We start from the raw sequence: 61,338 nt of genomic DNA on the forward strand, positions 1-61,338 counted from the left end.
GGGGATTCACTGTGCTCCCCAGGTCTGCTTTGGCTCGCCCGGCCTTCCATGTCCAGAGGTGTCCCCCGAGGATCACTGGCAGTACCTGAGTATTCTCTCACTGTTCCTGGCAGAAATGTATGTGAGGGAAGGACATCCTATCCGGGATCACTTCTGTCCAGCACCCCAAGTTGCCTGGTTAGTTTCAGCCCCCTGCATCCTGGACTAGAGTAAGCAGGTTGGAAATGAGGGAACAAATGACAGTGAACTAAATCCTCAAAGTATTCAGGGGGGTTGAGGGAGGTCTTAAAACCTAGTGGTATTCTGTGACCATAACCAGAATTTGGATTTAGGAATGGGCACCCTTGTTTCTGTGAGTCTATTCTTTTGGGGGAGGTTGGGAAGTACTAGGGGATGTTAGCCCATACCTGACTATGCTCAGGAATCACTCCTGGCAGTGCTCAGGGGATCATATGGGGGGACAGGGATCAAACCTGAGCTTAGCAGTGCGCTAAGCTAGTGCCCTACCCATGCACTGTCTCTGGCCATCTGCAGTTCTTATTGTTCTCATGTCTTTCTTGCATTGAGAAGATGAACTGACATCTCTTGGCTCCCCAACTTTCTTGTCTGTGCTTTTGTCTTGTGTTTTATCTGCCTGTTGTTTTCCTGTTTCTCTCTTTCCTGGGAGATTTCCTATCTATCCCCACCCAAAGAAGCTGATCATGACAGACTGCAGACATTGAAAGCAGGGACACGGTGAAACATCTCACCTCCAGATACAAGAACTCCAATAAAATGGGTTCTTTTCTTTCTTTCTCTTTTCTTCTTTCTTTCTTTTTTTTTTTTTTTTTTTTTTTGGTTTTGGGGCCATACCTGGTGACTCTTAGGGGTTACTCCTGACTATGTGCTCATAAATTGCTCCTGACTTAGGGAACCATATGGGACGCTGGAGGATCGAACTGCGGTCCATCCTAGGACAGCCGCATGCAAGGTAAACGCCCAACCGCTGTGCCACCACTCTGGCCCCCTTCTTTTCATTTGTTAAATTAAATCACCATGAGATAGTTAAAAAGTTGTTGATAGGAACCAGAGTGATAGCACAGCAGGTAGGGCATTTGCCTACTAGGTTTGATCCCTGGCATCCCATATGCCCCCTGAGCCTGCCAGGAGTAACCCCTGAGGACCTTTGGGTGTGAGCCCCTCAAAAAAAAAAAAGGTTTTGATGGTTGAGTTTTGGTCATACAATATTCCCTCAACCATCCCTTCACTAGTATTCATTTCCCACTACCAGTGTCCCCAGTTTCCCTCCCATCCCACCCACAGCCTGCCCTTTTGACAAATGCTTCTCTCTCTCTCTCTCTCTCTCTCTCTCTCTCTCTCTCTCTCTCTCTCTCTCTCTCTCTCTCTCTCTCTCTCTCTCTCTCTCTCAGCTCCATAGTTGCTGTACTATTCCTTCCTTTCAGTCCCTAAATCTTGTTCAGAGTGATAATTCCCAACTATGATTGTCATGGTGGTAAAATGTCATCTTTGCGCAGGAGCCATGCTAATCTTCTCTATATCGTTCCAATTTTAGTATATGTGCTGCCGAAGTGAGCACATGGTGATAAAATGGACCCATCTCTGAGAGGCAAAATTGACTGAATCTGACAAAAGACAAAGTACCCATATCCCCTGACGGTTTTCATCTGTCTTCAGAAATCTGAAGATCCAGCAGACGTTCCGGCCTTCAGGCCAGCTCTCTCCACATCCTGTCAGGAAGCGCAGGAGACACCCACTCCCACTGCAGTGCCAAACTGTGTCACTCGGACACTGCTCTCAGGGGTTTGACCAAAAGCCTCAAGTATCAGGACAGGATCAAGTGAGGACTTGGGAGCTGATGTCCTGAACAAGGTTCTTTCAGCAAATAGACCAGGAAAGTCATGCAGCCCCTTGACACTGCAGCAAATTACCTAAAAGGGCCTTTGACAGCCTTGGTTGGAATTGGGAGTTCTTTAGTGTAGCCAAAGCAGGCCAGGATGGGGCCAAGGGGGGATGTGGTAGGCCCAAGACAGAGATGGGCAGGGCTGACAGAACCTTCACCTCAGTCTCCTGGGTGATTATGTGCGTGAGGGCAGACACAGCCTCAGGGTGTCTGTGTCCCTGTGGGTACTTTCAGTGGGGCGCAATGGGGTGGCCAGTGGGTGACCAGGACAGAAACAGGAACTTGAGGTCCCTGTGAGAAGCTGGTAGTGAGATGCAACCATATGAGGCCTCTAACTTGGGCTCTGAGTCCTGTGTCAGATAATCAGTGTTGGGGTGTCGGCACCCCACAGGTGAAGGGATAGGGCTGTGTGAGTGGGTTAGACATTCTGGTCCCCATTATGTGAAGTGGAGGCTCAGCTGGGAGTGGGGGCCACAGAAGGGACTTGAGAGGCACCTTGGGAAGGTTCTGAGCTCATTGGTGGCCCCTAAGAGAGTGGCAGTCTGGGGGGGGCAGGAATGAGGGGCTGCAGCCCCCCAGAACCGGCACACTGGGGCTTTTCTCTTGCCATCTGGGCCCTACAGTGCCCTCTGGCTACAGTACCATAGCCACTGGTGTCCCCAAATCTCAGGCTCATCCCTGGTAGTGACTGTGTGAGGCCCACCAGGAAGGCCACAGAGAAGCGGGATCTTGTGCTGAGAGGATGGCGTTCCCCCCAGGAATGTGCTGAGAGGATGGGGTTCCCCCTCAGGCACAATTTACCCCATCTGGGAGGTCTGGTGAGAGAAGTCATGGGTGGACCATGAGGTGATGTTCCTATCACCTCACAGGCGAGGTGAGCAGGTGTCTGCATTAGAGGGTCCTTCTGGGTGTCCCGTTGGGCAGAACCTGTGCCCCAGGGAGCTGTAAGAAACCTGGATATGCTGGAATGAGGAGCCTAAGGAGAGCTTGGAACCTTGTCTAGTCCCAGAGAATCTGGCCTCAACACAGGCCAGCCCAGGCCCCCCAAAGCTTTTGGGGTGGTCATATCCTTCCCTGGGCTGGCCCAGCTGCCCATCAGGCTATGAGGGACACGTGGCATTCTCATGAGGCCATAGCACCCAGAGTCAAGGATAATGCCTGTCACTTGAGGTGAGGGGCTGAGGAAAAAAAGGAATATGCAGGGCCCTGGGTGTCAGAGGTGTTAGGATGACATGGCAGCCTTTCCCCACCTCACATTTGTCCCTGAAGTAGCACCCAGGAAGTTTCCAATCTCCTGACTACTTGGTTTAGGAAATAGCTTCAGGCATTTCTAGGGTCTCCAAAGGTAGGTCCCCAGGATGAGAACAGAAAAGAGGCCTCTGGTGTCTGTCTCCCATGCTGGGAGCCCAGGATTCTGGCACTGTCTCTAAGCCCCAACATCAGGAGGCAGCACCATAAAACCAGAAGCTTCACCAGAGCTTCATGTGGGGCCCAACTTTCGTTTTGGTGGAATTTTCTAGAAAGAATCCTGAGCCCTGTCTTGGTCAAAGGTCATGGCGATGTTTGGAGCAAGAGCTGGAAATTGCGTGGTCTGAGTGGTGGTGTTTGTCCTTCCCGTCTCTGGCTCCGGTGTTTGTTTGCATGTTGGTTTCTTTATCTTTTACCTTCCTCCCACTCTTCCCGCCCTCATCCCTCGCTTCCTGTGTGTTTTTCCAGGGTGAGTGACTTTCTGTTTATCTCACCATAAGTCTTACATGCCCAGGTGATCATGTAGGTGTGCATGTGCTTATAATTCTCCCTCTTGTGTTTATAAAATTATCAGTATACCGCTTCCTTGCTTTTCTTCACCACACCTAGGAATAATAGCTCTTAGAAACCATCCTTAACACATACAGAGCTCTCCAAGGCCCACTCACTTGGCCAATTTCCCATCTGGCCACCTTGGTTCAGCTTTTTGCTATTTCCAAGGCCACAGTGAACTTCCTGTCCCACATCTGGGGGTTCTACCTGGAGTTGAAGTCTTAGAAGAGGAACGGCCGAACCTTCTGTGTGTTTCTGCTTCAATAATATTGTCCTGTTGCCTTTAGCAGAATTGGAAACTGGGTTCTATCCCCGATACTCCACATGGTCCCCGAGCACTTCTAGGAGTAAGCTTAGAGTAAGCTCCGAGCAGCATTGGGTGTGTCCCACAGAAAAGCAACAACAACAGCAACAACAACAAAATCAAAGTGAAGAAGGTTGGAAAGGGGCCCACCCTTGAGCAAGACAGGCTTGGACGGGTTAAGGACCCTGAAAGTCTAGCTGTGGAACAGGATGAGGACTGGACCCTTGGGATCTAGCTGTAGAACAGATCCAGAACCCGATTCAGATACATTCCTTTGGAAAAGATGGAACTGAAACCCATGGGATGGAGTGATAACACAGTGGGTTTAATAAGAAAGAGAGAAGGAAGGATGGAAGGGAGGAAGGAAGGAAGGGAAAGGGCGGAAGAAAGGGAAAGGAAGGAAGGAGAAGGGAGGGGGGAGGGAGGGAGGAAGGAAGAAAGAAGGAAGGAAGGAAGGAAGGAAGGAAGGAAGGAAGGAAGGAAGGAAGGAAGGAAGGAAGGAAGGAAGGAAGGAAGGAAGGAAGGAAGGAAGGAAGGAAAAACTAATGAAAACAAAGTCATTTTGGAAGCAGCAGTGGGTCCCAGCCACTAGCAATGTGGCAGAATCGGTGAATTCACATTATTTGGAGAGAACCTTTGTGTCCAGCGGTGTTGGAAAGACAGACATGGGCCTGGGCCATCCACATGGCACTGTCACAGCAACTCAGCACCTGAAAACCATAGATGTCTCCCTGGCCTCTGTTTTGGCATCTCTTATGGTCCCCAACAGTCCATCTTTTATCTAGATCCATCTCTGACCTCAATGGCAGGAAAGGAAGGTCCTTTCTCAGTTGGTTCACCCTCAGGTCCTGCAAATGGCAATGGAGACCACGATGGCCTTGTTTCCCTGTGGACCATTCGTGCTGACAAACCCTCCTGTCATGCTTCATCATCCCTGTCCATGCACTTGAACTTCTGGGAGAGAATCAGTTTAAGGTGCTCAACCTTGTAGCTGGTGGATACCGCAGGCTCAGCCATGAGACAGAATCACCTCTCTCATTGCCACCCACAGACTGAGGTGCTGCTCTCCCCTCCACGGCCCCCTTGTAGCACCCCTCCAACTTCAGGGGAGTCATTAGAGTCTGTGTGGAGATTTCAGATCACAGCCTGGAGGTGGGGGTTTTCAAGTCTGTGACAGCATCCTGCCCGCTCCATATTTGGCCAGAGCAAAGACTGCAACCCCCTTATTCCTAAAGTGCCTTTAGGAATGGGGCCGGGAAGGTGGTGCTAGAGGTAAGGTGTATGCCTTGCCAGCGCTAGCCTAGGATAGACCGCGGTTCGATCCCATAGCGAGGAGTAACCCCTGAGCGTCCAATGGGTGTGCCCCCCCCCAAAAAAAAGGAATGGATTTGGGGCTCTCTTGGATCTGCCTCCATCTTTATTGAGAGATACTTACTGTTTATTTTGTCCTCAAGTCCCTTGTTGTGCTCATACACACACACACACACACACACACACACACACACACACACACACACATTTTCCATGACATCCCATTGCTCTGTTCAGCAGCCATCAGCTTAAGGCTGGAAAGAGCCTGACCTGGTTTGGTTTTAGACTCACATTCATTTAATCTCTGCCCACCTGGGAAGTTCAGGAGGGTCTTCAACCCTGTTACCTTCTGCGGCTGGTGTGGTTTCAGCTCCAGTGTGAGAAGGTGAGGCAGGGGTCTCAAACTCGCAGCCCGAGGGCCACAAACGGCCCTCCATACAATATTTTGTGGCCCTGCCCTAGAGGAATCCTTTTTTGTTTTGTTTTGTTTTGTTTTAGTTGTTTGGGTCACACCCCCCAATGTTCAAGGCTTACTACTGACTTTGCACTCAAGGATCACCCCGACTTTGCCTCCTGCGGCCCCCAGGTAAATTGAGTTTGAGACCCCTGGCTGGAAATCACCTGACTGCCCGCTCTTCGAGTTTGCAGTGGTGGAATGTGGAGGAAGGCTACATAAAGACGCCTGCAAACACACAAGAGCTCTCTGGATAATTTGGTTGGTTGGTTGGTTGGTTTGGGGGCCATATCTGGTGGTGTTCAGGGCTTACTCCTGGCTCTGTGCTCAGGGGTCATTGTTTGAGGTTTAGGAGTGTTATTTTAATATATTGAGACTGTTCACTTGTGTGTTGGGAAGGCGAGGGTGAGGCCTCTCTCGGCTAGGCCCAGCTTCTGCAGACCCTATGGCCTGGCAGGTCTGAAGGTTTGCAGGATGATGGCGGAGACATTCCCAAAGAAGTCAGATGAAGTTCCAGGAGTCAGCCGGCTTTATTTCACGGTCCTAATTGCCATGTTCATTTTCTCACACATGACTTCTATGCTAAGCCTTTACCTAGTAGCCACATCTCTGTTCCTTCTCTAGCTCTCTTGACCTCTGTCTTCCGTTCAGCTGCTCTTCAGACTTCGTTGCTGACTGAAAACTCCCCTTTGCTGATTCTCCTTGTTGATTCTCTCTGCTGATTTTTCCTTCTCTCTCTACTTCTTTTTTTTTTTTTTTTTGGTTTTTGGTTTTGGGGTCACAGTCAGCATCGCTCAGGGGTTACTCCTGGCTCCACGCTCAGAAACTGCTCCTGGCAGGCTCGGGGGACCATGTGGGATGCTGGGATTCGAACCACCATCCTTCAGCATGCAAGGCAAACGCCCCACCTCCATGCCATCTCTCTGGCCCCTCCCTTCTCTCTCTAACTCTCCTTATCCTCTCTCTCTCCCCAAGCAGACTCTTCTTCCTGCCCATTTCAGGTGTGGGTTGTTCTAATCATTCAAGTGGGATAAATAAGAATAATATCTGACTGCCTTGTGAATTTCTCCGCTGTCACCCTACAACCTTCAGACCCGCCAGGCCATAGGGGCCACAGGAGCTGGGCCTAGCCGAGAAAGGCCTCACCATCGCCCTCCCAACACATTTGTGAACAGTCTCAATATATTAAAACAACATAGGAGACTATATGGGATGTCAGGGATCAAACCTGGGCCAGCTGCATGCAAGGCACGACCCATCTGCTGTCCTGTCGCTCTAGCCCTAGGAGAATTGTTTTCTTCTCCTGAAGTTGCTTTTGTGTTCCCTGGGTGCCAGCTCAGATGGCCAGAAGTGGCTTCAGGTGGACTCTTAGTGGTCCTCAGGCTTCCCTCTCCCCACCTCTCCCTACACTAATGGGAATGCGCTCTGGGAGAAGGGCGGGCCGTTTTAGTACTGGTTTATGTTGGGACCAGTCACTGAAATTTTTTTCTCCTTGTTTTCCTATTGATAGTATTGTATGGATATATTTATATATATATATATATATATATAGTATATATCCATAACATCCATCTTGTATTGTGACCTTGATACTGCCCTACAAATCTCATTTCTAATATTTTACTGCCTCAGTCCCAACCCTTATTTCCCCCCATCTTCCCATGTAGGTGCAGCTCATGACATGAAGCTCACCACATAGAGTGATAAGTGCAGTTAGAGAAATAACTACACTGAAAATTATCACAACAATGTGAATGAATGAGGGAAAAAGAAAGCCTGTCTCGAGTACAGGTGAGGGTGGGGTGGGGAGTAGATAGATCTGGGAAGTTGGTGGTGGGAATCCTGCACTGGTGAAGGGGGGTGTTCTTTACATGACTGTAATCATACAACTACAATTATATTTGTAATCACGGTGTTTAAATAAAGATCATTTGTAAAAAAAAAAAAGGCAATGGAAAATGTTCTAAATCATTTGGGTCTGGTTTGGTATCTGACAACTCTGGAATAAAGAGAAATGCAATGCAGTAGACACTTTGGTCTGAGGCTGCTGCTTCTCATGTCCTCATTGGGGAATCGGAAAGCATTGGGTGAGCCCAGCAGATTCTCCCCAGATTGGCCAGCTTAACTACCTGGCAAATTGCTGCACTTTTTTACCTTTATAGTTAGGATTACTAAATGTGGGTGTAGAGTTAAATAAAAGTTTTCACTTTCCCTTCTCAGAATGTGCTGAGATTTGTGAATCTGTGCATTGGTATTTGTCCTTTACTGAGGAAAATATTAAGCCTTTCTTCAAATATTTTCTGTCCTGATGGTGTTTCGAATCCTGGCATTCCATATGGTCCCCCGAGCCTGCCAAGAGCGATTTCTGAATGCAGAGCCAGGAGTAACCCCTGAATGCCTCCAAGTGTAACCCAAAAACCAAGAAGAAAAAAAAAGCACAAATATTTTCTGTCCTATTTATGCTCTTCTTTATTTCATTCCAGAAACCTCCAGTACAAGAACATGCCTCACAGTTCTTAAATGTTCTGTTTTCCCAACTTCTTCATTGTTCCTTGTTCTCTGAGTACTTGTTTGAATGGATGCAGTGGACCTGTCTTGGTGTTCATAGGCTGCTCTCATTGGATTCCAATCTACTAGTAAATCTTTTCAGAGGTGCCTTCCTTTCAGAATGGAAATTTTTGTTTGTTTTTGGAACATACCCATCGATGCTCAGGGGCTACTCCTGGTTCTGCACTCAGGAATCACTCCTGCTGGGCTTGTGGGGACTATATGGGCTATTGGGGATTGAATCGGGATGACCATATGCAAGGAAAATGCTCTACCCACTGTACTATCTGGCTTAGTTCATGAATTTCCATTGAAAACATTTCATTTCTAACCAAGGAAGGGAAAAAACCATTTTATTACTATGTGAAACTTTTATATTTGTGCAAATGTTGCTCTTAAGGTGCTCCTAAGTAAGTGGTGGGCCTGAAGCCAGCAGTGCTATATCCTAGTAATGTCTGAATCCCATATGGGATACTGGGATTCGAACCACCGTCCATCCTGGATTGGCTGCTTGCAAGGCAAACGCCCAAGCACCGTGCTGTCTCTTCGGCCCCTGGGCCAACAATTTTGGAGTAATTCTTGAAACTTTGCTTTTACTCAAACCCCTCAGAACAATTTTGTTGACTCAGTCTGAGCTGACCCCCAGAAGGCCTCCGGGGTGACTGCCAGGGTTCCTTCATCTCTGGCCCCAAGGAACAGTGGGCAGAGCATGAGCACTGGCCACTCTGGGATGAGCAGCCAAGATATGACCAAAGGCACTGAGCCTGGGTTTCTTGTATTAGCAAAGGTACCAGCCTCATTACCAAAGAGACCGTATGTGATCACCCCAAGGACAGGGGGGAGTGAGAGCTGCTGTTAACCACAGCCCCCCTGAGAGAGGGCCCAGAGTCTCTGCTGTCCGCCCTGTTAGCCAAAGTATCCATTTCTTGCCTAACACCTACCCTTTCACCCACAATGGTCCACCCTTCCGAACTTCATACCCACCACCAATGTCCAACCCACTCAAACCACTTCCTCCCTCCCCTCTCACCCACACTGTCCACCGTCTCCATGGTCATGTCTGATTTGTAGCCTGTGCCCAGCCCAGAAGCAAGGAGCTCACATGAGGACCGAGACCAGGGTCTTGGACATACTAGCCTGAGCTTGTCTTGAATGAGTGACTGAACAGACTCTTCAGTCAGGTTTGAGCTCATGGATGTTGTAGTCTGTTACTGTTTAGGCCACGCAACTTAGGTTCTATAAAACAAAGATCAATTGGGAGGATTAGGATATTAATTAAGGGCTGAAGAGTTCAAGGGTTAAAGTGCTCGCCTTACATGTGGCTGACCCAGGTTTGATCTCTGGCACTGCCTGTGATCCCCCAAGCATGCCTGGGAGTGATCCCTGAGCATGGCCGGGTGTGGCCCAAAACAAACAAAAACAAAATGGATAGAAATCAAGATGCAATGACTCAACCAAGGAAGAGCAGGAGAGTGCAGGGGCTGCCTGCCACGTGCATGACCACAAGTTCATGCCCCCAGTGCCCACAGAGATGCTGGTGGCCTTCCCCAGCACCACAGGAAAGGCACCGCCCTGCCCCAACAAGCACCATAGTGATAAAGAGCTTTGAGCACACAGTCATGAGGTATTCCTGACCATTCCCTGCTCTAGGAAGGAGCAGAAGTGTGTGTGCAGGCCTTGAAGCTACAGGAGCTCCAAGACCATGGTTAAAATAGACAGCACCCCTGCTGACACTGTGACCACCTCAGGGCACCTCTTCGGCGCACTAATCTGGGTCACCACTGTTGGTAGAGGCCTTTGGATTGGTCCTCATATTGCCTTCTAGTTAGATATTTCTTGATTGGTTCTTTTGGTTTTCTTGATAAAAAGATGTTTCCTCATTGCTTCCTCCTCTGACTTTTTCCCTTCCCTTTTGGGGTGGGCTCTGTTTATCAAATAAAGGCTACTCAAAGGCCTGGAGGGGGAGCTGCCATCTTGGCTCGTGGTTCCACATGGTGGAGAGACTGGTGTGAGTCTCTGGCCTGCTATTCCTTCCCAACCGTGTGTGGATTATTTCCTGTGACGGAAAGGCTGCTTGTTCTACTTGGATTTGGGGCATGGGAAAACCCCCTCTCCCACTCTAGAGATTGTGGAATACACAACCCACCATTTCACACACCACAGTACCAGCATCCCCCTGAAGGGAAGGGGAGGTGGGGAATAAACTTCTGATGCCCACTTGCCATGTCTGGGCATGTGGTAAGTTCCCTCCCAAATGGGAACATTTATATTATATTTGAAATATAGCCATGCCAATGGTTCTCTTTTCTTGTTTGTTTATTTGTTTGTGTTGTTTGATTTTAGGTCACCCCCAGTGGTGCTCAAGAGTTACTTACTCCCCTACACTGTGCTTAGAAATAGTTTCTGGGGAGAGATAGCATGGAGGTAAGTCGTTTGCCTTGCTTACAGAAGGTCGGTGGTTTGAATCCCAGCATCCCATATGGTCCCCTGAGCCTGCCAGAAGCGATTTCTGAGCATAGAGCCAGGAGTAACCCCTGAGCACTGCTGGGTATGACCCTAAACAAACAAACAAACAAAAAAAAAGAAATAGTTTCTGGGGGCCAGAGAGATAACATGGAGGTAGTGCATTTACCTTGCATGCAGAAGGACAGTGGTTCGAATCCCGGCATCCCATATGGTCTCCTGAGTCTGCCAGGAGTGATTTCTAAGTGTAGAGCCAGGAGGAACCCCTGAGCGCTGCCGGGTATGACTCAAAATCCAAAATAAATAAATTAAATAGTTTCTGGGATTACTCTGGGGACCCTATGGGATGTTGGGGATCAACCATGGGTTGGCCTGTGTAAGGCAAATAAATACCCTCCCTGCTGTGCTATGGCTCCAGCCCTAGTGATGCTCTTCTCAAATGCCTTGGTACATGCTCTGGGCACATGGCAAGGGGGCATTTGAGCTCCCCATCCTCTCACTTGTCCAGACAGTGAGAAAGAGCCATTTCTCATCTTCTTCCTGGAAAGCCCCACCCCACCCCACACACGAAAGATTTGGCCTCCAGAGATGTCCCAAGGAACCCTAAAACCCTTCCTGTGGGGTGCCCCATGCCTACATCCTCCATGGGCCCTCCTGTGGGATAGAAGGGAATACCCCAAGATACCCCAGAGACAGAGAGGGAGGTCCAGGACCCTCCAAACTTTGAGGGTGACCTCCCAGGACCAAAATGGAGCTTGGAGCAAGCCCAGCTGTTTGGGAGTGCGGACTCACTAGGGCCGACTCCTTCCAACATTGAGTCCAAGAGGTCACCCCAAGGTACTGTTTATAGTGTGCATGTCGGGGGTGGTTGGTTCCAGGGCAAAGAGGGAACAAACAGAGCCAGGCAGCCCATGTGAGGAGCACGTGTGCCCCGAGTTCCAGCCCCAGCAGGGCGATGGATGGTGCAAGCCCAGGAGAGGTGGGGAGGCAGGCGGAGCCCACTGGCTGGGCCCCATTCCTCTTCTTGATTGGCACTTTAATGAGGGCAGAAGGGGCTGACCCCTGCCAGGGGGCCGGTTCATGCCCGTTTATCTCCCAGCTCCAGGCAGCCGGGAACCGTGGCAGGCAAGCAGCGGGGCGGCCGGGGGCCCCACCCGTGATGGATGGGGTGACCGAGGCGCGTTGGCAGCTGAAGTGTGTGGTGGCGGGACCGGCCTGTCAGAGGCAACAAAGAGCCCGGCCAGGATGACAGCGCAGCTCCCGCGGAGCCCGGCCCTCCCCAACGCCAACGCCAAGTTTCCAAAGACACGCCTGGAGGTGGGGCCGGGCCCTCCAGCTCCCTGCGGGGTCCCTGGCAAACACCCTGCAGACTGGGCCCGGGTCAGGCCTGGGGCCAGCGCCAGCCCTGCCGAGCCAGCCTGGAGGCCAGGGTGAGGGGCTCTTGCCAGGACCTGTGAGGCCTCAGTTTACCCTGTTTTCTAAGATAGCCCCAGCTGGGTGACACCTCACCTCTCACACCTCTGTTAGGAACCATCACCAGACGGGTGGGAGGGACGGCAGCCCTGCAGTTCCTAGTGAATCTACTGGTGGGGAAACTGAGGCAGACGAGGTGGGCAGGACTACAGATCAGCAACATCTATGTAGGCGATTTCCCAAAGTGCCAAGTAACGGCCAGGGGACCGATTGGGAGAGATGGCACAGATGGCCTTGGCTCAGTTCTGTCCCCAGGACCCATCTAGACCCCCAATTTCTGCCTGGAGTGATCTCTGAGCAGCAGAGAGCCAAAAGCAAGCCCTGAGCACTGCTGGGCATGGCCCCCACTAAAAATAATGACTGGGGGAGCCTGAGACCCATTGCCCTGTGCCCCCACCCCCCCCCCCCAGTCCTGTCAAGAAGCTCACTCAGCAAATCCTGAAGTGATCTGGTCTGCTCCCCTTGGTGAAGGGAAATGTAGCCACTCCTGCTGAGGGAGGGGTGTGTGTGTGTGTGTGTGTGTGTGTGTGTGTGTGTGTGTGTGTGTGTGTACGTGTTTGCACATGCCCCCCACTAGTCCCAAGGCTGGGTCCTCCCTCCAGGGCGGTTGGAGCGAGCACTGAAAGCTGGACTGAGTCTCTGCAGATGCAGTGAGGCAGGAAGGCCAGGAAAGGCCTCCAGGGCCCCCGGAGGGGACGGAACTGGCCTTGCAGGGAGGCGTCACCTCCCTGTGAACTCTGGGAGGCGAGAGGCCAAGTGGCCGAGGTCAGAGAAAGTAGCAGGGTGCATGGCCTGGGGCCCACCAGGCAGAAGGGAGGCGCCCAGAAGATGAGGCCCTGCACAGGAGAGGGCATCCCCCAAAGACTGGCCCAGCCCAGTAGGGGGTCACAGCTACCCCTTGGGTCCTGCTGTGCAGCTCCTTTCCCTAGTGAGTCCTGGCTGCCTTCAGCTCCCTCAGGGACACCCCTTCCCCCCATGTCTGAAAGGCTGGGGCTATGGGGCTCATTCAACTTCATTGGCATCTTCTCTGGGTGATCAGTGAGGTGCCCTAGTGTCTCCCCATAAACTGAGTGGTACGACCCCCCTCGGGCCGCTCTTCAATCTTGCACTCATAGGGGTCTTATAGGGGAATCCATAAGTGAAAGAATTTGCAGCAAAGGCAAAATTAAAGCAGGGCTGGAGCAATAGCACAGCGGGTAGGGCATGTGTCTTCCACGCGGCCAACCCAGGTTCGATCCCCAGCAACCCATGAACACGGTCAGGAGTGATCCCTGAGCACAGAGCCAGGAGTAATCCCTAAGCACCACCAGGTGTGGCCCCAAACCCCCAAAAAAGAAAAACTGAAGAAAAAAGCAAAAACAATCAACTCTGTAAAAATCAAGAAGAGACCAGTTTGGAGCCAGTTTCTCTCCTTACCTCACCCCTGTCTGTCTGTCTGTCTGTCTGTCTGTCTGTCCCCTGTAAGAAGATTCTGAGTCTTTCCTGGATAAAAGGCAGCACTTAATCTGGTGAGTGGTGCCAAGACCAGACCAACGGGCGCCTGCACCCTGCCCGGCCCTTGCTCTGAGACAGCTGAGCTGGGTGGTGACACAGAAACGACCCAGAACAGCCCTGGGGAGGGACAGACATTTCCACAAACTCCCCAACACTCTCAGTTTCAGGAAATGAAGCAGATCATGGGCTAGAGCATGTGTGGCCAGCCTGGGCTCAATCTTTGGTATCCTATAGGGTCCTCCAGCACCGCCAGGAGTGACTTCTGAGCACACAGACAGGAGTAACCCCTAAGCATGGCTGAGTGTGCCCACCTACCCCCCAAAAAAAGGAAAAGAAGAAAAAAAAGAAGGAAAGAATCAGCTCCAGGCTGTAAATTAAAACAAGAAAAAATATCGTAAGTCCATTGGACGTAGACAAGGACAGTGTAAGCAGCCACAGCAGTGGCTGTGCATATGTGTTGGGGGATCTTTTACAGGGGTACTGAAAAGTCCACCCAGGACCAACATCGTCCAGGGCCCCCACTTGCCTAGCATATGCCCTACCATGTTGCTGCACCATGGCCCCTTCCATCTCGCTTCATGATCACTAAGATATTAAGATCCATTTGTTTGATTTTTTTGTTTGTTTGTTTTTTTGTTTGGTTTGTTTTGTTTTGTTTTTGGGCCACACCAGGCAGTGCTCAGGGGTTACTCCTGGCTGTCTGCTCAGAAATAGCTCCTGGCAGGCACGGGGGACCATATGGGACACCGGGATTCGAACCAACCACCTTTGGTCCTGGATCGGCTGCTTGCAAGGCAAACGCTGCTGTGCTATCTCTCCGGGCCCCCTATTTGTTTAATTTTTGGTTTTTGGGCTACACCTGACAGCATTCAGAGTTACTCCTGGCTCTGCATTCAGAAATCATTCCTGTCAGGCTCGGGGGACCATATGGGATGCCAGGGACCGAACCCACCCCTATCTCATGTCGGGTGCATGCTATCGCTCTGGATCCAGTAAGATCTAATCTATAAATGTGTAATTTGGTGACAGCAACATATAGCTCTTTTGGGGGCGCTAAGGGAAAATCATTGGGTCACACCCAGCAGTGCTCAGGGATCATTCCTGAGCAGGGTTTGAGGAATCATATGGGGTGCCAGGGATCCAACCGGAGTCAGTGATGTGCCAGGCAAGTGCCTTAACCCCAGTCCTATTATTTTGTTATCTGAAATGTCATCCGAGAAGGCGCTCAGCCAGGAACCCACAGATTCCCGTTTCCCCAAGACCAGGTGCAAGAGGTAAACATGCAGTCACCCTGACCTGGAATTGGATCTGGGTGAGGCTTTCAGCCCAGTGTCCCAGTTCTGCACATCATGAGGTTGCGAAGATCCCTTCCCACTCCTCCTTGCAGACTCCGAGCATCTTGAGAAATCTCAGACCTGGAAAATCAGCAGCTTTGGTGCTGAGGCATCGCTCAGGTTCCAGCCCTGCATGTTGCCTGATGCCTGCACAGAGGCAGCAGAGGAACCTTCAGATTTGACAGCCAGGACTCACCTGCTCTGTCTACTCTCTGGAAATTGCTCATACACAGAGACAATTCCATCAATGTGGAACACTCAGATTTACTACCCTCGCAAAACAGAAGGCATTTTAAAGCACAACCCCTCCACCCCATTAATAAGTACAGAGAAGGGGCTGGAGCAATGGCACAGTGGTAGGGCATTTGCCTTGCATGCGGCTGACCTAGGACAGACCTAGGACGAACCCTCAGTGTCCCATATGGTCCCCCAAGCTGGGAGCGATTTCTGAGCGCATAGCCAGGAGTAACCCCTGAGCGTCACCGTGTGTGCCGCCCCCCCACCAAAAAAAAGTACAGAGAATCCCTGTCTCTTTACTCCATGCTGGGGCATTGCTAAAGGGTCAATGAGATGGTCCCCAGGAAAAAAAAGTCATAAAACAATTTGTCTTCTTGGTCCCTGTCACCCTTGGTTATAATTCATCGTCAGCAAAAGGCTTCAGAGATGCCAAAAGTCACAGCTGCTAAGACTCGAGTAATGGCCTGGGGACAAAGAGCCGAAACTGGACATGATCTACACCCCCACGAGGGAAAAAGTTCCCAAAATATTTGGAAAGCCATGTGAAATACTGGGATAAAGCCACTAAAACCATCTCTTTTTTGTTTGTTTTTGTTTTGGGGCCTGGCTCTGCACTCAGAAGTTACTCCTGGCAGGCTCAGGGGACCATATAGGATACCAGAGATCAAACTTGGGTTGGCTGTAGGCAAGGTAAATGCTCTACCCACTGTGCTCTTGCCTGCCTTTTTATCTTTTGTTTGCTAAGAAAATTTTTGTTTTATTTGAGGGCGTATCCAGTGGTGTTTAGGGAATACTCAGAGATCAGGGGTAGTGATTCATTGGTGCCTGAGACTCGATCACGATCCTCTATCTTACAATGCTTGTAGTGCAGTGCATGGTGTCTCCTCTTTGTCTCTCTGTCTCTGTCTCTCTCTGTCTCTTTTCTTTTTGGGCCACACCCAGTAATGCTCAGGGGTTACTCCTGGCTATGTGCTCAGAAATCGCTCCTGGCTTGAAGGACCATATGGCACATGGGGGAATCGAACCATGGTCCATCCTAGGTTAGCCTCGGGCAAGGCCTTACCCCTTGCGCCACCGCTCTGGCCCTCCCTCTGATCTCTTGCTGTCTGGGATCCATCTGGGTCGCAGACCCCTCCCCAGTGTCCCTACTTCCCTCTGTGCACACTTTGTGTCCCAATGGTCCTGGGGCTTGGAGGAGGCTGTGGGGTTCACCTGTGTGTGCCAGGAAGTCTGAGCCCCAGAGCCTACGGGGGGGGGGGGGGAGCTTCCGCAGGTGGGCTCAGTGGGAAACTAGTCCCAAGATGGCAGGCTAGGGAAGGGGTGCAGCAGAAAACTTGTCCCCAACTCCCTCAGCAGTTCAAGCACCCAGGTGGGGGCATTTGGCCATTCTGAGATTGACCTACTGCCCAGTCAAGCCTTGGAGCTCTGTCGGGCGGGGGCAGGCAAACAGGTGTAGCCCCAGGTGACCACCAGGGAGGGAGCCCTGCCACCTGCGAGACCAGGGAGCAGGTTAGCTGGGTGAAAAGTTCACTGAGAGGGGAGCTGTCTGCTTCCCGGCCCTAATTTATCCACTATTTGGCTAACCTTGCTCTGAACCCAGGCCCAGGACCCTTCTTGCCTCCCCTCTACCTCCCCACTGGGCTCTGAGCCGCAAGAGGCAGGGGCCACGCGGGCCACAGGCGAGGGGGGACAGGCAGGCCATTCACTCTGATCGACCCCATCTTCGAGAACCCAAATAAAGACGGGGTGCTGGCCAGGACCTGCCCCCCACACACACAGATACCAGACATGGGCAAGTAAGTGCCCAGGTGCTCCAAACATGGTCACGACCTTTCCCTCGGGGCATCTGTCATCCTGTATTGGAGCCCCACATGAGGCAGTGACCGGTGATCCTGGCCTTTTCGGAGCCTTCCAGGCCAGCCTCCTGTTCTGCAGAGACTGCAGAGGGGGAGAGGGAAAGAGGGGACGGTCTTGGAGCAGAGTGAAGAGGGTAAGGCAGCCGCAGGGGGACCCCTGAGCTCCCACTCCACAGCAGTTCCTTACATAATTGACAAGTTGGGGTGAGGTAGGAACCATCCCCCATTTTGTCACTAAGCTGCTAAGATTCCCCCCTCCCCACTTCCCCACCCATCCCTGCCTACATTCCTTCTGATCAGTCTGGGGAATGGACTCAGGAAAAGGACAGTGCATCTCATCTTGTATGCATAAACCCTAGGGGCTGACTGGGCCCACCTTTAGGCCCACTGGCCCCCAGCACTGTGGGGAGCCCCCCAACACAGAAATGCTCTAACAGGTAGAGAAATTTTAGGAAGGTATGCACTCCCATATTTCAGGGGCCCCCTCCACTTTCATACAAGCCACATGGTCAGTAATGGGGGTCTATCCACCTTTCTAATCACCCTCTTGCTTTGGAGACCTCCCGAGCTCATCTCGGTCACCCTTAGGGCCTCCCCCACCCCAATTGGTTCTCTCTGGATCCCTAGGGATCTTTCTAGAAGGCAAGTCTGATGGGGTCACTGCCCCAAGAAACAGTAGCATCCTTGGCAAGGGCTTCTGGTGGTCAAGGCCTTGATCCTGTCCAGACACATGGGGGTCCCTCACTCACACCCCCACCAGGGCCATTTTCCTGCTTTGTGACACCTCCTAAGGTACAGCCCGGAACACTGCCAGCCTACCCCATCTGCACACAGCTGGGCCTGACATGTGATCCCACATGACCCTAACACGACTCAAGTTTTGCCCCAACATGTGACTCCATGGCACTGCTCCAACACGTGATTGCATGACGAATTCACCTTCTATCACATGACTCCACAAAACCTTCCTCAGACATGTGATTCCATGGCACTGCCCCCAACATATGACCCTGAAAGCACAGGACTTCATGGCTTCTTCCTAACATGTGACTCCATGACCCAGTCCCCTTACAACACAAGACCGCACAGCATTACCTTCAACATGAGCGCAATCCTAACATGTGACTCCATGACTCCTCCCTAACATGTGACTCCATAACCCAAATCTTCTCTATGAGATTTTATGTAAATTCAGAACTCTCCCCTCCCCTCTGATGCATGGTGGCCTAGGAGCTCAGGGGACAGTGGTCCCAGCAGAGCAGGGGAGCATGCTCTGTGACTAAAGTTTCTTGCATCCTGCATCCTTCAGTCAGGACTCTGATCCTTGGCTCTGGGATTCCTGCTACCACATGGGGAACCAGCATCTTGCCATTTTGCTTACTTGTTTCTAGGTCATACTTGGCAGTACACAGAAATCTTTCCTGACTGTGATCACAGGCCCTTATGGGGTACCCATAATGGAACCCACATGAACATGCATGCAAAACAAGTCGCATACTAGCTGTGCTAGCATTCCAGCCCATGAAGGCAGTATCTTTGGGGGCCATGGGCATATAAACCAAGCCAAGCTCCCTTCCAGCCACAACATTTGTGAGGTGTCACCTCTCCCCTGTGGGCTACTGGTTGCAGGAAGTAAAGTGGGACGTTGCTTCCCTAAGAGCACCAGCCTCAGCAACTCCCCATCATGGCCCAAAAGACTGACTGGCTGTCAAGCACTAGGCCAACCACCTGCCAGGGTGCCCACTGACTGCCACTCAGGAGGGACACAGGTCAGGCGGGGCGCCAACTTCCTGCCACCACATTGGCCAACTGTCACTCAGGAGAAGCCAGTGTCTGGCTCTGGAAATGCAGGACACTGGCCAGCTGTCACCCCCAAAGGACCGGTGGCAATCCTAGAGACAGCTATTTTGTTCTTTCTCTTTGTGATGATGATGGTGGGGTTCTCAAGTGGTGCTCAGGTCGCCCGGGGTCCCTCCTGATTCTCCTCTAGAGGAGCCAACCCCGAAGATGCTGTCACAGCTATTTGCACTGCCCAAGGCCCGGTCACTTCTATCACCTGGGCCCCTCATTGGGCTTCTGGGAAACTACTCCACCAATGGGCTCCGGGCCTCCAAGGGCACGTAATTCGACAGCCACTCAGAGTTGCTTTCCACTGACCACTATGATTGGCTCCCTCTTGGGCGTGTGATTCCAATAAGCCAATCAGAATAGTTGGTGCACAGTCTAGGACTACAAAGTTCCTCTTTTAGTGCTGCTGCCCTTGAAACTGGGTCCTGGGCGTGTGTGTTTTCTTCACTAAAATACAAATTTGAGAGCTTTGGAGGCCAGCCCAGAGGATTTGGAATGGAAGGAGAGGGAAGGAGAACTGGGGCCTCCCCACTACATCCTGAGATCACAGCTTGAACCCCTATAGCCAGCCAGCCACACCCAAATACACTTGGCTGTTTTTTTTTTTTTTTTTTTTTGTGGGTTTTGGGTCACACCTGGCAGTGCTCAGGGGTTATTTCTGGTTCCAGGCTCAGAAATTGCTCCTGGCAGGCACAGGGGACCATAAGGGACGCCGGGATTCGAACCGATGACCTCCTGCATAAAAGGCAAATGCCTTACCTCCATGCTATCTCTCCGGCCCCTGTTTTGTTTTTGTTTTTGTTTTTGTTTTTTCCAGAAAACCTACGAGCACCTTGTTGCCCAAGTGGAATCCTAAGTGCTGGGACCAAAAATCCATCCAGCACAACTTCCTGGGACGGGGAAGGCCAGACTAGCATCTCCTGCTCAGGTACCCTAGTCTTGGTGATTCCCTGGAACCCCTGGAACCTCAGCCCAGGCTCCACGATATGGTTTCCAACTCCTGCAGCAGTGGTTGTGGGCTAGCTGATGGCTGTGGCATGGTGCCCTTAGAAGTCATGTGATACTGTGGTCTCACGTAAGCTCTGCTCCGTTTTCAAGCCTGGATGGCACTCTGCCCCTTCCCTGAGCACCCCAAAACCTTTTCAGAAGCTGTGCAAGCAGAGATGGTTGTCTCTGGCCCCTGGTCTGACTGTGGTTGCTGGAGTGAAGGTGGGGAGACAACTCCGGCCTGGGCTGGTTTACTCAGTGTTTGTCCCTTAGTATTCAGCGTCCCACAGGGCTTTTCCTCCCTCTTGACTAGGGTCCTTCAAGGTACATGCCAGGGTGTGGGCACATGTTAGGAATTTGATCATTGGCAAGAGCGAATAATCAGCCTTCGGGCACTGGGCTCTGGGACCAGAGAGCACGAACATGTGTGTACATGTCTATAGGTGTGAATGTGTAGGTATACACACATATATGTGTTAGTGTATGCTGAATATGTGAATGCATCTGTGTGCTGCGTGTACATGTGTGAGCATGTGTATTGAACAGCTGAGATACTGAGAAAGGATATTCCATTTTTGCCAGGCCCACAGTGAAGAGAACAGGCTGGCCCAGGGAACTCTGGAAGGAAGCCCACCTTGAACGTGCCTGAACAGAGAGCCTCAGTGCCCGATCAATGCTAGTCTAGCTTGGCCTCACTGTACCCCAGGAAGCCAGTGGTTGGCAAGAGGTGTTGGAATCTGCCAATGAAGATGGAGAAGGACCAGGTGGAGGTCTGCAGAGGTGGCTGCAACTACAGCCGTAGATGATGGCACGGATTCCTTGCTTTCTTCACAACTAAACAAACGCCAAGGTTTTGAGCAAGAAGTTTGCAACTAGACTCGGTTTGAATTCTGGAACTTGGAGGCCAAGAGGTAGTATAATGGGTAAGGCACTCATCTCACAGAGGCCAGCCTGTATTTGATCCCTGACAATGAGCACAGAGCCAGGAGTAAACCCCAAACACAGCTAGGTGGAAGCTGAAATGAAACATAAAACAGCCAAATGCTGGCACAATCTGGATAGGTGACTGCCCATCTTTTGGCCCTTTCCTAAGGTTTTCTGGATTATATGTATTTGAAGGGGGCCGGAGCTACAGCACAGTGGGTAGGGCATTTGCCTTACACAGGGCCAACCTAGGTTAGATCTCCTGCATCCCATATGGCCCTTCGAGCCTGCCAGGACCAATATTTGAGTTCACAGCCAGGAATAATCCCTGAGTGCTGCTGGGTGTGGCCCCAAAATAAACAAACAAAAAAAGCATTTGAAGCAATGAAGGTCTATCATGCTCCAGGCACATAATTAATTTATTGCCATTATTATGAAATAGGAAGCATTAGGAAATAATGTATTTTTTAAAGTTCAGATTTGCTGTTTCTCAACGTGCAGGTCACATTATCCCTTTAGGATGGCATCAAAGATTGCTGCAAGTGAGGGTAGCCCAGTCCATGAGGTCCCATGTCACAGATGAAGGCACTCAAAAACTCTGGGACTTTCTGTGACAGTCCTGGGGACCCTCGCAGCCAGGCTTTGAGGCTGACTCCAGATGTCAACTCCTCCTTTCTTGTGGTTTCCACAGCTCCTGGTTGCAGGTGTCTTCTCTGACACTCCCCACCCAGTTTTCAACTGGTCCCGGCCAGTGGGATCCCAGAAGTCCCCAACCACGGAGGAATCCAGCATGGCCTTTGCGGGTGCTTCACCCCCTCTCTGTCAGCACAGCAGACCTAGGAAGTTCATATGGCCCAGACAGGGCTTGGGCGGAAACTTGACCCTTCCGAAGTGACTCTCGGGCGAGTTACGGTCAGTTCACAACAGCAGGGCCGGGGGTGGGGGGAGCCCCCACTCCTGGGGCTGCCTGCCTTTGTCTTAGGAACAGTGAAAAATGAAGGGAATGAGGAGCACAGCGGGGTGGGGGCAGGCTGGAGGCCACTGCGCCTCACTCCGCTCACCATGGGGCCAGTTTTTCAGCCAAGTGCAAAGAAAGAGAAACTCTGGGGTGCACAGAAGCCCAAGGGGTAGGTGAGGCTCCCCTTTGAGGGGCTCCTGGTCCCCTCCGCATCCTGCCATCAAGGACTCAGCCCCTCTCTGGGCCTGGGCCCCATCTAGTGGATGTACCACTAGCCTCATGTCTCTTGGGGTACAGGACATTCCTGCAACAGGGCATGGTCTTGGTCCCTAACAAAGCTCATTCTATCACATACATGTGTGCTCATATTTGGGGGGGGGGCATGTGGTAGGTGAGGGGATGGTGGACAAGGGGAGGAGAGCCAAGTATGGGATAGAGGCGAAGCTCAGCACAGGCCTTCACTGACTGCATGACCTGACCCGGCTGCCTATGAACCTAGAGAACCTTCTAGAAGCTGCATCAAATTGGACCAGCCCCTGTGCTTGAGGGAGAGATGGAGGCTCCAAGTTGTAAGACCCCCCCCAACATCCTTAAGGGGTGACCCCAGTGGGCCCCATTGTGATGCTGATCCCGGTTTGGGGGAGGCCACACAAGCCGAGCAGATGCCCCAGATTCTTGGGGCGGTTGGGGAGCTGACTCGAATGTCTTCAGGGGCCATGAGGTTCTGGCTGGGAGCATGGAAGCTGGCCTCGCCCCATCTCCTGCAGCCAGGGACTTAGCCTGGAACCCTGTCCTGGAATCTGAAATGTCACCTGTGTTCTACATGTGAGGCGAGAGTATAGAGGGCATGTGCAGGTGGCTATGCTTGTTGGACTCTCATCCCCACATCTTGGGGAGCTCCCGGCTTTGGGTTTCCTTTTGGGGCCCAGTGAGACCCCACACAAAGGGGTCACTGCCTGGGGTGGGGGGAGTGTCTCCTGCTCACTCTGCTGCATGTGGGGGCCACGGTTCTCTCAGAGACGGGGTTCAGTCTTCCAGTCCCCCAAGAATGACCTTCCAGGGCCTTGAGAAAACCCCAGATGCCCCTGCAGTGAACCTCTTTTTTTAGTGGGGCTCTTGATACCACCCCTCCTTTCTTGTCCCCTCCCAGGACTGGAAGGAAGAGCGCCAGGAAGACTCTCTGTGTTCTTAGACAGTTGAGGACCTTGGGGGGATTGGCTGAGCCTGACAGTGATCCTAGATCCTGGGTGCTGTGACCCCAGAGTGGGGTGGGACTCAATTCCGGACATCTCGACAGGCAAGACTGCCTAGCCTGCTGGGTTTTGGCCAGGCCAGAGCAGGAGCTGACGGGTCCGGGCTCAGTGCCCACCTCCATCTGGCTCTCCTCAGAGATGGCAGGAGCCTCCGGCCTGGCAACCAGGTCATTTCCCAGGCCCCAGTGGGCGCTGGTGCACCCCACGCCTGTCACTCTCCCAGACTTGGCACAGTTCAGGGCAAATTTGCCCTGATCTTGTCACTTTACCCTTCCTACAGGGCCTCCGAAATGCAGCATTCGGGGGGTAGGACATTAGGGGACAGCTGAGTGTCCCTCCCAAGCACCCCCAGGGCCCAGGGGATAGCTGAGTGTCCCTCCCAGGCACCCCCACGGCCCAGAGCTCCTTGAACCTCCCTGGACCACCCCTTGGGCAGAAGCCAAGATGCCTGAATCTGCTGCCGCTCAAGATGGTAAAAAAAACCAACTGGGGTTCAGGGGCTAGTGCAATAGTACAGTAGTATTGGGTCGCTTGCCTTGCACATGGCCCACCCAGGTTCGATCCTCAGCATCTCACAGTCAGTCCCCTGAGCCTGCCAGGAGTGATTCCTGAGTGCAGAGCCAGGAGGCCCTGAGTATCACGGAGTGTGACCCCAAAATTAAAAAAAAAATAAAGTTGGATCTCAGTAGACAAGACCCCTTAGTCCAGACCAAGATGTGCAGGCCTGCCTCACCTCCCCTGGCTTCTTCTCACTTTCAGGGCTGGCTTTTCCCACCACCCCCCCAACCCTGGGCCTGCTTCTTAGCTGTTTCTTCTAATCTGCTATTATCCCAGGGGGCCCATGCCAGCCCTTTCCCAGGCTGGTGGTCTCGAGTGTGCACTGCCCAGCGACAATCCCTCTCAGCACCCTCACGAGTGAGGTAGACAGCAGGTGCATAAACAAGGCTGCCTCTGCCTTTTCTGCAAGCAGCATGGAGAAGTGCCCCCTCCTCCACCATATGGCAGTCAGGGGACCTGACAGAGCCCCCCCCCCTCCCGCAGGGCTTGAGTACACTCTTCCCAGACCTGAACTATTTCTCTCTTGATCTGCTTCCTTCTGGCCCACACAGCTGAGCTTCCCGGAAGGCCACTTCTCTCCCGAATGGGGTTTGGTGCTTGATTCGGGCTCCTTCCCAGTGCTAATGAAGGAGCAACATCAAGGATTTGGCAACAACAGTAAAAAAGTTAAAGCAAGGAACCGGAGAGATAGCACAGTGGTAGGGCATTTGCCTTGCATTCAACCTATCCAGGACAGATTGTGGTTTGAATCCTGGCATCCCATATGGTCCCCTATGACTGCCAGGAGCGATTTCTGAACACAGAGCCAGGAGTAACCCCTGAGCACTGCCGGATGTGACCCAAAACAAACAAACAAAAGTGTTAAAGCAAAAATCTGGGGTCACAGAGATAGCACTGTGGGAAGAACACTTGCTTTGCACACGGCTGACTTGGCTTTGATCCTCAGTATCTCACAGGATCCTCAAACACTGCCAGGAGTAACCCCTGAGCAATGCCGGATGTGGCCCAAAAACAAAAGTCAAAAAAATGAAAACAAGGGGCTGGAGTGATAGCATAGTGGTAGGGTGTTTGCCTTGCATGCAGCCTATCCAGGATGGACGGTGGTTCAAATCCTGGCATCCCATATGGTCCCCCGTGCCTGCCAGAAGCGATTTCTGATTGCAGAGCCAGGAGTAACCCCTGAGTGATGCCAGGTGTGACCCAAAAACCAAAAAAAAAAAAAAAAAAGAAAGAAAACAAAGCCCCCAAACCAACAAACCAAAACCAAACCAAAACACCTCACAAAAGCCTTGACTCTTTATTAATTTTTTTTTTTCATTCCTGCCGTTCAACCAGTTTGCACTAGCTGAGGACGAGTGGATTTTGGAGGGAAAGGAGGCACTTCTGGGATGGGGCCTCCCAGAAACAGTCTATGCTCACGGTAGAGGCTGCTGAGACTTGAGAAGCAACTTAACCATAAACTCTATGGAACAGGCAATGGACGGAAGTGTCGAGACGGTGTCTGGCTGGCTTCTTGCCTCCCCATGGGGGTCAGAGTTGGGCCTTCCGGTCCTGTGCAAAGGTCCTGGGGGCGGCCGGGTTCACCCAGCAACAGTGCACCTAGGCCAGGAGCCTGGTGAGTGCAGCGGCCTCTCTGCGCTGTACGCGTGTCCTTAGGTCCGCCCTTTGAACGTGTTCATGCAGGTGTAGGTCCCTGAGAACTTGTGGATCTCCTCCAGTGCGGCCTGCGGGAGTATGCTGGGGAGTGAGCAGGGGGAGCAGAGAGTCAGCATGGGGCACAGAGGTGAAGGGCTTTGGAGATTGCAGATAACCGGGTCTTGCCAAGGCCAAGGGCAAGTGGTGGAAAGAAACTTGCAAAGCCACATCCTGATCTCAAGGACCCATCAGCTCCTGGCCCACCTGCAAACCTCTTGCCCCTACCCACCTCAGTCCTGATGCTTTCTCTGCAAGCCCTCGCTGATATCCTCACCCCTTCTTGCCAGCCCGAGTAGCCTGTGTTAACACGGGATGAATGGGCCTGTTACTGCTACTGACACCAGGGTTAGTGCATGAGTTGAGGAGGAGTAAATGTATTATTTACCCTCTTCTTGGCTTTGATTTATAACAGGGTGCAGTAGGATGGAGCAGTCACATAAGCAAAAGCTCTTTGGGCTTTTTAGTCATGTGAAGACCGCCACAGGGTTTTGAGAATAGCCGGTTTGAGAGAGAGAGAGAGGGGCTGCAGGCAGTCAGGACTGTCACAAGCTTCCTAGTCTTTCTACAGACATGGCTAATGGAGGCACTGTTCACTTTCCACAGCATACCTAGCTATGCACTTTCTACAGCAGACAAGGCTAATTGATCGCTGTGTGCTTACCATGGCAGGCAAGGCTAATCGGTCACTGTGCATTCCACAGCAGACATGACTAAGCACTGTGCATTTTGCCTTGCCTGTGGCCTTTTGCCTACCAGAGGCCCCTGGAGAAGGTGCCATAGCCAGCCTGAGCGTCAGTCAGAGCTTCCTCCCAGCCCATACCTCTTCAGGATGATGAGGGCGTGCATCGTCCATGGGAGCAGGAGGAGGGCCTGGTTGAGCTGAACAGCTTCCACGGTCCTTCGAGCCACAGTTTCAGGCTTCAGTGGGGGGAAGAGTTTGGGGAACCTGGAAGCAGAAAGAGGCCAGATGGCCTGTGAGACGCGTCTTCCATGGTGAATCAGAGGCTTCTGACCCCAAACCCTGTGTCCATTCTGAGAATGCTCAAAGGGCCCCTAGAATTGGCTGAGCTGAGTCGGTGGTTGTGGGGCTCATCCTGTTTGGCCACAGCAACCCCCACATCATGGCTTGTGAGTCACATCTGTGGCCCCTGCTCCCTGGCTCACTTGCATTAACGACAGCCAGAACAGCCCAGCCTGTGAATGACCCGTACCCCATCAGACTGTGGGTGCCTCGGGATGGGCTCGTCTCTACCATAAGATTGTGGGTGCCCTGGGATGTTTCCTACTTTGTTTCTTTCATCAGACCATGGCTTCCCCATCAGACTGCGAATCTGCCTTCATGGGTCATTAGACTGAATTCCTGTGCATAAATCCTAAAGGTAGCGTGTGGTGCATGCCCATGGAACTCTACCCTAGAGCAAGAAGAGAACATTTCTATGTGCCCCGAAAGTTCTTGTGTGCTCCCTTGTGCCATCCATCCCCTTGCCCACCCTTCTCCTGCCAAGGTAGTTCGTGTTCTGAGTCCTCTTTGCGCGGCCCAAATGTGGCCTGTTTTAGACCTTGTTCAGATAGAAACTCATGGCCCAGCCTTTTGCTCAGTTCAGAATTTTCCAGAACTCTGCCAAGGGCCAAACTCTCTCTCTGTGCATTTAGCGCTGTTTCCCGGCCAAAGTCAGTTTCCAGGTTCTGGGCCCCTGGGTTTCATACAGGTTACCCCGCCTGACACCCCATCCATCACCCACCTGACACGCATGCCCTGGAACATTTCAGTGCTGGTGTGGAAGGGCAGCACGGTGGTGGCACTGACGCCCGGGCAGTCCAGCAGCCCCAGGGTTAGGCTCTCCATAAAGGCGAAGGCTGAGGCCTTGGACGTGCAGTAGTCGATGGCCCCAGGGATGGCTGAAAGGGCCAGCACCGAGTTGAGGCACACGATGTGGCCGTTCTGCAGCTCCAGCATGCGTGGTAGGAAGGCCTTGGTGGTCTAGGAGTGGCCAGGCGGGTGGGGAGAGGGTCAGTGTTGGTGCAGCACATCCAACACCCCCAGAGCCAGCATCCACCCATGCTGCACTGCACTGAACCCTTCAGGCCTAGGTTCCTGGTTTGTGGAAGCACCTCCAGTACAACCAATGCCTTTCCAGCTCCCCACTCACCCAGAACTGGCCCAGGGTGTTGATGTGCTGGGATTTGAGCAGCGCGTCATCATCGCTGTCCATCAGGCTCTTGCCATGCACCACGGCTGCGTTGTTCACTAGGATGGTGATGTCGCCCACCTGCGGCACAAGGGGTGTGAGGGTTGTGTGGGGCTGGCGAGGGTGGAGGGATGGGGGGGTCACTCAAGGCCCCGATGAGTCTGAGCTGGGAGACATCAGGGGAAGGGGCTGCTGTCTTGGGGGTCACTGGGTCTCAGTTCATACAGAGACCAGTGTGAGGAGGAAGGGCAGTGGGTCATTGGCAGCCACTTCCCCAGTCTAGGACAGGCATAGGTCTAACCCCCCTGGGGATATAGGAGATGATTCATGTCATATTCTGGCCTAGGGCTGAATTAGCCCCTGCAAAACACACACACACACACACACACACACACACACACACACACACACACACACACACGGTATAGACCAAGGGTGGCGAACAAGCTCGACACAAAGAGCCAAAATTTTAAACTGTGAGAGTCAGAGAGCCACACCACGCAGTGACCTGCCAAAACAGACATTCACACAAAAGCATCTAATTTTAACAATAATCTATTAAACACATACTGCATTTTGCCATTTTGAGTGAGGGTCAAAATCCTGCAGTGATGGTGAGGGTGTGCTGCGTCCTTCACACTAAGAACTAACGGTCAGATGTGACACAACATGTGACACACGGGTCTCCCCACTCGCTGGCTCGTGCAGTTGTTTTCGAGGGATGGGAGACGGATGACGCAGCCTGGGGGCAGGACTCTGGGGGCGGGACTACGTGCCGGGAGATCTCTCCTCAGAGGTCCCTCCTCAGAAGCAGCAGAACAAAATCCAAACTTGGCAAAGAGCCACAGTAGACAAAAGAATTATAAGAGGCAAAGAGCTGCATTCATTTTGGCCTGGAGCCGCATGGGGCTCAAGAGCCACGTGTTTGCCACTCCTGGTACAGACACACACACAGACATTCAGACAAAGATATAGTCACTCACAGACACAGACACACATATAACGATACAAATTCACACACATACAAATACAGACACAAATATAAGCACACAGACATAAAGACCCACACAGACAGACTCACACATCTACACACAGAAACACACACACAGGTACACTCAGACACAGAAACACAGATACACACAGACACAGACTCACACATATTTATACACAGAAACACAAGATACACAGACATACTAACCACACATGAACACACAAACACCCACACAGACATGTGGCATGGTCCAGCTCCAGAAGAAAGTTCCCCACAGACCCCCCAGAAAGGCTGTTCCCAGTCCTGGGCAGTCCCCTCTTGCCTTTTCCCGAACGGCCTTGGCCGTCTGGTACACCTCTTCCCGGTTGCCCACATCACAGATGAAGTAGTGGCATTCGGTGCCCATCTGCCGAATCTCCTCTGTCGTCTCCTTCAGGCATTTCTCAGTCCGGCCCCAGAGAACAATCTGGAAGGAGCGAGTAACAGCAGGTGGTTAACTTCAGAGTCATCATATGGGCCAAGGACAGAGCTCAAGCCCAGGGCTTATGCCTGGATGAGTGGGACCTGGTCTGACCTCTGCATCATACATTCCCCCACTCAGTAAGTTGGGGCCACCCTGCAGGCCCCCCAACTCTACCAAGCCAGTACTGACACACACACCCCAAGACTGCTGGATATGGCCCTATAGAGAAACAAGTGAACCAGACAGATTCAAAAATCGCCTTCAGAAGTTTGTTTTTTCACCTAATCTGCCCACAACTGGCCTCTGAGCGCATCTAGAGTTAGTGAGAAAGGGCCAGAGTGGGGAGGGCGTTTGCCTGGCATGCGGTCGACCCAGGTTCGATCCCCGGCATCCCATATGGTCCTCCAAACCTGCCAGAAGTGATTTCAGGAGGAACTCGAACATTGCTGGGTGCCCCCCCAAAAAAAACCCCCAACAATCCAAAGTTAGTGAGGAGGGAAACCAGCAGCATTTGGACAGGGCTGCCACTTTTCCTAGAGGCCCAGCACAGTTCTCTGGCTGAGTGAGAAGTCAGGGCAGAGATCTATCAGTGCTAGGGTTCCAGAACACTCGTTAGGAACAGGCCGGCTTTGTCATCAATTGGATCTGGAGTCAAATTTATCCTGAGGTCTGAAGCTCCTCAGTCTGTTTGTTCATGGCGGGCCTTGAGAATTGCACAAGTAGGCAGAGCCCCAGCCCTTAGAGATCTCTCTGGCCTGAAAATGCTCATCTCTGAGGTTTACTCTTTGCCCCCCCTCAGGTGTAAGAAAGCTGCTGCTGTTGAAGCATCCTGTTAGAAAGGAAGGAAGGGAGAGTTCTCTAAATTCTGGCTGATCCTAAATGAGATGTATTTACTGTCTGGTTCACTATTATGAGACCAAAGTGAATGATTCCCTTTTATTTGTTTATTTTTTCATTGTTGTTTTTTGGAAGTCACACCTGGCAGCGCTGAGAGTTACTCCTGGCAGGTTTGGGGATCATATGGGATGCCGGGGATTGAACCCGGGTCTGTCCGGGGTCAGTCGTATGCAAGGCAAACACCCTACCACTGCTATTGCTCTGGCCCCTTGATTCCCTTTTAGATGGAAATAGAAATAATTCACCATCCCTGCCTTGAGTTGCATATTTTGTGTATTCAAATATATGTAAAACTGTATTTTTCTTCACTAGAAAAAAAATCTCAAACCAAACATGTGCAAACCTCAATGTGTAAAGCCTGTCAAGAGAAGAACTATTTTCTTTTTCTTTTTCTCTTTTGTTTTTTGGATCACACTCAGTGGTGCTCAGGGCTTTCTCCTGACTCTATACTCAGAAATTACTACTAGCAGGCTTGGGATGTATGGGATGCAGGGATTAAACCCAATGGGTTGTGTGCAAGGCAAATGCCCCATCCGTTGTGCTATCTATCACTCTGGCCCCAAAGAAAGAAGCTTCTTGCCCTTTGACACCTTTTTTGATTTTGAAAGCAACTAACTGGTAAAAATAGTCAGGCCCACTGGACAGGTCTACTTTGGGAGGTGGGGTCTGGGCCAATCCCTGTGCTCAGGGCTTACACATAGCTCTGTACTCAAGGATAATTTTTAGTAAACCTGGAAGACCATATGGGATAGCAGGGATTGAGCCCAGCTAGTCTGCATATAAAGCAAGCACCCTGCCCACTGTATCATCACTGTGGCTCATGGCCAACCTTTCCTTATTTTGCTTTGTGGCCATACCTAGGAGTACTCAGGAATTATTCCTGCACTAGGGTTCACTCCTGGTGGGGTAGAGGGGACTATTTGAGATACTGAGGATTGAACCTTGGTTGGCCTGTGCAAGGCATACACCTTCCCTGGTGTCCTATCTCTTCAGCCCAGGCCAACCTTTTTTTGTTTTTGTTTTTGGGTCACACCAAGCAGTGCTCAGGGATTACTACTGGCTCTGCACTCAGAAACCCCTGCTGGCAGGCACGGGGGACCATATGGTTGCCAGAATTCAAGCCACTCTCTGTCCTAGATCAGCAGCATGCAAGATAATGCTCTACCGCTGTGCTGTCTCTCAGGCCCCTGGCCAACTTTTCAAGGCCAGTTGCCAACACTGCTCCCATTCACCTACACCCTAACCACTCAATGTCCACTAGATTAGTGACACGTAAGAGCAAAGTCACACAGATAACTCACTACTGAAGGAAATTCTTTACCTTAAAATCACAAGACTTTGGAGGAGTCAAAGAAATAGTTCAGCAGGAAAGGTGCTTGCCTTGTATTCTCCAAGCTGGGGTTCAATTCTCTGATGCCCCTATTTGATCCCCAGAGCTCAGCCAGGAGTGAGTCCTGAATACAGAGCCAAAAATAAGTCCTGAGCACTGCTGAATGTGATCTCCTAACAAGTCTTGGGACTTTGGGCTGGGATAGCTCAACAGACCAAGTGCTTGTTTGTTGGTAGAGCCCTTTGGATTGGTCCTCATATTGCCTTCTAATTAGATGTCTCTTGATTGGTTCTTTTGGTTTACATGTTAAAAAGATGTTTCCCCATTGCCTCTTCATCAGAGGCTTTCCCCCCCACCCTTGGGGGTGGGCTTTGTTTTTCCTAACAAAGGCTGCTTTGGAGGCCTGGCTCATGGTTCCACATGGTGGAGCGACTGGCTTGTGGGCCTGATATTTCTTCCCAACTGTAGGTGGATTATTTCCTGCATTGGAATTGCTTCTGGACTTGCATCTCTTGTCCTACCTGGACTTGGGGTATGGGGAACCCTCTCCTTCTCTAGAGATTGTGGAATATACAACTCAACATTTCACAGCTGGCGCCCGAACAGGGATGCACTTGTTTACATTTAACCGGGGTTCAATCCAGATCACACTATCTCCTAAGCACTGCCAAGAGTGATTCCCATGCACATAGCCAGGTATATCCTGGGCACTGCTGGGTGGGGCCCCAAAGCTAAAACCTAAGCCCCAAATCTGACCATTTCAGATAAAGGCCAGTGATAGACTTAGGGGGAAAAAACATAGTTTTCCCAAAAATGTAGCTTCCAAGAACTGGGATTTTGCTAGTTTTTCTTTCTTCTATGTGTGTGTGTGTGTGTGTGTGTGTGTGTGTGTGTGTGTGTGTGTGTGTGTGTGTGTGTGTGTGTGTGTATGTGTCACACCCAGAGGCTTTTAGGAGTTACTCCTGGTTCTGTGCTCAGAAGCTCAGAAATCACCCCTGACAGGTTTTGGGGAACCATATGGAATGCTGGGATCAAATCAGGGTTGGTCATGTGTAAGTCAAATTAGGTAGGGTAAGGGTAGGTAAATGCTCTACCCACTGTGCTATTATTCCAACTCCTGGTTTTTCTTTTCTTTCCATTTTTGGTTTTGAAAGTACACTTAGTGGTAGTGCTTGGGGGTTCCTCCTGGCTTGGTGCTCCAGAAGCACTCTAAGTGGTACGCATTGAGCCATGCAGAATAAGATCAAACTCACGGGCCCTGTGTACAGAGCATCCAATCTAGGCCTCGGAGCCAGCTCTCAAGCCCTTCGATTGGGTTTTTTTTGGGGGGTTGGGATCACATTCAAGGATACTCAGGGGTTATTCCTGAGTCTGTGCGAGTTCTGGCAGTGCTCAGAGACCATATGTGGAGCTGGGGATAGTCCTGCGATTAGCCATTTGCAAGGTGAGTACTTAACCCCTGTACTCTCTCAGGTCATAATTGGTTAGAAGGTACAAGAAAACATCTGAGCTATTTTGGGGGGAGGAGCCACACACAGTGGCACTCAGGGATTACTCCTGGATATGCACTCAGAAATCAAGGGGGGGGGGGACCATGGAATGTCAGGGGATTAAGCCCCAGTCAGTCGCATGCAAGGCAAACACCCTACCTACCTGCTGTGCTATTATGCTGGCCCAGACATCTGAGCTATTTTTAAGCCCATGAGCCACTACCGGGAAAGCAAACGTGGAAACTCCACTGTGGCCAAGACTCTTTCCACAGAAGGCCCAAAGGGCAGGCAGGGCTGTGAGGAGGAGGCCAGGGCTGTGTCCTGACCACAAAAGCCCATCCAGGGCCAACTGGCTGCGGTGAGCCGCCTCCCAGGGACACTTGCTTCCCTGCAGCTAAAAACAGACCTACAGTGTGTCCCTGGGGGCTGAGAGGACTCGTTTAGCTGGGAAGGGACAAACATCCGCTCAGGAACAATGTATGGGCTGCCTCGCCATCACTCAGTCTCCTTGTACTCATTGTTGCTATTTCCGTCCACTGATTTGTCACCATCTGTCCGCCTGTCCTTCCTCCCACTCACCCACTATGCTCTCCTTCTTTCCTTCCTGCCTGCCTCCCTACTGTCTCTCACCTATCACCCATCATTCATTCCTCAAGACTCTTCACTCTGGCATCAACCCCAGCAATCCCTCTCTGACTTTATCAACTTCAGGGCCCTTAACAATCCATCTGTTCCTGCCCCCTCCTTCGCCATTACTGTGGACATCCAGGCACTGGGCATGGACGGGGTGGGGGACACATGCCCATGCCAGGAATACCCCCCACCCAGGGCAGGACAGGCACTGGCTTGGGCAAGAGCTACAAGAACTTTGGCAAGTTTGATGAGAATTAATTCAAAATGTTCCACATCACTAATCATCAGGGAGATGCAAATCAAAACAACAATGAGGTAGCATCTCACACCCCAGAGACTGGCACACATCATAGAGAACAAGAACAATCAGTGCTGGCACGGATTCGGGGGGAAAACGGGGCTCTCATTCACTGCTGCTGCGAATGTCAGCCTTATTGGGGAAAAATATAGACATCCCTAAAAAAAAAAAATCTAGGGACTGAGCTTTCATTTGACCAGCGTAAGATGACACCAAGCTATGAACCCAAAACAGTGTTCCGCCATGTTCCTCTTTTCTGTAAACCTTTTTCCTTTGATATGTGAAAGCCCACCCTCCTTGCCCCACCTGGTTAAATTTTGTGTCATGGGTTGAATAAAGAAAGAGCAATTCTGGCTTGGGGTACTCAGAGAGACCACAAGGTGCAGGCTGGTTTCTTTATTCTCCTGACTGGCTTAGTTTATTAATCCTTCCACGCTATCTTGTTTCTTCAGACCCATCTGCCTGGGGTTAGAGATAGGGTATATGGGGTGATCACACAACTCTGGGGATTTATTTCATAGGCCAGCAATCCCATTACCTGGAATCTACTCCCAAGTGCCCTAAAACAAAACAGAGATAAGACATTTGCACCCCTCTGTTCCTTGCAGCACTATTCACAGTAGCCAAAATCTGGAAATAATCCCAAGCACTGGAGAAGGAAGTGACAGTGCATCTATACAAGCTATTACTTGGTCTTCAGGAAAGAAAAGGTCATGCAGTTTGCTGCTCCTTGGCGAGATGTGAAAGGGTCATGGGAGTGAGGTCAGTCAGGGAGAGAGACTAACACAGAATGACTTCTCTTCTGTAGGGTTGAAAGAAGCATGATGGTGGAATAATGAATGTTCAAAGACAATGGGAACAAAAAAGCTGAGACCTGGGACTTAGTAGAAAACATGCTACTTGGTGTGAGGGACAGGATAGGGAAAGGGCAATGTCTAGGTGGAAGGAAGAGCTTAACCTGGTGGATGGAAGAGGAGGAGGAGCTGAGAGGGGTAAAGCATCATGTATGAAGCCCTCTCAGCAACATGCTAAGAACCACAGTGCAAAAACTTTTTATATAATATAATATAAAATAACATATATTTAACAATATAAATAGATTTAGTAAATAACAGTAAACATATTTATATATTTTACTATATTATAAATTAATTATGTATTTAATAAAAAGTGGGCCTTTCATAGAAGCAGACTGGTAGGTGAGAGGCAACTGGGGGTGGTGTTGGTGGAAGGAAGTGGATAGATGTTGAAACATTGTATGCCTCAACCCCAATCATGAATAACTTTGTGATGTCACAGTGATTTAAAAACAAACAAGAATGAATGAATGACAGGTGGCCGGAGCTGTGGCGCAAGCGGTAGGGCATTTGCTTTGCAAGCACTGACTTAGGACGAACTGTGGTTGGATCCCCCAGCGTCCCATATGGTCCCCCAAGCCAGGAGCAATTTATGAGCGCATAGCCAGGAGTAACCCCTGAGCGTCACTGGGCATACCCCTCCCCCCCCAAAAAATGAATGAATAAATGAATGAAGGAGGTTGGAGAGTGGGGACAGGGATAAGGCGCTTGTCTAGGGTGTGGCTGACCTGCCTTAAATCTTTCGCACCATACAGGGTCCCCCAAGACTTGCCAGGAGTGCTCCCTGAGCACAGAACCAGGAATACCCCTGAGCATGGCTAGGTATGACCAATCCCCACCAAATGCACTAAAAAACAAAAACAATCTTGCAGGGTCAGAGTGATAGCACAGTGTTAGGGTGTTTGCCTTGCATGCTGCTGACCTGGGAAGGGCTCAAGTTCGATCCCTGGCATTCCATATGGTCCCCCGATCCTGACAGGGGCAATTTCTGAGCACAAAGCCAGGAATAACCCCTGAGTGCCACTGGGTGTGGCCCCAAAACAAAACAATAATAAATATTATTATTATTATTATTATTATTATTATTAGCCCCAGACACTGCCAGTCCAAACCCCCTCTTCAAACCTCCCCAGGATGTCTTGGTAGGACTCCCCAACCATCCACAGCCACAGTGAAGGGACTGTTTATTTGCAACTCTGCAAGTAACAGAGGATCCCCAGTTCTGGCATTACTCTTAACCCTACCTGAGCTGCTAAGCCCATATCCTGTCTCCTAGAGGTCAGGGAAGAAAGCCAACCCCTCAGGGGCTCCCTGCCACCCTACAGACTGTTCAGCACATTCAACAATTCTTGGTTCTAAGTGTTATTACACTTTGTGTACTCCTATTCATTCCATAGAACCCTACATGAATGTGCCCTGAATACCGTAACTCGCCTGGTCACTCCTTCCACACTCCCGACAAGAGTGCCAGGACACTAAACAATGACAAACATAGGGCACATCTGCTGCAGACCCAGCGTCACCTTGAGTACACTCTAGTGATGTCTCAGGATGATCTCGCCATCCCAAGGTGGGCCTGGCAATTGGGCCCATTTTCCGGAAGAGGCTCACAAGGGCCAGGTGAGTTGTCCACTTGTACCACTTAAAAGCAGCAGAGCTGGGTGTTAAGGGAGGCAGGTGGTGCCCAGCAAGGCTGGCCCTGGCACAAGCCTCCTCCCATGAGTCCCCCAGAACCTCCTGGGCTTCAGCATGTGCCAGGCCCAGAGGCAAAGTCGAGCAGTGCAACCACATGACCCAGTCCCTGGAGGCTTCTAGAAAAATCTGCTGAGCAGAGAACACCAAGATCTCTTCTCTGCCCATCCCTCCTGGACCCTGCTTCCCTCTGCAACACTTGTCTGGAGCCCAGCTCTGGCCCGACCTTGCGGGTGGTCCCGAAGGGTCCCAGGAGAAGCATCTGGTTAGCATTGGGCCAGCCCGGCCCCAGATGCTGTATCTTTGGAGCCCCAAGGGGCTGTGTCAGCCTCTCTGAAGGAATGAAGCAACAGGCACTGCACCCCACACAGGGCTGGGTGGAGGGCGCCAGGCCCCATTCTGGGTGTGCACATCCCACCAAGCTTAGCGCCTCCAGCAGAGGAAGGCAAGAAAAATCCTCCCCAAGGATCGGGAGTGATTACACAGTGGAGAGGGTGTGTGCCTAGCGGAGGCCGACCTGGGTTCAATCTCCAGCATCCCAGAGGGTCCCAGTGATTTCTGAGCACAGAGCCAGGAGTAAGCCCTGAGTGCCGCTGGGTGTGGTCTGAAAAACAAAACAAAAATCTGCCCTGTGGCCAGAACGAGCAATAAGACTGCAAATCAAGAGATCAAGAGGGCCTGAGTGATGATAGCTCAGTTGTAGGGTGTTTGCCTTGTATGCGACCCACTCAGGACTGACCCTGGTTCCATCTCCAGCATGCCATATGGTCTCCTGAGCCTGCCATGGGGCGATTTCTGATTACAGAGTCAGGAATAACCCTGCACACCACCAGGTGTGGCCCCAAAACAAAAACAAAAACAAAAACAAACAAAATCAAAACTAGGAGTAGGATGCAAGGAGAAATGTGGGGTTCTCTGGGGGGTGGGGGATGGACTGTGATCTTTATAGCACCAGGAAGGCTAAACTTTGCTCTTCTGGTCCCTATCCCATTGCTGAGCCTCCCCCGCCCCCAATATATTGATGAGGGGCACCAGAGCCCACCATTCTGAGTTCAAGTTTCAGATTCTGATCTTCCACTTCAGAGGTACCTGAGCTCAGAAACATTGTCTTGTCCTTTCTCTGGACAGAAGTGAAGACCAGCAATCACATATCCCTGACTCCCCAGGCTGGCAACCACCTTCCAGGGATGCCACACTGTCACCTGGTCCCTCGCTAGCTAGAGGAAGGGAGAACTACTGCTTGTCTCACACCTGAGGAAACTGAGGCACTGACAGTCCAGTTGCAGCCTATGGCAGTGCAGCCCCGACCCCTCAGCCATGGTGGGAGCCAGGCCACCCGAGAGAGGGTGGTGACACAGGATAGGGGTCACCCAGCATGTGCCACAGACAAGGGGGAAGCTAGCGGCGCGCAGGGAGGAAGACCAGGCCCAGTATGGTGGATGGGTGGCATGAGGCGTTGAGTCCACCAACAGGACACTGGATCCTTAGAGGGCAGGGTGGGGACAAGAGTGCCTCTCTGGGTACCAGGGATAGTGTCTGAGTGGGTGCAGGGAGTCCAGAACATTCTGGGTTCTCCAAATGTATTGAAGGAGAATGGCACAACCCAGCCGCATTACTTTCAGTTCCTAGGCCTCGTCATATCAGGCCTAGGCCTCATTCCTAGGCCGGGGTATAGAATGTCCATGTCTACCTCAGGTCCATGATTATCTCAGGCCCATATTATACCTCTGATATACCTTAGACCCATATTACATCTTGGGCCCATGTTGTGCCTCAGACCCATGTTATATCTCAGACCTATATTTACTTCAGGCCCACATTATACCTTAGGACCATGTCTACCTCAGACCCATATTATATCTTAGGCCCATGATGTACCTCAGAACCATGTTATATATCTCAGACCTATGCCTACCTCAGGTCCCATTATACCTTAGGACCATTTCTACCTCAGACCCATACGTCTGAGGTATGTCAGGCCCATGATACACCTCAGACACATGTCTATCGTAGACCCATACCTCCCTCGGGTCCTTACACTCAACTATAATCTTCCCACCAGCAGTCCTCTCCCTATACCTTCTTGCCTCAGGTTCTGCTCAAGTCTCTCTGGCTCTGTCTGTCTGTCTCTCTTTGTTTCTCCTTGCTTGCTCTTGTGGTGCTAGAGATCAAATCTATGTCTCAAGCATATGAAACATACTTTATCACTGAGTTACATTTCTGGCCCTCCAGTATCTCTTGACCTGAGAGACCTCTGTATAAACTGAAGATACTTGTTCTCTCAGCCCTATCCCTGCTTTTAAAAAATAATGCTTTATTAACAAACCAGCAGTTTTATGTTCAAAACAAAGCTGAGCTGAAGGTCGAGAAACTTCCCAGATATTCTCTGCACCACTCATCACAGCTGTCTCAAGTTCCCAAGCTCCCACTGGACTTGGTCTTGAACATTCCATGGGTCTCTGTGGGTCTCATTCCCACCCCAAACCCTGGTAGCTGCCGGTCTTCCCACAGTTTGGCCTATTCCAGGATGTGGTAGAATCGGTCTCACAGTATATAACTTTTTGGATCTGTTTCTTCCTCTTAGTCTTAGGCGCTGCCAGTTCCTCCATGTCTTATTCTGACCTGGCAGTTCATTCTAGCCCGAAATAATGCGCCATTGTCAGCTACCACAGTTTATTTATCCTTTCACCTGGGGAAAGACATGGTGCCGCCGAGTTTTGTCATGACAAAGCTACTATAAACATTCGTGTGCATGTCCTCATGTCCGACTTCCCAGATCTGTCCAGTCACTAGGAATCAGTCACAAATGCCTGTGGGTGAGCCTGGCTGGTTCCCATCACCCTCCCTGGTGGACTTTTTTTTTCCCCTTTGGATCTGGCCAGTCCTGGGAAAATTCTCCAAGGAAAAACCCTTCAAGGAAGAGGTAGAGGATTCCAGAAACCAGGACATCTTTCAGAACTTACAGCCAGAAACGTGAGAGCTGATGTTGCTTTGCAGAAACAGAAACAGCCTGTTGGGACTCATGGGAGGGCATGTCAGTAGCTGAAAATGAGATATGGGGGCAGAATTCAGCCAGGCCCGGGGCTGAGCCTCAGTTTCTTCTTCTGCACCCCAAGAGAGGGTTTGAGAGTCTAGGGGGGGAGATGCCCAGAAAACTGGTATTCACAGACCACTGTCTAGCTTCCAGATTACCACTGGAGAAATGGGCCTGGGAAGACCAGTGTGTGGATAAGGTGTGGACAGACCAAGTTAACCAACCAGGACAGCTCTATATTGAGAAATTTCCAGAACATTGGAAAGTGGACAGCAAACCAGACACTCCCTGTTCTATCCATTCACCATTAATCCAGAGAGTTCCTTTCTTCTTCCTTCTTTTTTACTCCTCCTTCCTTCCTTTTCCTTCCTTTTCCTTCCTTCCTTCCTTCCTTCCTTCCTTCCTTCCTTCCTTCCTTCCTTCCTTCCTTCCTTCCTTCCTTCCTTCCTTCCTTCCTTCCTTCCTTCCTCCCTCCCTCCCTCCCTCCCTGTCTCCCTCTCTCCCTCCCTTCATGCCTCCCTCCCTCCCTCCCTCCTTCCTTCCTAATCTTCCTTCTTCCCCCATTTAGCACTCCTTGGCCCCTCAAGGAGCACTGGGGAGCCCCTGAAACACTAGGAAATCAATTCTCCCCCCTGCCTCAGAGTTTACTCTCAGCCTGTTTGGTGGATGGTGTACCTGGAAGAAGGTAAAGCTATCAGTGGCCCAGAGTGACCCTGGGGTGCAAAGACCCAGTGAGAGAACTAGCTCTGTGGGGGGAGCAGCTGAGGCAAATGGAGGCATTGAGTGGGAGACAGGAAATTGGGGGCTACAGTTGGGAGGGTGCTGAGTCTTCCCAGTGGGACGGGAACCCCCTTTGAAGGGCTGTTCTCAGAGAAGGGCCTGGACTTGGGGGCCAGTTCCTCGCCTGCGTATGTTGGGGGTGAGACTGAGACAGGGGTGGGTGAGGAGCTGGGACACCCCAGGAGGCAGTCTTGACAGAGGAAGGTGGGGAAGGGCTTCCGGCTGGTCTGGCTTTGGGAAGAGGGTCCCTAGGGGGCGCTACAGAGTCAGTCGGGGTACCCCCTGCTGCCCTTTCCAGGCGAGGTCACTTGGGCAGTCCCTGCTCTGTGGCTGTCAGCGGCTTCCAGAACACTCAGCAAGAGCCCAGGACCCATGTGTGGGGCTGGGAGGAAGCAGAACCATTCTGGATACCGCCCCTCCTCACAGTGGGGGGACCCTAATTTCTGCAGGGGCTACAGAAAGCCCTTGCAAAGTGGGTGTAGAGTGGGACAAGGTGGCCCAGGTTCTCCTAGAGAAGTGAAAAGGAATCGAGAAAAGGTGGGGTTGGTGGGCTGGGACCCCAGAAAAGGAATAAAAAGTGGGGGAGCAGAGGCTGGGGGAGGCGCCCAGGGAAGTGGGCACGGTGCCCATGGGGGTGGAGAAGGGGTCCCCCTCCCCGAGTGCCCGTGCTTCCTGGCGGCCAAGTAAACAGACGCGGTGATGTCACAGGCTGACCCACGGCTGAACCCGGAGCTGTAAATGAGACACAAGGTGCCAGCAACCTCCCTCCGGCCGGCCTGCGCCACACACGCTCGCTGGCAGCCTGAGGTTACCCCAGCTGGACAGCACAGGCCACTGCAAACGCCACAGACATTGCAACACGCAGCCCGACTGCTGGCCTCCCAGTGAACCTGCCCAGGGCCCCATGGCCAGCCCCAGCCCCCAAACCCAGCCTGGCCTCTGGGTGCAGCCTGGGGTGGCTCCTGCAGGCAAATGGGGGAAGGCTCTGTCCCTCCCAGCCTGTGATATGGAATCTCCTCCTCCAGCACTGGCTCATAGCCATTCCGTGCCCCCTCACGCAGCCCGGCCACCTGCCCCGTGTCCCCTTCAGTGCCAGGGCCTGGGGCAGGAGCCGTGTGGCGGGGGCGGGCAGCTTGGACTCTGCTCTGAAGTTCATCTGCTGTGTGACTTTCAGATGAGTCACTTGGCGTCTCTGGGCCCCAGCAGCTCCCTGTGGGAAAGTGCTGAATGGAAACTGGCCTCCAGGGGTTGTGGGGGCAGGGGAAGGTCAAAAGGGCAGGAAAAACCAGGGCTGCTTGCCTTCCCCAGGGCACCCTCAACTTGGCCTTCCAGGAGAATGGGGTGTGGGTCACCAGGGTCCAAGGCCCCCCAACTTAAAATCCTTATTGGGGTTTGGGGAAACTGAAACATGACCCAGGGTTTGATGTGCACCCCAAGAAAAGCACAGCAGACAATAGCCAACAGCTGACAACAGTGGACAACAGCCAATAGCTAACAGCTGACAACAGCCAACAACGACCAACAGCTAACAGCCCACAACAGCTGACAACAGGCAACAATAGCTGATTCCTTTCTTTTAATGGACTTTGCTGGTTGTCTACACACGCCCACACACACAATGAACAATCACACTGGCTTAATGATCAGTGGCCTTGGAACCTGGTTACCTCCATAAACACACTCATACATTCATATATATATCCAGACACACATATACTCATATACATATATGTTCAGACATACAGTCACATATACATGCATACATATATACTCACACATACATCCCACATACACACATTCACTCTCACAGCTGGCATGACTCGATCTTTCTGTGAAACGGACAATAAGGCCCCTGGGGGGGGGGGAGGCGCCTTCCAAGCATGGACTCTAGCGGGGTCACCCACCTAAGGACCAGCCCACATGATCTGTAGGAGCCCCGCACAAAATGAAACCGGGGGTTCTTTGTCCTAAAGTTGAGAGGGGGCTAGGACAATAACTCAAAGGGCAGGAGCACTTGCCTTCCACACATAAAGACCCAAGTTTGAGAGACATGGCCTCATAGCACTTGGCCCTCACCTGGCTCAAGCATCGAACCCTGTAGCTCAGGTGGCCGTCTCATTTGGATGACCCGAGTCCCCTGAAAACTGCTGGAGGCCACCCCTGCCCCAAAAAAATCATTGAGAATTAGTTCAAGATGACCACAGCAGGCTCTAATGCTCAGACAGGAAGCTGGTCAGGGCGTCTGTGTGTATGTGTGTGTGTGTGGGGGGGCACTGATAGCCATGGGGCAAAAGAACCAGAGCCAAGTCAGGACTTTTTCCCCATCCCTGGAAAGCAGGAAATATGCTTCAGAAGCCCCTTTGGAGATGCAGCTCCGGTGCACCCAGCCAGGCTGCCTGCAACTGCTAGCCAGCGTACCCCACTTGGTGTTGGGTGAGTCGGACTTCCTGGCACAATGTTCAGGGTGCAAACTCAGTGCAGGTTCATCAAAACTCCTGCAAGCAGAGACTGTGCTCCAGCCCAGGGCACAAGAGTCCGTTTGCACTTTCGAGGTCCTGGAAATGTCACAGCAGGAAGTGTCAGAGCTGGGACTCCCCACCCTGGGGACGGTTCCAAGAGCTGCTGGCGGAGATAAGTACATAACTGTGGTTTCGGGAAAGGAAAGACTTTATTGGGGCGACCTTTTTGACATCGCCTTCCTACCCCAACTTGAAACTTGGAGGTGCTTTGATCCAATAGCCCACAGCAGCTGGGCCATTCAGCTAATTAAGCGTAATTTTGGGTGGGCCTCCTGAGGACAAGCTTTAAATGATTTCACTAGGGACCCTCAGGCTAGTCCGCAGTAATCTTGGGTCTCAAGGGACCAGGCCCTCAACTGAGCAGGGCTCTATCAGCCTGAGCATCAGGGCCATGAAGGCTTAGGGGTGCAAGGGGAAGTGGCAGGACAATGCAAGCGGAAGTAGACTTCTGGGAACAAATAGATTGAGGGGAGTGGGGGAGGCTTGTACCAGCCTTGCACGAAGTGGGGCTCCTGTTGGCGGCCTTCCCTCCTCAGAGAATCCTGCAGGAAATTGGGCTTCTCTCCGTTCTCCACCCAGCCCAGTCCACCCAGCGTGTGCCTGATGTTTCACATCCTTCACCCCATCTAGGGCATTCTCGACCTTCCATATTCAGCAACCAGGCCACCTGGAGTCATCCTGAGACTGTGTGTTATGTGTGGTTGGGTAAGTTAATACCCTCTGTGAGCCCTAGTCTTTTGGTTCTTCAAGTCAAGAGTCACCTATAGATAGGAAGCTCCCCAAGTCCCCTACCTGCCCCAGTACCCAGCAAAGCAATCACTGTGTGCCCCATGACAAACTAAGGATGGCACCTGAGCCTATGTCTTGGGCAATCAGGAGATCTGGGAGAACCCTGCCTGTCCCTCCATCCTGTCAATCTCCATTCTGGAATGTTCCCTGTGAGTAGCTGCCCTCCTTGGCAGGGTACGATGAGAACCTCCTGTTTGGGATTCACTCTCCAAGAACAAATCTTCTTTAGTGATGTTCTCTGCTGCCCCAGCCATGCTCTGGGCTTGGAGACATGATGGTGACACTCCTGTCTCAGATGAGACTGGGGGTCCCAGAAATGGAGCCAGCTGAACCCTGGCTGGCATCTAGGAAATTCCCGGTTTCCTATATGGGTCATGTCTTCAGTTTATGAGTCCCATCTGGCAGTGCTCAGAAATTGAGCTGCACCAGAGTAATTCCTGGCTCTGCACTCAGGAATCGCTCCTGGCAGTGCTTAGGGGACCCTATGGGATGCTGGGGATTGAATCCAGTCGGCCACTTGAAAGACCAGTGTTTGCTTTACTATCCATGCTATCTCTCTGATTCCCCCCCCCCCAGGAAAATCTTATGGACTCTTCCCCATGGCCTGGTGTGTGTGTGTGGGTGTCCACAGATGAAGAGACTGAGGCCCAGAGAGCGTGTCCAGCAGAAATGGCTTCCCTCACTGCTTCTCATGAAGGAAGTGTCCTAATCCTTAGAACCTGGCAATGGTTACGGGGGAAGGGGATTAAATTGCAGATGGAGTTAGGTTTGCTAATCAGTGGATTTCAAGATAGCAAGATGAGCTGGATAATCCCGATGGGCCCAGGGCTGTGACCAGGGGCCTTTGAAGTGGGAAGGGAGGATGTGCAGGGCCAGAGTGATTCAACTTTGCAGGATGGAAGGAAGGAGGAAGGAGGTGCCCCCACCCCCAGCCAAGGAATGTGCGGAGAAAGGGTCAGGAACCACAGCCTTAGAGCTCCCAGGAACGGGGGCCTAGCTTGGGCTGGACTTTTGCTTGCCAAATGGACTGGTTCTGAGAGCCCTCTGGTTCTGGAACTTTCTCACAAATTCCCCGTTGGACAGAGGGTCTGAAATGCTGAGCAACCTGCCTGGGGTCGCGCCTTAAATTCAAGGAACAATGAGCTGAAGTGAATGTCGGCACTATACAGGGTCCTTGAGAAAGAGATGCAACCACATATGCGCAGACACACGCATGTTACATACATGCACACAGGTGTGTATACAACTACACAGAGACGTGTGCAGGTGCATAGACATGTGCTCACACACCCACGGACTCATACCCGTACATGTTTGCACACGCAAATGCTCATACCACAATACACACACTCACACATTTGCTCACCAACATAAAGGTTCCAGAGGTGTCCCCCCCAGTCAGGCCAAAAGGCTGAGTGGTCCTACCCATGAGGGCCAGGAGGACGAGGACAGGGAGGAAGCCATGCCCTCTGCCCACGGGAAGATCACTCTGGCTTTTGGGTCGTGCTTTACTCACTAGCTCTAGACCTGGCTAGGGTAGGGCATGCTCAGCTGACTCATTGGGGCTCACTGTGCACCCCTGAAGCTGGGCACTCTAAGAAATATCACCCTGCAAACATGACTGAGCGAAGCAGCTTCCTTTCCAATCTACAACAGCAGTTATGTAATTGAAGCTTCTAGAAAAGAAAACAGGCCAAGAATGCCACTGACAACCTATTAGTAGGCTATTTTTCTTTTTTTGGGTCACACTGGCGGTGCTCAGGGGTTACTCCTGGCTCTGTGCTCAGAAATCGCTCCTGGCAGGCCTGGGAGACCATATGGGATGCCGGGATTTGAACCACCGTTGGACCTGGGTCGGCCACTTGCAAGGCAAACGCCCTACCACTGTGTTATCTCTCTGGCCCCCATTAGGTTACTTTGAATGGAGGCTCAAGTTACCCATTTGTTTTTGGTTTGAGGGCTATGCTAGTGGTACTTGGGAACTACCCCTGGCTCTATGTTTGGGGGTCACTCCCAGCAGTCCTGGGGGAACACGCCATGCTGTGACACAATCCGGGACTCCTACATGCAGAGCTCGCTGATCCTTCTCCCCAACAATAGGGACTCACTTTGCTTCCCTGCGCCATGAACCCTATGAAAGCAAGAGTTTCAGTTGCACTCTGAAAAGTTCATCCTGCTCCTCCCTTTAGTGACCAGTACTGGACTGGGGGGGGGGGGGCTAGTCTAAACCTTAGAGGACTCAAAAGGGAGCACACATACCTCTAAGTTTCCATCCAACACTGGTTTGGTCCTACCAGGAGGGCTGGACTCCACCCCATGGCTCCTGGAAACACCCCAATTTCCCCCAAGGGTGACCACCTATCTACTCTCAAGCCCTGTGGCTCAGCCAGGCCTGACCCAGAGCCTGACACCACTCAACTGTTACTAGATTGTTCCAGACTCATCCAGATTCCAGCCAGAGCATCCATTCCTGGCCTTCCAGGATTGCTGGGCAAAGAAGTAGGTCAGCTGGATCCAGATATGTGGAGCTGTAGGCAACAAAGGTCAAGAATGAATACCTTCTGTGTCACCGCCAGACCGACTGTGGCTGATACCAGTTCAGGAGCCCAACAAGGGGCTCTCAGTGGTTGGCTCCATGTATGATCAGCAAAGTGGCTGCTAGAACTCACTGGTTCTAGAGCAGAAGTCCTAAGGGCCAGGCCTGCATGCCTGCAGGCTCCCAGACTTTTGGGCTCTCCAGGACTACAGGGTCCCATCAGGCCTAGGAGTCAGCCCAGCTCAGGAGCAGGAAGCTGAGAGCACAGTTGGAGAGGAAACAGTCCTGTCAAAGCACTATGGTTTTGCTGAGGGCACCTTCCCTTAGGCCAGAAACTCTCAGAAGACACCAGCTGAAGGCCAGGCTTGCGGCTGAGATGCTCCAAGGAAGGGGTGAGCGCTCTTGATCCCTCCTGCCTGCAACCCATCCCAGGGTCCTATAGAGTTAGGAAGGCCACAGAGTGGCCACAGTACCCCGACTCTGGCTTCACCCCAGCCTGACCTTAACTTCCATGGAGGCAGAAATGACAAATGTCAGCAAAGAGGAAGTTGGGGGGCGTGGAGGGTTGTGGGCAACTGTGGGGAGCGTTTCTGCCCTTTTTGGCCTGTTGTCTCAAAGAGGCCCTTGCTGAAGGAAAGGGCCAGGTCACAGGCCTCCAGCCTCAGTGGGAGTGTGTAATGGGGAGAGAAGGGTTATGAAGATAGACCCCAGTTCTGTACACAGGAAGCAATTTCAGTCTGGCTGATGAAGATGTTTCTCCTTTCTGAGGGATTCCAGAATTAGGGGGCCGCCCACTTCCTCCCACCCCAGGATCTTTGCCATTTGTCTGGTCAGTGCCCACCAATACCCAGAGTATATAAGCCAAATACATGCCCAACCCCCATCATCTCTTTGATTTGTTTTGTTTTGTTTTTGGGCCACACTGAAGTGCTCAGGGCTTACTTTCTCCTGGGTCTACCTCCTAGATCACTCCTGGTGTTGCTCAGGGGACCATACGGGGTGCCAGGGATAGAACCTGGGCCTATGCAAGGCAAGCTTCCTGTTTGCTGGACTATCACTCTGGATCTTTAAAAATATTAATTGTTGGGGCCAGAGAGATAGTACAGTGGGTAGGGTGTTTACCTTGGGTTCAATCTCTGGCATCCCATATTGTGCCCTAAGACTGCCAGGAGTGATTTCCAAGCACAGAGCCAGGAGTAATCAACCCCTGAGTGCTACCGGGTGTGGCCCCAAAACAAACAAACAAACAAAAAAGAAATTGTTTTTGTTTTCTGGGCTATACCCAGCCATACTCACTCCTGACTGAGCTCAAAGATCACTCCTACTGGTGCTTATGGGACCATACGGAATGCCGGGGATCCAACCCAGGTTAGTTACATACAAGGCAAGCGCTCTATCTTTCCAGCCCCTCTGTTCTCCATAATTTTTTGAACACCCTGTTTAGGGCAACAGGGTTTGAGGTCAGGACACCAGGGGAAAGGACTCAGGCCTGACTGAGTAATGAGAATCCCTTGTGGGCTTCCAGGTGAGGGAGTGGGACCCCAGCCAATGGCTGAGCAGACCAAAGTGACCAAAGTAGAAGTTTCCAGCTCTGGACTCAAGCACTTCAGAGTATGAAGTTCCAGGGAATAGAAATAGTAAAATAAGACTGAATTTCTAGCCCCTTTCCCAAATAGCCCAAGAGGAAACTGAGACCATGTTCCCCAGATAGTCTGAGAATGTTAGGCCCACTGCTCTGTGCCAGGCTGACTGTGCTAACAAGAAGTATTTCTGGTAGGCCAGAGTGATAGCACAGTAGTAGAGTGTTTGCCTTGCACACAGCCAACCCAGATGGACCCGGGTTCGATCCTTGGCATTCCATATATTCCCGTGAGCTTGCCAGGATAGATTTCTGAGCGCAGAGCCAGGAGTAAACCCTGAGCACTGCCAGGTATGCTCCCCCCCCCAAAAAAAAAAAAAAAAAAAGAAAAAACACCCAGGGGTTCCCTACCAGGCATTTGTGTCTCTATCCTAGATGTGGGGTAGAACAATTCACCAGAGCAGCCTTTTCTGCTGTGTCTACAGGGATGGGGAAAACAAGAGTCAGGGATCCCTTAAACATCGAAAAAATTAGTTTTTTTTTTTTTGTTTTTTTTTTTTTTGGTTTTTGGGTCACACCCGGCAGTGCTCAGGGGTTACTCCTGGCTGTCTGCTCAGAAATAGCTCCTGGCAGGCACGGGGGACCATATGGGACACCGGGATTCGAACCAACCACCTTTGGTCCTGGATCGGCTGCTTGCAAGGCAAACGCCACTGTGCTATCTCTCCGGGCCCGAAAAAATTAGTTTTTAATGCACTTTTCGAACAGCACTCGTATTTTTTTCAGAACGTGAAATGGCTTGACTGGCAGCAAAATGAAGACTTAGTAGTCTTCTAAGATTTTTTTTTTTGTGGACAGTGAGGTCTCCCTTTCTAGGGCTTTCTGGGAGCCAGTCAGGGTCACTTCCAAGGGAAGGGGTTGGCCTGAGGCCCAGGGTCAATTGGGAGGAGCTAACACTCTTCCCGGTCTATGGGGGTGGGACGGGGAGGGTACGGTACTGGCCAATGAAGGAAGACAGACAACCAGGACAAACAAGCAGGACAGATAGCCAGGACAAACAACCACATGGTTGGCCTGCAGATCCAGGAGCCCTGCCTCACCCCTGGCCACCTCTGGCAACTATCCCTTTTCCTTGTAGGCAAATACTATCACCCTGGCTTGGTGCTCTTCAGACGGGCTGTCCCAGTACATTCGGGCTTTTTCCTGTTGACTTGAGCTTCCCAACCCTCCCTCTGGAGTCCTTTGTGCAGACCAGTCAGTCTCTTGAGCTTTTCAGAACCCTGACCAGAAGGGGCTGGGTCAGGCTGACTGTCAGGTCTGGGAAAGGTTTATGTACAAACTCAAAATCCTGGGTCAGAAAGATCCTGGCACCCCGAGGCTCATGTTGCTGGCTTCTCAGTAAGGGGCTCTGATTGCATCTGTGTATTGGGCTGAGCAAGATGGTGCACATACAAAAAAAAAAGCCCCTACATGGCTCCAGGGTTCCTTGGATACCCCGGTTCTTGAGTGCCTATGTGGCGTGCCACAGTTATAGGCGCCATGGCATGAGAGCGTGAGAGCAGTGATTAGTGAACCAACTTGAAAATGATCATGCTAGGACACCATCATGTCTGTAGGTCTGTTGGGTGCTATATTGCAGAAGACACAGTATTAAGGGGTTCAGAGTTTCCCAGTGCCTCAGATTGCCACGTTCATTTGCTCTATACCCATCATGCAAAGTGCCTGAGCACCAAGGTACTGGTCATACACAGAGCCATAAGTCTATGTACCAGCCCTGCCAGAAAACCAGTCCTGGAACACCACAATCCCATACAGGACTTTTGTCATAGAGCCCCATGGCACTATTGAGTGCCCATCACTTCTGGTTCTGTAGAATTCTAGTTTTGTTCAGGTGGGTTGGGCCACACTCGATGGTGTCAGGGGTTACTCCTGGCTCTGTACTCAGGGATCACTCCTGACGGTGCTTGGATGGGGGGGAGGGGATCAAACCCAGGTTGGCTGCTGAAGCAGAAGCCTCATGCCCCAATCCTGAGAGGTTGGGGAGCTCGGGTCTGGAAGCAAATGCTGACACAGGATTTAATCGACACAAGGTTAAAGAGAATAAAAGAGGTTCAGGAAAATTCTACCACAAGCTTTTCACTTACTAGCAAAAGTTACCAGCAGGCAGACAAACTAGTTGTGGAAACCTGAAGCAGCTTCTCCCTGAGACCAGAGGTTTTGGGTGGACAATAGGTAGGGGGTAAGGGACCAATCCAGAGGTACCTGCAGTCCACGAATGGCAAGCACTAGCAAAGAAGAATTATCCTGCGTAAAGTGAAAACCGGTTACCCCAACAGGCTGTGTGGAAGGCAAACACCCTACCCACTGTGCTGTCGCTCTGTCCCCAGAATTCTAATTTTATAGGGTCACACAATACTTTATTTATGTGGCATCCCTCCAGAGCACCCCATGATGGGACACTCTAAGGAAACAGGACAGAGTGGGCAGATGGCGGAGCTCTGTGGGTACAGCTGGTAGAATGTCACTGATGCAGCACAGACTTGAGAAGGGGGTTTTCTGGTCACAAGAAATGCATTAATGTGCCCCCACTGAGAAACACTGGATGTTTTAAGGGGACCAGTGAAAATCACATAAGGGGGGCCAGAAAGATAGCATGGAGGTAAGGTGTTTGCCTTGCATACAGAAGGACAGTGACTCAAATCCCGGCATCCCATATGGTCCCTTGAGCCTGCGGGGGGCAATTTCTAAGCATAGAGCCAGGAGTAGCCCCTGAGCACTGCCAGGTGTGACCCAAAAACCAAAAAAAAAAAAAAAAAAGGGAAAATCACTTAAGAGGGTGGGCATAGCATGAGACTAGAGGGCCAGCCAGTAAGATAGGGGGAGGTTACAGGAAAGGAACTTAGAAGGAAGTTGAGGGCCAGAATGATAGTACTGCAATAAGGCATTTATTTGCCTTGCATGCATTCAAACAGGATTGGACTGGGTTTGGTTTCTGGCATCCATATGGTCCCCGGAGCCTGCCAGGAGTGATTTCTAAGCACAGAGCCCGAGTAACCCCTGAATGCTCCCCCCAACCCAAAAGAAGGAAGTAGAGAAACATGGTTGTGGAATATTCAAGTTAGGTAGAGGACCATGACCATGGAGTGGCACATCCCACCCATGTCATGTCAGCATGCTCTGGTGCTATTGCCTCTAGATACGTACAGTTGGCTAGTCCCTTGTAGTAATGTAACCACTATTAATACAGCCTGACAGGTACCTGGTCACACAGAACTCACATCATGACGTAACCCCACAGTACAACATCATGGTCAGGCATGGCTCTGGGGTACACGGTGCCAGTCACACATAATTCTGGTCACGTGCAGTGCCACAGTTGTGTGTCATGCCACAGTCAATGTGAATAGCAAACCACACTCAAAACTATGGTTCACAGATGCCAGCATCTCACACTGTCAAATGATGTCCTGGGATTCCAAAGAAACTTCCAGAATCAGCTCAAGTTCCAGATATGTGATTAAGCACTGAAATTCGGGGGTGGGGTGGGGCACCATCTGCCCCTCATATCTCTGCCCCCCTCCAGCATCCTGAACATCCAGGCTGGAGAAATGACCCAACAGTGGAAGGGGCCTAGGAGATCAGATGAAGGGGTGTCTTTGAGCTCACCGACTTGAGCCCCCTCTTCTCACCCTTGACACCGTGGGCAGGTTCAGTTGGCCATCACTGGGGATGATGGTGTGACTCTAGGAGCAGGTGACCATTCCTGCCCCATATAGGGTGTTCTGGCTGCACTCCAATATCCCCAGGCCCTACTCTTGGCTCCCTGGAACTAAAAAGGCAACAAAGCTTCTCCAGCCACCCCCAGGACACCAGCAAATCCCAGCTTCCCGCAAGTTCTGGCTTTGCTCTAGCCCCATTCCCCACCCCCTCGCGCCTGCTTCTGGCCACTCTCCAGGGCTCAAGGACGCTCTTGAAGCATTGACCACGCTGACCGCAGTGCTCCAGAGGCCTCTGGGCAGCGTACAGAGTTTCGGGGCCGCTTTCATCTCGCTTTTGGGGGGGTGATTCTTATCCGATATCCCTGAAGGCAGCGGCTGGAGCTGACAGATCCATCTCTCCGCCAGGCCAGGGCTTTTACCTGCCACATCTTAGATGGGGAATCAAATCTGACGGCCATGCAGAACTCTGTGTCCGTGCTCATCTGTTTCCCTGTGACTCTGGGTCCTGGGCCCTCAACTCCATCACAACTCTCCAGGGCACAGGGGATGACCTAAGCTCCCTACCTCAACTGCATTTGACTGTGGGAGCAGCAGTTAGCAGGGCAAACCCAAATCCTTGCTGCCCCATGTACATTGAGCCCTGCCTTCTGTGAGCCCTCCTGCCACAGTTGTTTCTGGCTGCAACACAACCAGACTCTGTGTGTGTGTGTGTGTGTGTGTGTGTGTCTGTCTGTCTGTGCGTCTGTGTCTATGTGTGCAATGCAAAAGGGGGTGAGCCCTGGCCAGCACCTAGGATAGGAAGTCCCTGGTGAACATGTGTATGAACCATGCAGTGAGCACACTTCACCCCTGCACAACCCGAACCCACAACCCTCGGAAGCACCACAGCTCCTCCTGGGGACCCCACATGGGATTGTGTGCATGGCCCCTGGTGACCACCATGAGGACAACAGTGAAGGGAAGGGACAGAAAATATATGAAATTGTGCAAGACAGAAAATAACACAAGGGCACAGCAGAGAGCATCTGTGCTTTGGAAGAGTCCCAGGGGTCTCACCCCAGCCCCCCACTGTCTTCCCTGCTACATGGACACAGGATCAGGATATCTCGAATGCTCCTTGCTTCACCAAAGCCAGAGAAGGTTCTAGAGATGACTGCCTGCTCCCACCACCCCAGTGCTGCTCTACGACAGTTTGTATTCTCCTTTCTCCTCTCAGTGCTCCCCTTTCCAGCCATACTACCCTCTTCCAGTCCCTCAAGAGCTCCAGGCATTCCTCTGATGATATCATCCATTTCCCGAAGTGGGTCACCCTTCCCTCTGTCTCTTTGCGCCTCATTTCTCCTTAGCACCAGTTACTAGTGCTACAGTTACTACTTGTTTCTGTTTGTTCTGTGGGGGATATGGTTGCTGGTCATCTCTCTCTCTCTCTCTCCCTTTTTTTTTTGTTTTTTGGGTCATACCTGGCTGCAGTGCCCAGGGGTTACTCCAGGCTCTATGCTCAGAAATCACTCCTGACAGGCTCTGGGTACCATGTGGGATGCTGGGATCAAACCCGGGTCTGTCCTGGATTGGCTGTGTGCAAGGCAAATGCCCTACTGCTGTGCTATCTCTCCAGCCCCTGGTCATCGCCTCAGAAGGCTGTATCCCAATGCCCACACACACAAATGTGTCACACAGGATCTGAGCCAATGTCTGGGTAAATAGCCCATTGACAACTCTCTTCTCAAAACCTGGTATTTTACACTGTATGTGTGTGTGTGACTCGAACAGAGCCTTGCATGCAAGCTCCTAGGTCATATCTGGCACTCTGAGACTCCCCCCCCAGGCATGCACTCATTGTTGGGGACATTACTGGAGCCCCCCAGGGTGGGTATGTTGGGGGAAGAGGGTTGTGAAAGTCCAAATTGTGCTCCCCACTCTCCTCTTCATTTGGCCTCAGCTGTCTCCTGACCTTCATGGTTCATGTGACTAAAACATTCAGTTAGTTTTTATCAGCTGGGTACTTTGCAGATCGTATCTTCTGGTTTGGTTTATTGTTTGTTTGGGAGTCACATCTGGCTGTGCTTGAAAATACTACCAGCTTCGAGCTTGGGGGAGGGGGGCCCCACAGTGCAGGAAATTAAACCCAGGACCACCCACCTGCCAGGAAAGTGCCCTGGCACTGTGCTAACTCCCTTAGCACCTGGCACCGAGTCTTGGGAAAAAATTGGACAAATTTCTTCATGTGCCAATGCTTTTGCCCAAGGGAAGAGAATAACTAGGTCTGGAATCCTGACCGAATTCTGCCTGATTTTGAGGGTCACAGCTCTAGACTTCGCTCCTGGGCAGGAAAGGGGGTGTTAAGGACACTCATCTCCAAGATGGGTTTGAGGTCATTTTCCTAGAGAGACAATTCAAGCGGAAGCAGAGTGAGGGAACCTGGAAGGGCTCGGAGTGAGGTAAAGCAAAGGGCCTGGGCTCTGTGGGAAGTTCAGAACAGAATTGGCAATCAAGCTGGACAGATGGAAAGCTCCACATGAGATCAGGGACATATGATATATATGATATAGGATTTTTGAAGGGTCCCCAAAGTGGTCCTCAGAAAGCTTGGAAGCCCCTCTCTGGTGGTTCTCAATGCAAGGGGTTCAGTGCAAGGGGCTGAGGATGCTGTGATGTTTGGGCCTGTGGCGCTGGATAAATGTTTGGGGATCACCTGATCCAGCAGTTATAGGGGCCCCAAGGCTACCCCTGGTGGGGGATCAAAGTAGCGTCAGTTGAATGTAAGATCTTTTTCTTTTTTTTGGTTTTTGGGTCACACCCGGCAATGCTCAGGGGGTTATTCCTGGCTTTACGCTCAGAAATTGCCACCCCTGGCAGGCTCGGGGGACCATATGGAATGCCGGAATTCGAATCAGCGACCTTCCGCATGCATGGCAAATGCCTTACCGCTGTGCTATATCTCCGGCCCCAAATGTAAGATCTGACGTTAAGCCCTGTCCTAGCTCTTTGGCCTTCTCCAGTTCCCCTTTAAGGAATGGATACTTTCATTAAAGCCTAATTGGAAGACTTGGACATGGACACACACACACACACACACACACACACACACACACACACACACACACACACGTACACACACACGTCCAAACGGCCAGAGGTGTTCCATATTTTTACATATTTTGGTACCAAAAAAAAAAAAAAGAAAGTTCCAAATTAAGTGACTGGAGAGACAGGCCAGCGGGTAGGGAGTTTGCCTTGAATGCAGCTGCCTTGGGTTTTATTCCCAGCATATCTCCTATGGACCACAGAACCTACCAGGAATGATTCCTAGAGTGCAAAACCAGGAGTAACCCCTGAGACTGGAAGGATATGGTCCTCAAATAAGACAAAAGAAAATGAAACAAAAAACAAGCGGAAGTTCCAGGCTGCAAACATGAGCATCTTCCACAAGAGCTGAAATAATCTAAGGCAGACGATAATCTGGGGGCCACTGAGGGAATCAGGGATTGGCGTACTAAAGAGGCCAAGCTCCCCAAACTAAGTGGTTCTGTTATGTGGTGTGGGGAATCAAACCCAGGGCCTCATACATGCCAGGCAAGTACAGGCCCATTGAGTCCAGACTCAGCTGAATCTGTTTCCATCAACAGGATCTGATGACCACTGAGAAATGCCACAGTCTGGTCCTCACTGTGGATGACAATGTTTTCTACCAGGTTCCTTCCTCCCAACTCAGGGGGTGACCATCCCCCCAATCTGAAGTCCACAGTGGAGACTTGTATTATCCTCCCTGCATCTGAGGGTCACATACATGACTATCCTCAAGGGTCATATCCTGACTTTAGCCTGGTTCCAGCGCCATTGTCTGACTTGGGGCCTCTCTACATGACCTTGAGGCTGTTGACTTGGTCTCCCCATGACCTATCTAAGCACCCCTTTTCTCATTCTTCTTCCTCCAGTTCTCAGCAGGCCTGGTTTGCACTGTGTCTCAGCTGTAGTCTGTCTGCTGACTTCCCTTTTTTGCAGGTTTTCTTCCTTGGCCTCCCCCTTACCGCAGCCCAATTTCTCGCCTCTGGACCACTCAGCTCCCCTCCCATTTGGCTCAAAGTCTTCACTAAAACCCGCTCAAATACTGCTTCCTCTGGGAAGCCTACTGGAGGAACAGCTCTCTCTGGCCAATCTCTGCACAGTGTCCCCCCAAACTCCAATCACATGTGTTCACAGCTGGGAGCATTTGTTTAGCTGGAAATGAAACCTTTTGGAGCTGGGATGGGTTACGATGGCAAGAGGAGATTGGATGGGACAAATGGTGAGGGTGATGATGCTGGGAAGGCGAGATGGCCCCCAGAGATAGAGATGGACAGAGATACAGAGAGGATGCCATGTGGACATGGAGATAGAGGCTAGAGATGTATTGTCACACACACACACAAAAAAGAAAGAAAGAAAGAAAGAAAGAAAGAAAGAAAGAAAGAAAGAAAGAAAGAAAGAAAGAAAGAAAGAAAGAGATGTGTTGTCACAAACTCAAGACCATCAGGGACCCCCCACCAGCCCCTAGAGCTGGGAGAGTTGAAGGAGATTCTTTTTTTTGTTGTTGTTTTTTTGTTTTTTTGTTTTTGGGCCACACCCAGTGGTGCTCAAGGGTTACTCCTGGCTGTCTGCTCAGAAATAGCTCCTGGCAGGCACGGGGGACCATATGGGACACCGGGATTCGAACCAACCACCTTTGGTCCTGAATCGGCTGCTTGCAAGGCAAACGCCGCTGTGCTATCTCTCCGGGCCCAGAAGGAGATTCTTGAGGATCTGTGTGATCATCAGGAACCCCGCAAGAACTTGGTTTCATACAGTTAGAGAACCATGCTTACAGACAGGTTTCCCACCTAGCACCTCATTCCATGATACCCTCCAGGGTTACAGTTGTGCCCATCACCCATAATGCAAGCTTGTTGGTCTTGGCGCTCAAGCAATAGCACAACGGGTAAAGCACTTGCTTTGCAATGCAGCTGATCCAGGTTCGATCCCCGGCATCCCACAGGGTTCTTTAAGCTCTGCTAGGATTGATTTCAAAATGCAGAACCAGGAGTAAGACCTGAGCACTGCTGGGTATGACCCAAGAACCAGGTTTACTGGTCTCTCTGTGCCAGGAAAGGGGGTATGTGACGCTCTCTAAGAGGCTGCACTGGAGAAGAGGATTTCTAGATGGCTAGGATGAGCATGTTTCCAGGGTCATAGACCAGCATAGTAGCTAAAGCAGCTGAGGCTCCTAGCCTGCCACAAGGGACTCCTCCATGGATCATCCAGGGGCCTTGGTTCTGTCTATAGGCACCTTGGGGTGCCTGTAAATGGTCTATATCCTTGAGGGCTAGAGTCAGGGCCTGCAGTTCTTGCCTCACACCCAACCCATTTGCCAGCACCTTTTCTAGACATCTGACTCTGGTTTCTCCTCCTTTCCCCATTCCTGCTAAGCCCATGTCTAAGTCAAAGGTATCGGAGACTCAGCCAGGGTTCTGGAGCACAAGAGTGCCCCTGATTTGGATGCAAGTTTTGCTGGAGAAAGTCAGGGTGGTATAGAGAATTAAAAACAACACAAAACAAAACAAAACCAAAAACCGCCAAGTGGGTCAAGAACTGTCTGTCATGGACCCCAGATCTTGACTTTGGCCTCTGAGAGTAGAGAGTGATTGAGTCCAGGAGGGATACTTGACAACTGCTGGGTTTGAGAAGCCCTTGGAGGGGAGTTCCCTTGCAGCTCACAGAACTTTATCACCCTGAATATTGCCAAATACTGTTTGACTAAAGGTCATTCTGAGGAATGGGGCTATCTGGTCTCTGCTATAGTAAACAGTCACGCAAACACGCTTCTACTGCACTCACCATAGCCCTCCTTCCTGCCTGCCTTCTGGGGTTTCTTTCCTCTCCAAGTCCCACCCCACTGAATCTTCAATACCTCCTCAATATCATGGTCAGTCCACAGGGTGGGTGCCAAGCCTCAGTTCTGAGGCTCTGAGGTGCTCCCTGTCCTCAAACCCACTACAGCACCCTTGGCCTTTGGTCCCTTGGCTCTACTGTCACCCCCAAACACAGATTATCCCTAGACTCTCTTATAAACTGGGGTTCAAGGGAGAAGGATTAGGTAGGGCAGGACGCTTGGATCCCAAATTCCAAACTCAGGAAGACTGGTTATAAGAAGGGACCTCTGTCATGGGTTGAATCATTGCTGGGTGTCTTCTGGGTCACTGCGATGAGACAGGAGACCAAGGCCAGCGTGAATGACAGACCCTGGAAGCAGCCTCATTCCTTGGGTTTGGGGGTGGGGGGCTTCTCACCACTTAGGTCCCAGAAGGGAACATCTATTGCAGCTGGGGCTGTGAGTCCCAGGCTGGACCTGCCTTGCTGGGGTACCCTTCTGCAGAGTCCTTGCCTCTCTCCCCCTCCTCACCCCAAAGACTTCTTTTCATTTGGGCTTGTTTATAATCAGCCCAGCATTTGCAGATGGACTAAAGAGTTCTTCATCTGCCGACTGCGGCCAGTTATAAGCACAGTGAAAGAGAGAGCCAGGACCCAGGCCAGCTGGAAGAGTCGGGGAGAAAGTTTCTCTGGGATGCAGACAGCTAAGGAATGACAATCACACACAATTGTCCCCAACCCTACATCCCCTCCCAGAGGAAACGGTCCTTTGGCCATCTGCATTCCCTCCCTCCCTCCCTCCGGAAAGCATTCTGGGAGTGGGCTGCACCCCTGGGAAAAGAAAGTGCTGAGAACCACACTTCCCATCCCCCCCCTTTGCAGTGTGTCCAAGGGTTAAAAACACTTCCGAAGGAGCGATGTCCAGCAGCTGTCCAAACCACCCACAGAGAAACGGGGTCCCCAGACGGCTGACCCCCCCCTCAAGGGGTGCGGGTGGGTGTCGGGTCAGTCGCTTAGGTTTCCCCACTTCCCAGTACCCTGCCGATTCCAAACTGCCCTGGGCAGGGAAGAGTTAATGGGCAATCAACTCGGGCAGCTAGTTCAGGCTCCAAAGTTTAGTCGCCGTTGGAGCCACCCGGAGGAATTGTAAATCTCGGGGAGTCTTTTAACAAAACAAAAGCAACCTGGAATTACGTGCTGGTTCGGTTTCCTACGGTCCGTCTTGACTTAATCCCCTAGGTATGTAGTTCGATGTCAGATCAGCTGCCCCATCGCCCCCCCATGGCTCACAAACAGTTTAAGTTTTCAACTAATTCCCTGTTTTTTGCTCTTCCTCTTCATGGGGCCGGCTGGAGACAGCCGGACTGGCCGGCTCCAAATCAGTCTCAGTGAATGTCTGTCTGTCTGTCTGTCTGTCTGTCTGTCTGTCTGTCTGTCTGTCTGTCTCTCCCCACACTTAGCTGTGAGTCAGCCTGTCCCCCCACCCCCACCCCAGAGTGGGTGACAGCCCCTGCGTCTGATCTGACACCAAGACTTGGGGAAGAAAACCGGAGAGGAGAAAAGTGTGCAGACCGGCAAGCCGAGTTGAAGGCAGTCACGTTAGACTAGCCCGAGTGCCGCCCGCCCCAGGGAATGGGGGTGAGGGATCCCCGCTGCAGAGACATTTGGGGGGTGTGTGTGTGTGTGTGTGAGAGAGAGAGAGAGAGAGAGAGAGAGAGAGAGAGAGAGAGAGAGAGAGAGAGAGAGAGAGAGAGAGAGAGAGAGAGAGAGAGAGAGAGAGAGAGAGAGAGAGAGAGCCAGGAGGTGAGAACAAGGACTCTTTATCCACTGCCGGGTCCCCTTCTTTCCAGCTCTCCAAACACCTGGAGATCTCCCAGTGCCTGTCAAAAAGCCCAGCTAGGCTCCAAGACCCTCTCCAAGACCACTCCCCACCTTTAGATCCCCCCACCCCCGAATCCAGAGTCCCCTTTCCAAGGAGCCTCGGGGCTTAGAGCCGCAGCCGCCCAGGTTGGGATTGGGTTGCCAAGGAAAACATGAAGCGCCAGCTAGAAGGCAGGCAGGCAGGCAGGCAGGCAGGCAGCTTCCAGCTTCTCCCCAGGAGCGAGCACACCCCAGCATTCACCAGGGTGGTGGCAAAGAGGGTTAGGCCAGGCAGTGTGTGTGTGTGTGTGTGTGTGTGTGTGTGTGTGTGCGCGCGCGCGCGCGTGTACACACACACAGAGAGAGAGAAAACACCTTCCTGGTGGGGTAGCGAGGAATGTGGGGACTGGGTGGGTCTCCTAAAGTTTCGGGGTGAGGGCGAACAAGCCCTGCCAACCACCTCTCTCTCCCAAGGCAGCGGGTCGCCTCCAGACTGCCAAGGAACACAGGCGGATGCCCGGGAAATTTACAAGGTGAAACTGACTAGCAGCTCCGCGCTCGCCTAGGGCGCAAGTCCTGGGGCGGGGGCGGCAGCGGCGACTTTTGGGGTCCCCCCTGGGGTTTCCGGCTTTGGCGGCGGCAGGTGGGCACCCTCCTCCACCCTCGGCCGGCCCCGGTGCTCTCCACCACCTCCGATTCCCATTCCGATCGTTGTCGCAGTTTCCCCCCACCCCCATGTCAGCCCCCCACTTCCAACCATCACCACCACTACTTACCTTCCTGGCTCCGCGTTCTGCAAACTCCCGGGCGAGCTGGCGCCCGATGCCTCTGCCGCCGCCGGTGATGAGGACGTTCTCCCTCGACAGGTCCCGCAGCTTGGCGGGCAGCACCAGTCCCACGGCCGCTTTGGCCACCAGATAGATCAGCTGCAGAGGAAACACCACCAACGCGCCGAGCCATTTCCACACCATCCTCCGCGCTCCAGAGCTTGGGCAAAAAAAAAAGGGGGGGGGAGGAAAACTTCCCCCCCGGATTGAACACACTGGAGTTCCAAAAAAAAAAAAAGCAAAAAAAATCAAAGCACCCCCCCCCTTAAAAATAAACTCCCCCACCCCGAATAAATAAGACAAGGAAGGAAGGAGACAAGCTTTCTCCCCTTGACCACTCTTGGAGACAATTCTTGCAAAGGTACAGCACCGGGTGCGAATTAAAAAAAAAAAAAAAGATCAAAAAATTAAAAAATCCTCTCCGGGTTGGAGAAAAAGGGCGTCTTGGAAGGTTGGAATAGTAAGAAGGGGTGGAGGGTTGGGGGGGGGGGGGAAGCCGGAGGTGGAAAGTTCTAACAAGAAGTTTCTTGCCCCAGCAGCAAGCCGTTTCGGCTGGGGGAAATCCTCAGGTAATGTTTACAGGCTGACAGAGAGGAGTTTAGGCAGGGAAGGGAAAAAAAAATAAATAAATAATAAAAAAAGAAGGCTCCAACCACACGCGCGCAGCCAGCCAGCCAGCCAGCCAGCCAGCACTGTGGTTTCAAAGTGCAAAGCTTAAAAAAGAAAAGAAAAGAAAAGAAAAAGAGCAGTTTCCAAATTGTAGCAGCCCCCCAACTCTTCTCCAGGGATTAAAATAAAATAAAAGGTGGTGATGGTGGGGGGAGTGCTGGGAGCTCCCCAAATGTCAGCCCGCCAAAGTCTCCTCCCGACTCATGGCCTATGCTGGGGGCTGGCTCAGGAAATTGCTTCAACGCGATCTGATTGCCAGCAACGTCCAGGAGAAGTGGGGGGCCCCCGGGTGTCAGTTTCTGGACGTGCGTGGCTCAGCCTTGGCGCGCGCGATCGCTCCCTCGGGGTTCCCTCCCTCTCCTCTGGCAGGGGGGCTGGGAGTTGCCTCTCTCTCTCTCTCTCTCTCTCTCTCTCTCTCTCTCTCTCTCTCTCTCTCTCTCTCTCTCTCTCTCTCTCTCTCTCTCTCTCCCCCTTTTTAGTATTTATTGCCTTCTTCTTCTTTTATTTTTTGTCCTTTCCAACTTGGAGAGGGCCCGGGTACCCGGTGCGCGCGTATCGCCTCCTTATTCCTAAACCAAAGGCCCCCCCCAATTTTTTTTTTTTAATACCCCATTAAGTCTGATTGACAGTTCAAGTTGTTCGCAGGCTTCTTCTTCGGGCTGCTGTGAGTGGCTGCCCGGAGCGGCCTCCCCCTCCTGCGCGCGCTCGTGCGTCCCCGGGAACGCGCGGTTGCAGGCGGGCGCGCACCCCCCGAGCTCGCTCCGACTCGCGCTCTCACCCCGGGGCTGGCTCCGACGTCTGGCAAGCCGGGACTTGTCGGTTGGACCCCCCCCCACCCCCCCGCTCAGGCTCGCAGCCGTCATTCCAGCTGGCTGGCAGCGACTTCTGCGAACCACGCTGGGGATAG

At 51.8% G+C, this 61,338-nt stretch overlaps 1 protein-coding gene and 1 non-coding gene across 2 annotated transcripts; both read right to left on the bottom strand.

Moving 5' to 3' along the window:
* Positions 1-1,473: 1,473 nt before the first annotated feature.
* Positions 1,474-1,576, bottom strand: LOC126012323 (U6 spliceosomal RNA). The gene has a single exon (XR_007496838.1). It is a non-coding gene; the product is annotated as a U6 spliceosomal RNA (small nuclear RNA).
* Positions 1,577-24,975: 23,399 nt separating this feature from the next.
* On the bottom strand, positions 24,976-60,142 carry DHRS3 (dehydrogenase/reductase 3). Its single transcript, XM_049775414.1, has 6 exons — positions 59,712-60,142; positions 28,899-29,042; positions 27,547-27,666; positions 27,139-27,377; positions 26,217-26,342; positions 24,976-25,438 (listed from the first exon to the last, which is right to left on the bottom strand). The coding sequence occupies exons 1-6, from the start codon at positions 59,904-59,906 to the stop codon at positions 25,354-25,356; spliced, it is 909 nt and encodes a 302-aa protein (XP_049631371.1). The 5' UTR covers positions 59,907-60,142; the 3' UTR covers positions 24,976-25,353.
* Between the last annotated feature and the right edge of the window lie 1,196 nt (positions 60,143-61,338).

The sequence above is a fragment of the Suncus etruscus genome, chromosome 6 (genome assembly GCF_024139225.1).
Source record: "Suncus etruscus isolate mSunEtr1 chromosome 6, mSunEtr1.pri.cur, whole genome shotgun sequence".
NCBI lineage: Eukaryota > Metazoa > Chordata > Mammalia > Eulipotyphla > Soricidae > Suncus > Suncus etruscus.

What these genes read in the sequence shown, in the direction of transcription:
- DHRS3 (XM_049775414.1), bottom strand. Translation starts at nt 59,906, where the DNA reads ATGGTGTGGAAATGGCTCGGCGCGTTGGTGGTGTTTCCTCTGCAGCTG. An exon ending in CAGAACGCGGAGCCAGGAAG is followed by an intron (nt 29,043 to 59,711) that starts GTAAGTAGTGGT and finishes CGCTCCTTCCAG; the next exon opens with ATTGTTCTCTGGGGCCGGAC. An exon ending in CCAAGGCCGTTCGGGAAAAG is followed by an intron (nt 27,667 to 28,898) that starts GCAAGAGGGGAC and finishes CTTGTGCCGCAG; the next exon opens with GTGGGCGACATCACCATCCT.